The 68,878-nt window shown below is 55.1% G+C and overlaps 1 protein-coding gene across 1 annotated transcript; it reads right to left on the bottom strand.

Moving 5' to 3' along the window:
- Positions 1-41,607: 41,607 nt before the first annotated feature.
- LOC148054420 (uncharacterized) lies at positions 41,608-65,550 on the bottom strand. The gene is made up of 8 exons (XM_087768772.1): positions 65,337-65,550; positions 65,103-65,227; positions 60,599-60,644; positions 58,854-58,963; positions 56,436-56,490; positions 44,870-44,932; positions 42,268-42,365; positions 41,608-41,822 (listed from the first exon to the last, which is right to left on the bottom strand). Exons 2-6 carry the CDS (start codon positions 65,201-65,203, stop codon positions 44,870-44,872), a joined length of 375 nt encoding a protein of 124 aa, XP_087624898.1. The 5' UTR covers positions 65,204-65,227; positions 65,337-65,550; the 3' UTR covers positions 41,608-41,822; positions 42,268-42,365.
- Positions 65,551-68,878: the final 3,328 nt, after the last annotated feature.

Here is a 68,878-nt window from a genome sequence, read left to right as displayed (position 1 = left end):
ATGCTGGGGAAGCCCAGAGCCATTCTGTTTGTGGGGCTGTGAATGCGGTTGCAGGGAGCAGTGAAGCCCAGCAAGAGGTTTCCATCCTGGCCCCTTTGGTGGGGGAGAAATGGCTGGACGTTTGCAATGTGGGAGCTGGGCTCTGGCTGAAGTCACCAGGGTGGCCGAGTGCATGGTTGGACTTGACTATGCTGGGGAAGCCCAGAGCCATTCTGTTTGTGGGGCTGTGAATGCGGTTGCAGGGAGCAGTGAAGCCCAGCAAGAGGTTTCCATCCTGGCCCCTTTGGTGGGGGAGAAATGGCTGGACGTTTGCAATGTGGGAGCTGGGCTCTGGCTGAAGTCACCAGGGTGGCCGAGTGCATGGTTGGACTTGACTATGCTGGGGAAGCCCAGAGCCATTCTGTTTGTGGGGCTGTGAATGCGGTTGCAGGGAGCAGTGAAGCCCAGCAAGAGGTTTCCATCCTGGCCCCTTTGGTGGGGGAGAAATGGCTGGACGTTTGCAATGTGGGAGCTGGGCTCTGGCTGAAGTCACCAGGGTGGCCGAGTGCATGGTTGGACTTGACTATGCTGGGGAAGCCCAGAGCCATTCTGTTTGTGGGGCTGTGAATGCGGTTGCAGGGAGCAGTGAAGCCCAGCAAGAGGTTTCCATCCTGGCCCCTTTGGTGGGGGAGAAATGGCTGGACGTTTGCAATGTGGGAGCTGGGCTCTGGCTGAAGTCACCAGGGTGGCCGAGTGCATGGTTGGACTTGACTATGCTGGGGAAGCCCAGAGCCATTCTGTTTGTGGGGCTGTGAATGCGGTTGCAGGGAGCAGTGAAGCCCAGCAAGAGGTTTCCATCCTGGCCCCTTTGGTGGGGGAGAAATGGCTGGACGTTTGCAATGTGGGAGCTGGGCTCTGGCTGAAGTCACCAGGGTGGCCGAGTGCATGGTTGGACTTGACTATGCTGGGGAAGCCCAGAGCCATTCTGTTTGTGGGGCTGTGAATGCGGTTGCAGGGAGCAGTGAAGCCCAGCAAGAGGTTTCCATCCTGGCCCCTTTGGTGGGGGAGAAATGGCTGGACGTTTGCAATGTGGGAGCTGGGCTCTGGCTGAAGTCACCAGGGTGGCCGAGTGCATGGTTGGACTTGACTATGCTGGGGAAGCCCAGAGCCATTCTGTTTGTGGGGCTGTGAATGCGGTTGCAGGGAGCAGTGAAGCCCAGCAAGAGGTTTCCATCCTGGCCCCTTTGGTGGGGGAGAAATGGCTGGACGTTTGCAGTTTGGGAGCTGGGCTCTGGCTGAAGTCACCAGGGTGGCCGAGTGCATGGTTGGACTTGACTATGCTGGGGAAGCCCAGAGCCATTCTGTTTGTGGGGCTGTGAATGCGGTTGCAGGGAGCAGTGAAGCCCAGCAAGAGGTTTCCATCCTGGCCCCTTTGGTGGGGGAGAAATGGCTGGACGTTTGCAATGTGGGAGCTGGGCTCTGGCTGAAGTCACCAGGGTGGCCGAGTGCATGGTTGGACTTGACTATGCTGGGGAAGCCCAGAGCCATTCTGTTTGTGGGGCTGTGAATGCGGTTGCAGGGAGCAGTGAAGCCCAGCAAGAGGTTTCCATCCTGGCCCCTTTGGTGGGGGAGAAATGGCTGGACGTTTGCAATGTGGGAGCTGGGCTCTGGCTGAAGTCACCAGGGTGGCCGAGTGCATGGTTGGACTTGACTATGCTGGGGAAGCCCAGAGCCATTCTGTTTGTGGGGCTGTGAATGCGGTTGCAGGGAGCAGTGAAGCCCAGCAAGAGGTTTCCATCCTGGCCCCTTTGGTGGGGGAGAAATGGCTGGACGTTTGCAATGTGGGAGCTGGGCTCTGGCTGAAGTCACCAGGGTGGCCGAGTGCATGGTTGGACTTGACTATGCTGGGGAAGCCCAGAGCCATTCTGTTTGTGGGGCTGTGAATGCGGTTGCAGGGAGCAGTGAAGCCCAGCAAGAGGTTTCCATCCTGGCCCCTTTGGTGGGGGAGAAATGGCTGGACGTTTGCAATGTGGGAGCTGGGCTCTGGCTGAAGTCACCAGGGTGGCCGAGTGCATGGTTGGACTTGACTATGCTGGGGAAGCCCAGAGCCATTCTGTTTGTGGGGCTGTGAATGCGGTTGCAGGGAGCAGTGAAGCCCAGCAAGAGGTTTCCATCCTGGCCCCTTTGGTGGGGGAGAAATGACTGGACGTTTGCAGTTTAGGAGCTGGGCTCTGGCTGAAGTCACCAGGGTGGCCGAGTGCATGGTTGGACTTGACTATGCTGGGGAAGCCCAGAGCCATTCTGTTTGTGGGGCTGTGAATGCGGTTGCAGGGAGCAGTGAAGCCCAGCAAGAGGTTTCCATCCTGGCCCCTTTGGTGGGGGAGAAATGACTGGACGTTTGCAGTTTAGGAGCTGGGCTCTGGCTGAAGTCACCAGGGTGGCCGAGTGCATGGCTGGACTTGACTACGCTGGGGAAGCCCAGAGCCATTCTGTTTGTGGGGCTGTGAATGCGGTTGCAGGGAGCAGTGAAGCCCAGCAAGAGGTTTCCATCCTGGCCCCTTTGGTGGGGGAGAAATGGCTGGACGTTTGCAATGTGGGAGCTGGGCTCTGGCTGAAGTCACCAGGGTGGCCGAGTGCATGGTTGGACTTGACTATGCTGGGGAAGCCCAGAGCCATTCTGTTTGTGGGGCTGTGAATGCGGTTGCAGGGAGCAGTGAAGCCCAGCAAGAGGTTTCCATCCTGGCCCCTTTGGTGGGGGAGAAATGGCTGGACGTTTGCAATGTGGGAGCTGGGCTCTGGCTGAAGTCACCAGGGTGGCCGAGTGCATGGTTGGACTTGACTATGCTGGGGAAGCCCAGAGCCATTCTGTTTGTGGGGCTGTGAATGCGGTTGCAGGGAGCAGTGAAGCCCAGCAAGAGGTTTCCATCCTGGCCCCTTTGGTGGGGGAGAAATGGCTGGACGTTTGCAATGTGGGAGCTGGGCTCTGGCTGAAGTCACCAGGGTGGCCGAGTGCATGGTTGGACTTGACTATGCTGGGGAAGCCCAGAGCCATTCTGTTTGTGGGGCTGTGAATGCGGTTGCAGGGAGCAGTGAAGCCCAGCAAGAGGTTTCCATCCTGGCCCCTTTGGTGGGGGAGAAATGGCTGGACGTTTGCAGTTTGGGAGCTGGGCTCTGGCTGAAGTCACCAGGGTGGCCGAGTGCATGGTTGGACTTGACTATGCTGGGGAAGCCCAGAGCCATTCTGTTTGTGGGGCTGTGAATGCGGTTGCAGGGAGCAGTGAAGCCCAGCAAGAGGTTTCCATCCTGGCCCCTTTGGTGGGGGAGAAATGGCTGGACGTTTGCAATGTGGGAGCTGGGCTCTGGCTGAAGTCACCAGGGTGGCCGAGTGCATGGTTGGACTTGACTATGCTGGGGAAGCCCAGAGCCATTCTGTTTGTGGGGCTGTGAATGCGGTTGCAGGGAGCAGTGAAGCCCAGCAAGAGGTTTCCATCCTGGCCCCTTTGGTGGGGGAGAAATGGCTGGACGTTTGCAATGTGGGAGCTGGGCTCTGGCTGAAGTCACCAGGGTGGCCGAGTGCATGGTTGGACTTGACTATGCTGGGGAAGCCCAGAGCCATTCTGTTTGTGGGGCTGTGAATGCGGTTGCAGGGAGCAGTGAAGCCCAGCAAGAGGTTTCCATCCTGGCCCCTTTGGTGGGGGAGAAATGGCTGGACGTTTGCAATGTGGGAGCTGGGCTCTGGCTGAAGTCACCAGGGTGGCCGAGTGCATGGTTGGACTTGACTATGCTGGGGAAGCCCAGAGCCATTCTGTTTGTGGGGCTGTGAATGCGGTTGCAGGGAGCAGTGAAGCCCAGCAAGAGGTTTCCATCCTGGCCCCTTTGGTGGGGGAGAAATGGCTGGACGTTTGCAATGTGGGAGCTGGGCTCTGGCTGAAGTCACCAGGGTGGCCGAGTGCATGGTTGGACTTGACTATGCTGGGGAAGCCCAGAGCCATTCTGTTTGTGGGGCTGTGAATGCGGTTGCAGGGAGCAGTGAAGCCCAGCAAGAGGTTTCCATCCTGGCCCCTTTGGTGGGGGAGAAATGGCTGGACGTTTGCAATGTGGGAGCTGGGCTCTGGCTGAAGTCACCAGGGTGGCCGAGTGCATGGTTGGACTTGACTATGCTGGGGAAGCCCAGAGCCATTCTGTTTGTGGGGCTGTGAATGCGGTTGCAGGGAGCAGTGAAGCCCAGCAAGAGGTTTCCATCCTGGCCCCTTTGGTGGGGGAGAAATGGCTGGACGTTTGCAATGTGGGAGCTGGGCTCTGGCTGAAGTCACCAGGGTGGCCGAGTGCATGGTTGGACTTGACTATGCTGGGGAAGCCCAGAGCCATTCTGTTTGTGGGGCTGTGAATGCGGTTGCAGGGAGCAGTGAAGCCCAGCAAGAGGTTTCCATCCTGGCCCCTTTGGTGGGGGAGAAATGGCTGGACGTTTGCAATGTGGGAGCTGGGCTCTGGCTGAAGTCACCAGGGTGGCCGAGTGCATGGTTGGACTTGACTATGCTGGGGAAGCCCAGAGCCATTCTGTTTGTGGGGCTGTGAATGCGGTTGCAGGGAGCAGTGAAGCCCAGCAAGAGGTTTCCATCCTGGCCCCTTTGGTGGGGGAGAAATGGCTGGACGTTTGCAATGTGGGAGCTGGGCTCTGGCTGAAGTCACCAGGGTGGCCGAGTGCATGGTTGGACTTGACTATGCTGGGGAAGCCCAGAGCCATTCTGTTTGTGGGGCTGTGAATGCGGTTGCAGGGAGCAGTGAAGCCCAGCAAGAGGTTTCCATCCTGGCCCCTTTGGTGGGGGAGAAATGGCTGGACGTTTGCAATGTGGGAGCTGGGCTCTGGCTGAAGTCACCAGGGTGGCCGAGTGCATGGTTGGACTTGACTATGCTGGGGAAGCCCAGAGCCATTCTGTTTGTGGGGCTGTGAATGCGGTTGCAGGGAGCAGTGAAGCCCAGCAAGAGGTTTCCATCCTGGCCCCTTTGGTGGGGGAGAAATGGCTGGACGTTTGCAATGTGGGAGCTGGGCTCTGGCTGAAGTCACCAGGGTGGCCGAGTGCATGGTTGGACTTGACTATGCTGGGGAAGCCCAGAGCCATTCTGTTTGTGGGGCTGTGAATGCGGTTGCAGGGAGCAGTGAAGCCCAGCAAGAGGTTTCCATCCTGGCCCCTTTGGTGGGGGAGAAATGGCTGGACGTTTGCAATGTGGGAGCTGGGCTCTGGCTGAAGTCACCAGGGTGGCCGAGTGCATGGTTGGACTTGACTATGCTGGGGAAGCCCAGAGCCATTCTGTTTGTGGGGCTGTGAATGCGGTTGCAGGGAGCAGTGAAGCCCAGCAAGAGGTTTCCATCCTGGCCCCTTTGGTGGGGGAGAAATGGCTGGACGTTTGCAATGTGGGAGCTGGGCTCTGGCTGAAGTCACCAGGGTGGCCGAGTGCATGGTTGGACTTGACTATGCTGGGGAAGCCCAGAGCCATTCTGTTTGTGGGGCTGTGAATGCGGTTGCAGGGAGCAGTGAAGCCCAGCAAGAGGTTTCCATCCTGGCCCCTTTGGTGGGGGAGAAATGGCTGGACGTTTGCAATGTGGGAGCTGGGCTCTGGCTGAAGTCACCAGGGTGGCCGAGTGCATGGTTGGACTTGACTATGCTGGGGAAGCCCAGAGCCATTCTGTTTGTGGGGCTGTGAATGCGGTTGCAGGGAGCAGTGAAGCCCAGCAAGAGGTTTCCATCCTGGCCCCTTTGGTGGGGGAGAAATGGCTGGACGTTTGCAATGTGGGAGCTGGGCTCTGGCTGAAGTCACCAGGGTGGCCGAGTGCATGGTTGGACTTGACTATGCTGGGGAAGCCCAGAGCCATTCTGTTTGTGGGGCTGTGAATGCGGTTGCAGGGAGCAGTGAAGCCCAGCAAGAGGTTTCCATCCTGGCCCCTTTGGTGGGGGAGAAATGGCTGGACGTTTGCAATGTGGGAGCTGGGCTCTGGCTGAAGTCACCAGGGTGGCCGAGTGCATGGTTGGACTTGACTATGCTGGGGAAGCCCAGAGCCATTCTGTTTGTGGGGCTGTGAATGCGGTTGCAGGGAGCAGTGAAGCCCAGCAAGAGGTTTCCATCCTGGCCCCTTTGGTGGGGGAGAAATGGCTGGACGTTTGCAATGTGGGAGCTGGGCTCTGGCTGAAGTCACCAGGGTGGCCGAGTGCATGGTTGGACTTGACTATGCTGGGGAAGCCCAGAGCCATTCTGTTTGTGGGGCTGTGAATGCGGTTGCAGGGAGCAGTGAAGCCCAGCAAGAGGTTTCCATCCTGGCCCCTTTGGTGGGGGAGAAATGGCTGGACGTTTGCAATGTGGGAGCTGGGCTCTGGCTGAAGTCACCAGGGTGGCCGAGTGCATGGTTGGACTTGACTATGCTGGGGAAGCCCAGAGCCATTCTGTTTGTGGGGCTGTGAATGCGGTTGCAGGGAGCAGTGAAGCCCAGCAAGAGGTTTCCATCCTGGCCCCTTTGGTGGGGGAGAAATGGCTGGACGTTTGCAATGTGGGAGCTGGGCTCTGGCTGAAGTCACCAGGGTGGCCGAGTGCATGGTTGGACTTGACTATGCTGGGGAAGCCCAGAGCCATTCTGTTTGTGGGGCTGTGAATGCGGTTGCAGGGAGCAGTGAAGCCCAGCAAGAGGTTTCCATCCTGGCCCCTTTGGTGGGGGAGAAATGGCTGGACGTTTGCAATGTGGGAGCTGGGCTCTGGCTGAAGTCACCAGGGTGGCCGAGTGCATGGTTGGACTTGACTATGCTGGGGAAGCCCAGAGCCATTCTGTTTGTGGGGCTGTGAATGCGGTTGCAGGGAGCAGTGAAGCCCAGCAAGAGGTTTCCATCCTGGCCCCTTTGGTGGGGGAGAAATGACTGGACGTTTGCAGTTTAGGAGCTGGGCTCTGGCTGAAGTCACCAGGGTGGCCGAGTGCATGGCTGGACTTGACTACGCTGGGGAAGCCCAGAGCCATTCTGTTTGTGGGGCTGTGAATGCGGTTGCAGGGAGCAGTGAAGCCCAGCAAGAGGTTTCCATCCTGGCCCCTTTGGTGGGGGAGAAATGGCTGGACGTTTGCAATGTGGGAGCTGGGCTCTGGCTGAAGTCACCAGGGTGGCCGAGTGCATGGTTGGACTTGACTATGCTGGGGAAGCCCAGAGCCATTCTGTTTGTGGGGCTGTGAATGCGGTTGCAGGGAGCAGTGAAGCCCAGCAAGAGGTTTCCATCCTGGCCCCTTTGGTGGGGGAGAAATGGCTGGACGTTTGCAATGTGGGAGCTGGGCTCTGGCTGAAGTCACCAGGGTGGCCGAGTGCATGGTTGGACTTGACTATGCTGGGGAAGCCCAGAGCCATTCTGTTTGTGGGGCTGTGAATGCGGTTGCAGGGAGCAGTGAAGCCCAGCAAGAGGTTTCCATCCTGGCCCCTTTGGTGGGGGAGAAATGGCTGGACGTTTGCAATGTGGGAGCTGGGCTCTGGCTGAAGTCACCAGGGTGGCCGAGTGCATGGTTGGACTTGACTATGCTGGGGAAGCCCAGAGCCATTCTGTTTGTGGGGCTGTGAATGCGGTTGCAGGGAGCAGTGAAGCCCAGCAAGAGGTTTCCATCCTGGCCCCTTTGGTGGGGGAGAAATGGCTGGACGTTTGCAATGTGGGAGCTGGGCTCTGGCTGAAGTCACCAGGGTGGCCGAGTGCATGGTTGGACTTGACTATGCTGGGGAAGCCCAGAGCCATTCTGTTTGTGGGGCTGTGAATGCGGTTGCAGGGAGCAGTGAAGCCCAGCAAGAGGTTTCCATCCTGGCCCCTTTGGTGGGGGAGAAATGGCTGGACGTTTGCAATGTGGGAGCTGGGCTCTGGCTGAAGTCACCAGGGTGGCCGAGTGCATGGTTGGACTTGACTATGCTGGGGAAGCCCAGAGCCATTCTGTTTGTGGGGCTGTGAATGCGGTTGCAGGGAGCAGTGAAGCCCAGCAAGAGGTTTCCATCCTGGCCCCTTTGGTGGGGGAGAAATGGCTGGACGTTTGCAATGTGGGAGCTGGGCTCTGGCTGAAGTCACCAGGGTGGCCGAGTGCATGGTTGGACTTGACTATGCTGGGGAAGCCCAGAGCCATTCTGTTTGTGGGGCTGTGAATGCGGTTGCAGGGAGCAGTGAAGCCCAGCAAGAGGTTTCCATCCTGGCCCCTTTGGTGGGGGAGAAATGGCTGGACGTTTGCAATGTGGGAGCTGGGCTCTGGCTGAAGTCACCAGGGTGGCCGAGTGCATGGTTGGACTTGACTATGCTGGGGAAGCCCAGAGCCATTCTGTTTGTGGGGCTGTGAATGCGGTTGCAGGGAGCAGTGAAGCCCAGCAAGAGGTTTCCATCCTGGCCCCTTTGGTGGGGGAGAAATGGCTGGACGTTTGCAATGTGGGAGCTGGGCTCTGGCTGAAGTCACCAGGGTGGCCGAGTGCATGGTTGGACTTGACTATGCTGGGGAAGCCCAGAGCCATTCTGTTTGTGGGGCTGTGAATGCGGTTGCAGGGAGCAGTGAAGCCCAGCAAGAGGTTTCCATCCTGGCCCCTTTGGTGGGGGAGAAATGGCTGGACGTTTGCAATGTGGGAGCTGGGCTCTGGCTGAAGTCACCAGGGTGGCCGAGTGCATGGTTGGACTTGACTATGCTGGGGAAGCCCAGAGCCATTCTGTTTGTGGGGCTGTGAATGCGGTTGCAGGGAGCAGTGAAGCCCAGCAAGAGGTTTCCATCCTGGCCCCTTTGGTGGGGGAGAAATGGCTGGACGTTTGCAATGTGGGAGCTGGGCTCTGGCTGAAGTCACCAGGGTGGCCGAGTGCATGGTTGGACTTGACTATGCTGGGGAAGCCCAGAGCCATTCTGTTTGTGGGGCTGTGAATGCGGTTGCAGGGAGCAGTGAAGCCCAGCAAGAGGTTTCCATCCTGGCCCCTTTGGTGGGGGAGAAATGGCTGGACGTTTGCAATGTGGGAGCTGGGCTCTGGCTGAAGTCACCAGGGTGGCCGAGTGCATGGTTGGACTTGACTATGCTGGGGAAGCCCAGAGCCATTCTGTTTGTGGGGCTGTGAATGCGGTTGCAGGGAGCAGTGAAGCCCAGCAAGAGGTTTCCATCCTGGCCCCTTTGGTGGGGGAGAAATGGCTGGACGTTTGCAATGTGGGAGCTGGGCTCTGGCTGAAGTCACCAGGGTGGCCGAGTGCATGGTTGGACTTGACTATGCTGGGGAAGCCCAGAGCCATTCTGTTTGTGGGGCTGTGAATGCGGTTGCAGGGAGCAGTGAAGCCCAGCAAGAGGTTTCCATCCTGGCCCCTTTGGTGGGGGAGAAATGACTGGACGTTTGCAGTTTGAGATCTGGGCTCTGGCTGAAGTCACCAGGGTGGCCGAGTGCATGGTTGGACTTGACTATGCTGGGGAAGCCCAGAGCCATTCTGTTTGTGGGGCTGTGAATGCGGTTGCAGGGAGCAGTGAAGCCCAGCAAGAGGTTTCCATCCTGGCCCCTTTGGTGGGGGAGAAATGGCTGGACGTTTGCAGTTTGAGATCTGGGCTCTGGCTGAAGTCACCAGGGTGGCCGAGTGCATGGTTGGACTTGACTATGCTGGGGAAGCCCAGAGCCATTCTGTTTGTGGGGCTGTGAATGCGGTTGCAGGGAGCAGTGAAGCCCAGCAAGAGGTTTCCATCCTGGCCCCTTTGGTGGGGGAGAAATGGCTGGACGTTTGCAATGTGGGAGCTGGGCTCTGGCTGAAGTCACCAGGGTGGCCGAGTGCATGGTTGGACTTGACTATGCTGGGGAAGCCCAGAGCCATTCTGTTTGTGGGGCTGTGAATGCGGTTGCAGGGAGCAGTGAAGCCCAGCAAGAGGTTTCCATCCTGGCCCCTTTGGTGGGGGAGAAATGGCTGGACGTTTGCAATGTGGGAGCTGGGCTCTGGCTGAAGTCACCAGGGTGGCCGAGTGCATGGTTGGACTTGACTATGCTGGGGAAGCCCAGAGCCATTCTGTTTGTGGGGCTGTGAATGCGGTTGCAGGGAGCAGTGAAGCCCAGCAAGAGGTTTCCATCCTATCCCGTTTTTTGTGGGAGAAATGGCTGGACGTTTGCAATGTGGGAGCTGGGCTCTGGCTGAAGTCACCAGGGTGGCCGAGTGCATGGTTGGACTTGACTATGCTGGGGAAGCCCAGAGCCATTCTGTTTGTGGGGCTGTGAATGCGGTTGCAGGGAGCAGTGAAGCCCAGCAAGAGGTTTCCATCCTGGCCCCTTTGGTGGGGGAGAAATGGCTGGACGTTTGCAATGTGGGAGCTGGGCTCTGGCTGAAGTCACCAGGGTGGCCGAGTGCATGGTTGGACTTGACTATGCTGGGGGAGCCCAGAGCCATTCTGTTTGTGGGGCTGTGAATGCGGTTGCAGGGAGCAGTGAAGCCCAGCAAGAGGTTTCCATCCTGGCCCCTTTGGTGGGGGAGAAATGGCTGGACGTTTGCAATGTGGGAGCTGGGCTCTGGCTGAAGTCACCAGGGTGGCCGAGTGCATGGTTGGACTTGACTATGCTGGGGAAGCCCAGAGCCATTCTGTTTGTGGGGCTGTGAATGCGGTTGCAGGGAGCAGTGAAGCCCAGCAAGAGGTTTCCATCCTGGCCCCTTTGGTGGGGGAGAAATGACTGGACGTTTGCAGTGTGGGAGCTGGGCTCTGGCTGAAGTCACCAGGGTGGCCGAGTGCATGGTTGGACTTGACTATGCTGGGGAAGCCCAGAGCCATTCTGTTTGTGGGGCTGTGAATGCGGTTGCAGGGAGCAGTGAAGCCCAGCAAGAGGTTTCCATCCTGGCCCCTTTGGTGGGGGAGAAATGGCTGGACGTTTGCAATGTGGGAGCTGGGCTCTGGCTGAAGTCACCAGGGTGGCCGAGTGCATGGTTGGACTTGACTATGCTGGGGAAGCCCAGAGCCATTCTGTTTGTGGGGCTGTGAATGCGGTTGCAGGGAGCAGTGAAGCCCAGCAAGAGGTTTCCATCCTGGCCCCTTTGGTGGGGGAGAAATGGCTGGACGTTTGCAATGTGGGAGCTGGGCTCTGGCTGAAGTCACCAGGGTGGCCGAGTGCATGGTTGGACTTGACTATGCTGGGGAAGCCCAGAGCCATTCTGTTTGTGGGGCTGTGAATGCGGTTGCAGGGAGCAGTGAAGCCCAGCAAGAGGTTTCCATCCTGGCCCCTTTGGTGGGGGAGAAATGGCTGGACGTTTGCAATGTGGGAGCTGGGCTCTGGCTGAAGTCACCAGGGTGGCCGAGTGCATGGTTGGACTTGACTATGCTGGGGAAGCCCAGAGCCATTCTGTTTGTGGGGCTGTGAATGCGGTTGCAGGGAGCAGTGAAGCCCAGCAAGAGGTTTCCATCCTGGCCCCTTTGGTGGGGGAGAAATGGCTGGACGTTTGCAATGTGGGAGCTGGGCTCTGGCTGAAGTCACCAGGGTGGCCGAGTGCATGGTTGGACTTGACTATGCTGGGGAAGCCCAGAGCCATTCTGTTTGTGGGGCTGTGAATGCGGTTGCAGGGAGCAGTGAAGCCCAGCAAGAGGTTTCCATCCTGGCCCCTTTGGTGGGGGAGAAATGGCTGGACGTTTGCAATGTGGGAGCTGGGCTCTGGCTGAAGTCACCAGGGTGGCCGAGTGCATGGTTGGACTTGACTATGCTGGGGAAGCCCAGAGCCATTCTGTTTGTGGGGCTGTGAATGCGGTTGCAGGGAGCAGTGAAGCCCAGCAAGAGGTTTCCATCCTGGCCCCTTTGGTGGGGGAGAAATGGCTGGACGTTTGCAATGTGGGAGCTGGGCTCTGGCTGAAGTCACCAGGGTGGCCGAGTGCATGGTTGGACTTGACTATGCTGGGGAAGCCCAGAGCCATTCTGTTTGTGGGGCTGTGAATGCGGTTGCAGGGAGCAGTGAAGCCCAGCAAGAGGTTTCCATCCTGGCCCCTTTGGTGGGGGAGAAATGGCTGGACGTTTGCAATGTGGGAGCTGGGCTCTGGCTGAAGTCACCAGGGTGGCCGAGTGCATGGTTGGACTTGACTATGCTGGGGAAGCCCAGAGCCATTCTGTTTGTGGGGCTGTGAATGCGGTTGCAGGGAGCAGTGAAGCCCAGCAAGAGGTTTCCATCCTGGCCCCTTTGGTGGGGGAGAAATGGCTGGACGTTTGCAGTTTGGGAGCTGGGCTCTGGCTGAAGTCACCAGGGTGGCCGAGTGCATGGTTGGACTTGACTATGCTGGGGAAGCCCAGAGCCATTCTGTTTGTGGGGCTGTGAATGCGGTTGCAGGGAGCAGTGAAGCCCAGCAAGAGGTTTCCATCCTGGCCCCTTTGGTGGGGGAGAAATGGCTGGACGTTTGCAATGTGGGAGCTGGGCTCTGGCTGAAGTCACCAGGGTGGCCGAGTGCATGGTTGGACTTGACTATGCTGGGGAAGCCCAGAGCCATTCTGTTTGTGGGGCTGTGAATGCGGTTGCAGGGAGCAGTGAAGCCCAGCAAGAGGTTTCCATCCTGGCCCCTTTGGTGGGGGAGAAATGGCTGGACGTTTGCAATGTGGGAGCTGGGCTCTGGCTGAAGTCACCAGGGTGGCCGAGTGCATGGTTGGACTTGACTATGCTGGGGAAGCCCAGAGCCATTCTGTTTGTGGGGCTGTGAATGCGGTTGCAGGGAGCAGTGAAGCCCAGCAAGAGGTTTCCATCCTGGCCCCTTTGGTGGGGGAGAAATGGCTGGACGTTTGCAATGTGGGAGCTGGGCTCTGGCTGAAGTCACCAGGGTGGCCGAGTGCATGGTTGGACTTGACTATGCTGGGGAAGCCCAGAGCCATTCTGTTTGTGGGGCTGTGAATGCGGTTGCAGGGAGCAGTGAAGCCCAGCAAGAGGTTTCCATCCTGGCCCCTTTGGTGGGGGAGAAATGGCTGGACGTTTGCAATGTGGGAGCTGGGCTCTGGCTGAAGTCACCAGGGTGGCCGAGTGCATGGTTGGACTTGACTATGCTGGGGAAGCCCAGAGCCATTCTGTTTGTGGGGCTGTGAATGCGGTTGCAGGGAGCAGTGAAGCCCAGCAAGAGGTTTCCATCCTGGCCCCTTTGGTGGGGGAGAAATGGCTGGACGTTTGCAATGTGGGAGCTGGGCTCTGGCTGAAGTCACCAGGGTGGCCGAGTGCATGGTTGGACTTGACTATGCTGGGGAAGCCCAGAGCCATTCTGTTTGTGGGGCTGTGAATGCGGTTGCAGGGAGCAGTGAAGCCCAGCAAGAGGTTTCCATCCTGGCCCCTTTGGTGGGGGAGAAATGGCTGGACGTTTGCAATGTGGGAGCTGGGCTCTGGCTGAAGTCACCAGGGTGGCCGAGTGCATGGTTGGACTTGACTATGCTGGGGAAGCCCAGAGCCATTCTGTTTGTGGGGCTGTGAATGCGGTTGCAGGGAGCAGTGAAGCCCAGCAAGAGGTTTCCATCCTGGCCCCTTTGGTGGGGGAGAAATGGCTGGACGTTTGCAGTTTGGGAGCTGGGCTCTGGCTGAAGTCACCAGGGTGGCCGAGTGCATGGTTGGACTTGACTATGCTGGGGAAGCCCAGAGCCATTCTGTTTGTGGGGCTGTGAATGCGGTTGCAGGGAGCAGTGAAGCCCAGCAAGAGGTTTCCATCCTGGCCCCTTTGGTGGGGGAGAAATGGCTGGACGTTTGCAATGTGGGAGCTGGGCTCTGGCTGAAGTCACCAGGGTGGCCGAGTGCATGGTTGGACTTGACTATGCTGGGGAAGCCCAGAGCCATTCTGTTTGTGGGGCTGTGAATGCGGTTGCAGGGAGCAGTGAAGCCCAGCAAGAGGTTTCCATCCTGGCCCCTTTGGTGGGGGAGAAATGGCTGGACGTTTGCAATGTGGGAGCTGGGCTCTGGCTGAAGTCACCAGGGTGGCCGAGTGCATGGTTGGACTTGACTATGCTGGGGAAGCCCAGAGCCATTCTGTTTGTGGGGCTGTGAATGCGGTTGCAGGGAGCAGTGAAGCCCAGCAAGAGGTTTCCATCCTGGCCCCTTTGGTGGGGGAGAAATGGCTGGACGTTTGCAATGTGGGAGCTGGGCTCTGGCTGAAGTCACCAGGGTGGCCGAGTGCATGGTTGGACTTGACTATGCTGGGGAAGCCCAGAGCCATTCTGTTTGTGGGGCTGTGAATGCGGTTGCAGGGAGCAGTGAAGCCCAGCAAGAGGTTTCCATCCTGGCCCCTTTGGTGGGGGAGAAATGGCTGGACGTTTGCAGTTTGGGAGCTGGGCTCTGGCTGAAGTCACCAGGGTGGCCGAGTGCATGGTTGGACTTGACTATGCTGGGGAAGCCCAGAGCCATTCTGTTTGTGGGGCTGTGAATGCGGTTGCAGGGAGCAGTGAAGCCCAGCAAGAGGTTTCCATCCTGGCCCCTTTGGTGGGGGAGAAATGGCTGGACGTTTGCAATGTGGGAGCTGGGCTCTGGCTGAAGTCACCAGGGTGGCCGAGTGCATGGTTGGACTTGACTATGCTGGGGAAGCCCAGAGCCATTCTGTTTGTGGGGCTGTGAATGCGGTTGCAGGGAGCAGTGAAGCCCAGCAAGAGGTTTCCATCCTGGCCCCTTTGGTGGGGGAGAAATGGCTGGACGTTTGCAATGTGGGAGCTGGGCTCTGGCTGAAGTCACCAGGGTGGCCGAGTGCATGGTTGGACTTGACTATGCTGGGGAAGCCCAGAGCCATTCTGTTTGTGGGGCTGTGAATGCGGTTGCAGGGAGCAGTGAAGCCCAGCAAGAGGTTTCCATCCTGGCCCCTTTGGTGGGGGAGAAATGGCTGGACGTTTGCAATGTGGGAGCTGGGCTCTGGCTGAAGTCACCAGGGTGGCCGAGTGCATGGTTGGACTTGACTATGCTGGGGAAGCCCAGAGCCATTCTGTTTGTGGGGCTGTGAATGCGGTTGCAGGGAGCAGTGAAGCCCAGCAAGAGGTTTCCATCCTGGCCCCTTTGGTGGGGGAGAAATGGCTGGACGTTTGCAGTTTGGGAGCTGGGCTCTGGCTGAAGTCACCAGGGTGGCCGAGTGCATGGTTGGACTTGACTATGCTGGGGAAGCCCAGAGCCATTCTGTTTGTGGGGCTGTGAATGCGGTTGCAGGGAGCAGTGAAGCCCAGCAAGAGGTTTCCATCCTGGCCCCTTTGGTGGGGGAGAAATGGCTGGACGTTTGCAATGTGGGAGCTGGGCTCTGGCTGAAGTCACCAGGGTGGCCGAGTGCATGGTTGGACTTGACTATGCTGGGGAAGCCCAGAGCCATTCTGTTTGTGGGGCTGTGAATGCGGTTGCAGGGAGCAGTGAAGCCCAGCAAGAGGTTTCCATCCTGGCCCCTTTGGTGGGGGAGAAATGGCTGGACGTTTGCAATGTGGGAGCTGGGCTCTGGCTGAAGTCACCAGGGTGGCCGAGTGCATGGTTGGACTTGACTATGCTGGGGAAGCCCAGAGCCATTCTGTTTGTGGGGCTGTGAATGCGGTTGCAGGGAGCAGTGAAGCCCAGCAAGAGGTTTCCATCCTGGCCCCTTTGGTGGGGGAGAAATGGCTGGACGTTTGCAATGTGGGAGCTGGGCTCTGGCTGAAGTCACCAGGGTGGCCGAGTGCATGGTTGGACTTGACTATGCTGGGGAAGCCCAGAGCCATTCTGTTTGTGGGGCTGTGAATGCGGTTGCAGGGAGCAGTGAAGCCCAGCAAGAGGTTTCCATCCTGGCCCCTTTGGTGGGGGAGAAATGGCTGGACGTTTGCAATGTGGGAGCTGGGCTCTGGCTGAAGTCACCAGGGTGGCCGAGTGCATGGTTGGACTTGACTATGCTGGGGAAGCCCAGAGCCATTCTGTTTGTGGGGCTGTGAATGCGGTTGCAGGGAGCAGTGAAGCCCAGCAAGAGGTTTCCATCCTGGCCCCTTTGGTGGGGGAGAAATGGCTGGACGTTTGCAATGTGGGAGCTGGGCTCTGGCTGAAGTCACCAGGGTGGCCGAGTGCATGGTTGGACTTGACTATGCTGGGGAAGCCCAGAGCCATTCTGTTTGTGGGGCTGTGAATGCGGTTGCAGGGAGCAGTGAAGCCCAGCAAGAGGTTTCCATCCTGGCCCCTTTGGTGGGGGAGAAATGGCTGGACGTTTGCAATGTGGGAGCTGGGCTCTGGCTGAAGTCACCAGGGTGGCCGAGTGCATGGTTGGACTTGACTATGCTGGGGAAGCCCAGAGCCATTCTGTTTGTGGGGCTGTGAATGCGGTTGCAGGGAGCAGTGAAGCCCAGCAAGAGGTTTCCATCCTGGCCCCTTTGGTGGGGGAGAAATGGCTGGACGTTTGCAATGTGGGAGCTGGGCTCTGGCTGAAGTCACCAGGGTGGCCGAGTGCATGGTTGGACTTGACTATGCTGGGGAAGCCCAGAGCCATTCTGTTTGTGGGGCTGTGAATGCGGTTGCAGGGAGCAGTGAAGCCCAGCAAGAGGTTTCCATCCTGGCCCCTTTGGTGGGGGAGAAATGGCTGGACGTTTGCAGTTTGGGAGCTGGGCTCTGGCTGAAGTCACCAGGGTGGCCGAGTGCATGGTTGGACTTGACTATGCTGGGGAAGCCCAGAGCCATTCTGTTTGTGGGGCTGTGAATGCGGTTGCAGGGAGCAGTGAAGCCCAGCAAGAGGTTTCCATCCTGGCCCCTTTGGTGGGGGAGAAATGGCTGGACGTTTGCAATGTGGGAGCTGGGCTCTGGCTGAAGTCACCAGGGTGGCCGAGTGCATGGTTGGACTTGACTATGCTGGGGAAGCCCAGAGCCATTCTGTTTGTGGGGCTGTGAATGCGGTTGCAGGGAGCAGTGAAGCCCAGCAAGAGGTTTCCATCCTGGCCCCTTTGGTGGGGGAGAAATGGCTGGACGTTTGCAATGTGGGAGCTGGGCTCTGGCTGAAGTCACCAGGGTGGCCGAGTGCATGGTTGGACTTGACTATGCTGGGGAAGCCCAGAGCCATTCTGTTTGTGGGGCTGTGAATGCGGTTGCAGGGAGCAGTGAAGCCCAGCAAGAGGTTTCCATCCTGGCCCCTTTGGTGGGGGAGAAATGGCTGGACGTTTGCAATGTGGGAGCTGGGCTCTGGCTGAAGTCACCAGGGTGGCCGAGTGCATGGTTGGACTTGACTATGCTGGGGAAGCCCAGAGCCATTCTGTTTGTGGGGCTGTGAATGCGGTTGCAGGGAGCAGTGAAGCCCAGCAAGAGGTTTCCATCCTGGCCCCTTTGGTGGGGGAGAAATGGCTGGACGTTTGCAGTTTGGGAGCTGGGCTCTGGCTGAAGTCACCAGGGTGGCCGAGTGCATGGTTGGACTTGACTATGCTGGGGAAGCCCAGAGCCATTCTGTTTGTGGGGCTGTGAATGCGGTTGCAGGGAGCAGTGAAGCCCAGCAAGAGGTTTCCATCCTGGCCCCTTTGGTGGGGGAGAAATGGCTGGACGTTTGCAATGTGGGAGCTGGGCTCTGGCTGAAGTCACCAGGGTGGCCGAGTGCATGGTTGGACTTGACTATGCTGGGGAAGCCCAGAGCCATTCTGTTTGTGGGGCTGTGAATGCGGTTGCAGGGAGCAGTGAAGCCCAGCAAGAGGTTTCCATCCTGGCCCCTTTGGTGGGGGAGAAATGGCTGGACGTTTGCAATGTGGGAGCTGGGCTCTGGCTGAAGTCACCAGGGTGGCCGAGTGCATGGTTGGACTTGACTATGCTGGGGAAGCCCAGAGCCATTCTGTTTGTGGGGCTGTGAATGCGGTTGCAGGGAGCAGTGAAGCCCAGCAAGAGGTTTCCATCCTGGCCCCTTTGGTGGGGGAGAAATGGCTGGACGTTTGCAATGTGGGAGCTGGGCTCTGGCTGAAGTCACCAGGGTGGCCGAGTGCATGGTTGGACTTGACTATGCTGGGGAAGCCCAGAGCCATTCTGTTTGTGGGGCTGTGAATGCGGTTGCAGGGAGCAGTGAAGCCCAGCAAGAGGTTTCCATCCTGGCCCCTTTGGTGGGGGAGAAATGGCTGGACGTTTGCAATGTGGGAGCTGGGCTCTGGCTGAAGTCACCAGGGTGGCCGAGTGCATGGTTGGACTTGACTATGCTGGGGAAGCCCAGAGCCATTCTGTTTGTGGGGCTGTGAATGCGGTTGCAGGGAGCAGTGAAGCCCAGCAAGAGGTTTCCATCCTGGCCCCTTTGGTGGGGGAGAAATGGCTGGACGTTTGCAATGTGGGAGCTGGGCTCTGGCTGAAGTCACCAGGGTGGCCGAGTGCATGGTTGGACTTGACTATGCTGGGGAAGCCCAGAGCCATTCTGTTTGTGGGGCTGTGAATGCGGTTGCAGGGAGCAGTGAAGCCCAGCAAGAGGTTTCCATCCTGGCCCCTTTGGTGGGGGAGAAATGGCTGGACGTTTGCAGTTTGGGAGCTGGGCTCTGGCTGAAGTCACCAGGGTGGCCGAGTGCATGGTTGGACTTGACTATGCTGGGGAAGCCCAGAGCCATTCTGTTTGTGGGGCTGTGAATGCGGTTGCAGGGAGCAGTGAAGCCCAGCAAGAGGTTTCCATCCTGGCCCCTTTGGTGGGGGAGAAATGGCTGGACGTTTGCAATGTGGGAGCTGGGCTCTGGCTGAAGTCACCAGGGTGGCCGAGTGCATGGTTGGACTTGACTATGCTGGGGAAGCCCAGAGCCATTCTGTTTGTGGGGCTGTGAATGCGGTTGCAGGGAGCAGTGAAGCCCAGCAAGAGGTTTCCATCCTGGCCCCTTTGGTGGGGGAGAAATGGCTGGACGTTTGCAATGTGGGAGCTGGGCTCTGGCTGAAGTCACCAGGGTGGCCGAGTGCATGGTTGGACTTGACTATGCTGGGGAAGCCCAGAGCCATTCTGTTTGTGGGGCTGTGAATGCGGTTGCAGGGAGCAGTGAAGCCCAGCAAGAGGTTTCCATCCTGGCCCCTTTGGTGGGGGAGAAATGGCTGGACGTTTGCAATGTGGGAGCTGGGCTCTGGCTGAAGTCACCAGGGTGGCCGAGTGCATGGTTGGACTTGACTATGCTGGGGAAGCCCAGAGCCATTCTGTTTGTGGGGCTGTGAATGCGGTTGCAGGGAGCAGTGAAGCCCAGCAAGAGGTTTCCATCCTGGCCCCTTTGGTGGGGGAGAAATGGCTGGACGTTTGCAGTTTGGGAGCTGGGCTCTGGCTGAAGTCACCAGGGTGGCCGAGTGCATGGTTGGACTTGACTATGCTGGGGAAGCCCAGAGCCATTCTGTTTGTGGGGCTGTGAATGCGGTTGCAGGGAGCAGTGAAGCCCAGCAAGAGGTTTCCATCCTGGCCCCTTTGGTGGGGGAGAAATGGCTGGACGTTTGCAGTTTGGGAGCTGGGCTCTGGCTGAAGTCACCAGGGTGGCCGAGTGCATGGTTGGACTTGACTATGCTGGGGAAGCCCAGAGCCATTCTGTTTGTGGGGCTGTGAATGCGGTTGCAGGGAGCAGTGAAGCCCAGCAAGAGGTTTCCATCCTGGCCCCTTTGGTGGGGGAGAAATGGCTGGACGTTTGCAATGTGGGAGCTGGGCTCTGGCTGAAGTCACCAGGGTGGCCGAGTGCATGGTTGGACTTGACTATGCTGGGGAAGCCCAGAGCCATTCTGTTTGTGGGGCTGTGAATGCGGTTGCAGGGAGCAGTGAAGCCCAGCAAGAGGTTTCCATCCTGGCCCCTTTGGTGGGGGAGAAATGGCTGGACGTTTGCAATGTGGGAGCTGGGCTCTGGCTGAAGTCACCAGGGTGGCCGAGTGCATGGTTGGACTTGACTATGCTGGGGAAGCCCAGAGCCATTCTGTTTGTGGGGCTGTGAATGCGGTTGCAGGGAGCAGTGAAGCCCAGCAAGAGGTTTCCATCCTGGCCCCTTTGGTGGGGGAGAAATGGCTGGACGTTTGCAATGTGGGAGCTGGGCTCTGGCTGAAGTCACCAGGGTGGCCGAGTGCATGGTTGGACTTGACTATGCTGGGGAAGCCCAGAGCCATTCTGTTTGTGGGGCTGTGAATGCGGTTGCAGGGAGCAGTGAAGCCCAGCAAGAGGTTTCCATCCTGGCCCCTTTGGTGGGGGAGAAATGGCTGGACGTTTGCAGTTTGGGAGCTGGGCTCTGGCTGAAGTCACCAGGGTGGCCGAGTGCATGGTTGGACTTGACTATGCTGGGGAAGCCCAGAGCCATTCTGTTTGTGGGGCTGTGAATGCGGTTGCAGGGAGCAGTGAAGCCCAGCAAGAGGTTTCCATCCTGGCCCCTTTGGTGGGGGAGAAATGGCTGGACGTTTGCAATGTGGGAGCTGGGCTCTGGCTGAAGTCACCAGGGTGGCCGAGTGCATGGTTGGACTTGACTATGCTGGGGAAGCCCAGAGCCATTCTGTTTGTGGGGCTGTGAATGCGGTTGCAGGGAGCAGTGAAGCCCAGCAAGAGGTTTCCATCCTGGCCCCTTTGGTGGGGGAGAAATGGCTGGACGTTTGCAGTTTGGGAGCTGGGCTCTGGCTGAAGTCACCAGGGTGGCCGAGTGCATGGTTGGACTTGACTATGCTGGGGAAGCCCAGAGCCATTCTGTTTGTGGGGCTGTGAATGCGGTTGCAGGGAGCAGTGAAGCCCAGCAAGAGGTTTCCATCCTGGCCCCTTTGGTGGGGGAGAAATGGCTGGACGTTTGCAATGTGGGAGCTGGGCTCTGGCTGAAGTCACCAGGGTGGCCGAGTGCATGGTTGGACTTGACTATGCTGGGGAAGCCCAGAGCCATTCTGTTTGTGGGGCTGTGAATGCGGTTGCAGGGAGCAGTGAAGCCCAGCAAGAGGTTTCCATCCTGGCCCCTTTGGTGGGGGAGAAATGGCTGGACGTTTGCAATGTGGGAGCTGGGCTCTGGCTGAAGTCACCAGGGTGGCCGAGTGCATGGTTGGACTTGACTATGCTGGGGAAGCCCAGAGCCATTCTGTTTGTGGGGCTGTGAATGCGGTTGCAGGGAGCAGTGAAGCCCAGCAAGAGGTTTCCATCCTGGCCCCTTTGGTGGGGGAGAAATGGCTGGACGTTTGCAATGTGGGAGCTGGGCTCTGGCTGAAGTCACCAGGGTGGCCGAGTGCATGGTTGGACTTGACTATGCTGGGGAAGCCCAGAGCCATTCTGTTTGTGGGGCTGTGAATGCGGTTGCAGGGAGCAGTGAAGCCCAGCAAGAGGTTTCCATCCTGGCCCCTTTGGTGGGGGAGAAATGGCTGGACGTTTGCAATGTGGGAGCTGGGCTCTGGCTGAAGTCACCAGGGTGGCCGAGTGCATGGTTGGACTTGACTATGCTGGGGAAGCCCAGAGCCATTCTGTTTGTGGGGCTGTGAATGCGGTTGCAGGGAGCAGTGAAGCCCAGCAAGAGGTTTCCATCCTGGCCCCTTTGGTGGGGGAGAAATGGCTGGACGTTTGCAATGTGGGAGCTGGGCTCTGGCTGAAGTCACCAGGGTGGCCGAGTGCATGGTTGGACTTGACTATGCTGGGGAAGCCCAGAGCCATTCTGTTTGTGGGGCTGTGAATGCGGTTGCAGGGAGCAGTGAAGCCCAGCAAGAGGTTTCCATCCTGGCCCCTTTGGTGGGGGAGAAATGGCTGGACATTTGCAGTGTGGGAGCTGGGCTCTGGCTGAAGTCACCAGGGTGGCCGAGTGCATGGTTGGACTTGACTATGCTGGGGAAGCCCAGAGCCATTCTGTTTGTGGGGCTGTGAATGCGGTTGCAGGGAGCAGTGAAGCCCAGCAAGAGGTTTCCATCCTGGCCCCTTTGGTGGGGGAGAAATGGCTGGACGTTTGCAATGTGGGAGCTGGGCTCTGGCTGAAGTCACCAGGGTGGCCGAGTGCATGGTTGGACTTGACTATGCTGGGGAAGCCCAGAGCCATTCTGTTTGTGGGGCTGTGAATGCGGTTGCAGGGAGCAGTGAAGCCCAGCAAGAGGTTTCCATCCTGGCCCCTTTGGTGGGGGAGAAATGGCTGGACGTTTGCAGTTTGGGAGCTGGGCTCTGGCTGAAGTCACCAGGGTGGCCGAGTGCATGGTTGGACTTGACTATGCTGGGGAAGCCCAGAGCCATTCTGTTTGTGGGGCTGTGAATGCGGTTGCAGGGAGCAGTGAAGCCCAGCAAGAGGTTTCCATCCTGGCCCCTTTGGTGGGGGAGAAATGGCTGGACGTTTGCAATGTGGGAGCTGGGCTCTGGCTGAAGTCACCAGGGTGGCCGAGTGCATGGTTGGACTTGACTATGCTGGGGAAGCCCAGAGCCATTCTGTTTGTGGGGCTGTGAATGCGGTTGCAGGGAGCAGTGAAGCCCAGCAAGAGGTTTCCATCCTGGCCCCTTTGGTGGGGGAGAAATGGCTGGACGTTTGCAATGTGGGAGCTGGGCTCTGGCTGAAGTCACCAGGGTGGCCGAGTGCATGGTTGGACTTGACTATGCTGGGGAAGCCCAGAGCCATTCTGTTTGTGGGGCTGTGAATGCGGTTGCAGGGAGCAGTGAAGCCCAGCAAGAGGTTTCCATCCTGGCCCCTTTGGTGGGGGAGAAATGGCTGGACGTTTGCAATGTGGGAGCTGGGCTCTGGCTGAAGTCACCAGGGTGGCCGAGTGCATGGTTGGACTTGACTATGCTGGGGAAGCCCAGAGCCATTCTGTTTGTGGGGCTGTGAATGCGGTTGCAGGGAGCAGTGAAGCCCAGCAAGAGGTTTCCATCCTGGCCCCTTTGGTGGGGGAGAAATGGCTGGACGTTTGCAGTTTGGGAGCTGGGCTCTGGCTGAAGTCACCAGGGTGGCCGAGTGCATGGTTGGACTTGACTATGCTGGGGAAGCCCAGAGCCATTCTGTTTGTGGGGCTGTGAATGCGGTTGCAGGGAGCAGTGAAGCCCAGCAAGAGGTTTCCATCCTGGCCCCTTTGGTGGGGGAGAAATGGCTGGACGTTTGCAATGTGGGAGCTGGGCTCTGGCTGAAGTCACCAGGGTGGCCGAGTGCATGGTTGGACTTGACTATGCTGGGGAAGCCCAGAGCCATTCTGTTTGTGGGGCTGTGAATGCGGTTGCAGGGAGCAGTGAAGCCCAGCAAGAGGTTTCCATCCTGGCCCCTTTGGTGGGGGAGAAATGGCTGGACGTTTGCAATGTGGGAGCTGGGCTCTGGCTGAAGTCACCAGGGTGGCCGAGTGCATGGTTGGACTTGACTATGCTGGGGAAGCCCAGAGCCATTCTGTTTGTGGGGCTGTGAATGCGGTTGCAGGGAGCAGTGAAGCCCAGCAAGAGGTTTCCATCCTGGCCCCTTTGGTGGGGGAGAAATGGCTGGACGTTTGCAATGTGGGAGCTGGGCTCTGGCTGAAGTCACCAGGGTGGCCGAGTGCATGGTTGGACTTGACTATGCTGGGGAAGCCCAGAGCCATTCTGTTTGTGGGGCTGTGAATGCGGTTGCAGGGAGCAGTGAAGCCCAGCAAGAGGTTTCCATCCTGGCCCCTTTGGTGGGGGAGAAATGGCTGGACGTTTGCAATGTGGGAGCTGGGCTCTGGCTGAAGTCACCAGGGTGGCCGAGTGCATGGTTGGACTTGACTATGCTGGGGAAGCCCAGAGCCATTCTGTTTGTGGGGCTGTGAATGCGGTTGCAGGGAGCAGTGAAGCCCAGCAAGAGGTTTCCATCCTGGCCCCTTTGGTGGGGGAGAAATGGCTGGACGTTTGCAATGTGGGAGCTGGGCTCTGGCTGAAGTCACCAGGGTGGCCGAGTGCATGGTTGGACTTGACTATGCTGGGGAAGCCCAGAGCCATTCTGTTTGTGGGGCTGTGAATGCGGTTGCAGGGAGCAGTGAAGCCCAGCAAGAGGTTTCCATCCTGGCCCCTTTGGTGGGGGAGAAATGGCTGGACGTTTGCAGTTTGGGAGCTGGGCTCTGGCTGAAGTCACCAGGGTGGCCGAGTGCATGGTTGGACTTGACTATGCTGGGGAAGCCCAGAGCCATTCTGTTTGTGGGGCTGTGAATGCGGTTGCAGGGAGCAGTGAAGCCCAGCAAGAGGTTTCCATCCTGGCCCCTTTGGTGGGGGAGAAATGGCTGGACGTTTGCAATGTGGGAGCTGGGCTCTGGCTGAAGTCACCAGGGTGGCCGAGTGCATGGTTGGACTTGACTATGCTGGGGAAGCCCAGAGCCATTCTGTTTGTGGGGCTGTGAATGCGGTTGCAGGGAGCAGTGAAGCCCAGCAAGAGGTTTCCATCCTGGCCCCTTTGGTGGGGGAGAAATGGCTGGACGTTTGCAATGTGGGAGCTGGGCTCTGGCTGAAGTCACCAGGGTGGCCGAGTGCATGGTTGGACTTGACTATGCTGGGGAAGCCCAGAGCCATTCTGTTTGTGGGGCTGTGAATGCGGTTGCAGGGAGCAGTGAAGCCCAGCAAGAGGTTTCCATCCTGGCCCCTTTGGTGGGGGAGAAATGGCTGGACGTTTGCAATGTGGGAGCTGGGCTCTGGCTGAAGTCACCAGGGTGGCCGAGTGCATGGTTGGACTTGACTATGCTGGGGAAGCCCAGAGCCATTCTGTTTGTGGGGCTGTGAATGCGGTTGCAGGGAGCAGTGAAGCCCAGCAAGAGGTTTCCATCCTGGCCCCTTTGGTGGGGGAGAAATGGCTGGACGTTTGCAGTTTGGGAGCTGGGCTCTGGCTGAAGTCACCAGGGTGGCCGAGTGCATGGTTGGACTTGACTATGCTGGGGAAGCCCAGAGCCATTCTGTTTGTGGGGCTGTGAATGCGGTTGCAGGGAGCAGTGAAGCCCAGCAAGAGGTTTCCATCCTGGCCCCTTTGGTGGGGGAGAAATGGCTGGACGTTTGCAGTTTGGGAGCTGGGCTCTGGCTGAAGTCACCAGGGTGGCCGAGTGCATGGTTGGACTTGACTATGCTGGGGAAGCCCAGAGCCATTCTGTTTGTGGGGCTGTGAATGCGGTTGCAGGGAGCAGTGAAGCCCAGCAAGAGGTTTCCATCCTGGCCCCTTTGGTGGGGGAGAAATGGCTGGACGTTTGCAATGTGGGAGCTGGGCTCTGGCTGAAGTCACCAGGGTGGCCGAGTGCATGGTTGGACTTGACTATGCTGGGGAAGCCCAGAGCCATTCTGTTTGTGGGGCTGTGAATGCGGTTGCAGGGAGCAGTGAAGCCCAGCAAGAGGTTTCCATCCTGGCCCCTTTGGTGGGGGAGAAATGGCTGGACGTTTGCAATGTGGGAGCTGGGCTCTGGCTGAAGTCACCAGGGTGGCCGAGTGCATGGTTGGACTTGACTATGCTGGGGAAGCCCAGAGCCATTCTGTTTGTGGGGCTGTGAATGCGGTTGCAGGGAGCAGTGAAGCCCAGCAAGAGGTTTCCATCCTGGCCCCTTTGGTGGGGGAGAAATGGCTGGACGTTTGCAATGTGGGAGCTGGGCTCTGGCTGAAGTCACCAGGGTGGCCGAGTGCATGGTTGGACTTGACTATGCTGGGGAAGCCCAGAGCCATTCTGTTTGTGGGGCTGTGAATGCGGTTGCAGGGAGCAGTGAAGCCCAGCAAGAGGTTTCCATCCTGGCCCCTTTGGTGGGGGAGAAATGGCTGGACGTTTGCAGTTTGGGAGCTGGGCTCTGGCTGAAGTCACCAGGGTGGCCGAGTGCATGGTTGGACTTGACTATGCTGGGGAAGCCCAGAGCCATTCTGTTTGTGGGGCTGTGAATGCGGTTGCAGGGAGCAGTGAAGCCCAGCAAGAGGTTTCCATCCTGGCCCCTTTGGTGGGGGAGAAATGGCTGGACGTTTGCAATGTGGGAGCTGGGCTCTGGCTGAAGTCACCAGGGTGGCCGAGTGCATGGTTGGACTTGACTATGCTGGGGAAGCCCAGAGCCATTCTGTTTGTGGGGCTGTGAATGCGGTTGCAGGGAGCAGTGAAGCCCAGCAAGAGGTTTCCATCCTGGCCCCTTTGGTGGGGGAGAAATGGCTGGACGTTTGCAGTTTGGGAGCTGGGCTCTGGCTGAAGTCACCAGGGTGGCCGAGTGCATGGTTGGACTTGACTATGCTGGGGAAGCCCAGAGCCATTCTGTTTGTGGGGCTGTGAATGCGGTTGCAGGGAGCAGTGAAGCCCAGCAAGAGGTTTCCATCCTGGCCCCTTTGGTGGGGGAGAAATGGCTGGACGTTTGCAATGTGGGAGCTGGGCTCTGGCTGAAGTCACCAGGGTGGCCGAGTGCATGGTTGGACTTGACTATGCTGGGGAAGCCCAGAGCCATTCTGTTTGTGGGGCTGTGAATGCGGTTGCAGGGAGCAGTGAAGCCCAGCAAGAGGTTTCCATCCTGGCCCCTTTGGTGGGGGAGAAATGGCTGGACGTTTGCAATGTGGGAGCTGGGCTCTGGCTGAAGTCACCAGGGTGGCCGAGTGCATGGTTGGACTTGACTATGCTGGGGAAGCCCAGAGCCATTCTGTTTGTGGGGCTGTGAATGCGGTTGCAGGGAGCAGTGAAGCCCAGCAAGAGGTTTCCATCCTGGCCCCTTTGGTGGGGGAGAAATGGCTGGACGTTTGCAATGTGGGAGCTGGGCTCTGGCTGAAGTCACCAGGGTGGCCGAGTGCATGGTTGGACTTGACTATGCTGGGGAAGCCCAGAGCCATTCTGTTTGTGGGGCTGTGAATGCGGTTGCAGGGAGCAGTGAAGCCCAGCAAGAGGTTTCCATCCTGGCCCCTTTGGTGGGGGAGAAATGGCTGGACGTTTGCAGTTTGGGAGCTGGGCTCTGGCTGAAGTCACCAGGGTGGCCGAGTGCATGGTTGGACTTGACTATGCTGGGGAAGCCCAGAGCCATTCTGTTTGTGGGGCTGTGAATGCGGTTGCAGGGAGCAGTGAAGCCCAGCAAGAGGTTTCCATCCTGGCCCCTTTGGTGGGGGAGAAATGGCTGGACGTTTGCAATGTGGGAGCTGGGCTCTGGCTGAAGTCACCAGGGTGGCCGAGTGCATGGTTGGACTTGACTATGCTGGGGAAGCCCAGAGCCATTCTGTTTGTGGGGCTGTGAATGCGGTTGCAGGGAGCAGTGAAGCCCAGCAAGAGGTTTCCATCCTGGCCCCTTTGGTGGGGGAGAAATGGCTGGACGTTTGCAATGTGGGAGCTGGGCTCTGGCTGAAGTCACCAGGGTGGCCGAGTGCATGGTTGGACTTGACTATGCTGGGGAAGCCCAGAGCCATTCTGTTTGTGGGGCTGTGAATGCGGTTGCAGGGAGCAGTGAAGCCCAGCAAGAGGTTTCCATCCTGGCCCCTTTGGTGGGGGAGAAATGGCTGGACGTTTGCAATGTGGGAGCTGGGCTCTGGCTGAAGTCACCAGGGTGGCCGAGTGCATGGTTGGACTTGACTATGCTGGGGAAGCCCAGAGCCATTCTGTTTGTGGGGCTGTGAATGCGGTTGCAGGGAGCAGTGAAGCCCAGCAAGAGGTTTCCATCCTGGCCCCTTTGGTGGGGGAGAAATGGCTGGACGTTTGCAGTTTGGGAGCTGGGCTCTGGCTGAAGTCACCAGGGTGGCCGAGTGCATGGTTGGACTTGACTATGCTGGGGAAGCCCAGAGCCATTCTGTTTGTGGGGCTGTGAATGCGGTTGCAGGGAGCAGTGAAGCCCAGCAAGAGGTTTCCATCCTGGCCCCTTTGGTGGGGGAGAAATGGCTGGACGTTTGCAATGTGGGAGCTGGGCTCTGGCTGAAGTCACCAGGGTGGCCGAGTGCATGGTTGGACTTGACTATGCTGGGGAAGCCCAGAGCCATTCTGTTTGTGGGGCTGTGAATGCGGTTGCAGGGAGCAGTGAAGCCCAGCAAGAGGTTTCCATCCTGGCCCCTTTGGTGGGGGAGAAATGGCTGGACGTTTGCAATGTGGGAGCTGGGCTCTGGCTGAAGTCACCAGGGTGGCCGAGTGCATGGTTGGACTTGACTATGCTGGGGAAGCCCAGAGCCATTCTGTTTGTGGGGCTGTGAATGCGGTTGCAGGGAGCAGTGAAGCCCAGCAAGAGGTTTCCATCCTGGCCCCTTTGGTGGGGGAGAAATGGCTGGACGTTTGCAATGTGGGAGCTGGGCTCTGGCTGAAGTCACCAGGGTGGCCGAGTGCATGGTTGGACTTGACTATGCTGGGGAAGCCCAGAGCCATTCTGTTTGTGGGGCTGTGAATGCGGTTGCAGGGAGCAGTGAAGCCCAGCAAGAGGTTTCCATCCTGGCCCCTTTGGTGGGGGAGAAATGGCTGGACGTTTGCAATGTGGGAGCTGGGCTCTGGCTGAAGTCACCAGGGTGGCCGAGTGCATGGTTGGACTTGACTATGCTGGGGAAGCCCAGAGCCATTCTGTTTGTGGGGCTGTGAATGCGGTTGCAGGGAGCAGTGAAGCCCAGCAAGAGGTTTCCATCCTGGCCCCTTTGGTGGGGGAGAAATGGCTGGACGTTTGCAATGTGGGAGCTGGGCTCTGGCTGAAGTCACCAGGGTGGCCGAGTGCATGGTTGGACTTGACTATGCTGGGGAAGCCCAGAGCCATTCTGTTTGTGGGGCTGTGAATGCGGTTGCAGGGAGCAGTGAAGCCCAGCAAGAGGTTTCCATCCTGGCCCCTTTGGTGGGGGAGAAATGGCTGGACGTTTGCAATGTGGGAGCTGGGCTCTGGCTGAAGTCACCAGGGTGGCCGAGTGCATGGTTGGACTTGACTATGCTGGGGAAGCCCAGAGCCATTCTGTTTGTGGGGCTGTGAATGCGGTTGCAGGGAGCAGTGAAGCCCAGCAAGAGGTTTCCATCCTGGCCCCTTTGGTGGGGGAGAAATGGCTGGACGTTTGCAGTTTGGGAGCTGGGCTCTGGCTGAAGTCACCAGGGTGGCCGAGTGCATGGTTGGACTTGACTATGCTGGGGAAGCCCAGAGCCATTCTGTTTGTGGGGCTGTGAATGCGGTTGCAGGGAGCAGTGAAGCCCAGCAAGAGGTTTCCATCCTGGCCCCTTTGGTGGGGGAGAAATGGCTGGACGTTTGCAATGTGGGAGCTGGGCTCTGGCTGAAGTCACCAGGGTGGCCGAGTGCATGGTTGGACTTGACTATGCTGGGGAAGCCCAGAGCCATTCTGTTTGTGGGGCTGTGAATGCGGTTGCAGGGAGCAGTGAAGCCCAGCAAGAGGTTTCCATCCTGGCCCCTTTGGTGGGGGAGAAATGGCTGGACGTTTGCAATGTGGGAGCTGGGCTCTGGCTGAAGTCACCAGGGTGGCCGAGTGCATGGTTGGACTTGACTATGCTGGGGAAGCCCAGAGCCATTCTGTTTGTGGGGCTGTGAATGCGGTTGCAGGGAGCAGTGAAGCCCAGCAAGAGGTTTCCATCCTGGCCCCTTTGGTGGGGGAGAAATGGCTGGACGTTTGCAGTTTGGGAGCTGGGCTCTGGCTGAAGTCACCAGGGTGGCCGAGTGCATGGTTGGACTTGACTATGCTGGGGAAGCCCAGAGCCATTCTGTTTGTGGGGCTGTGAATGCGGTTGCAGGGAGCAGTGAAGCCCAGCAAGAGGTTTCCATCCTGGCCCCTTTGGTGGGGGAGAAATGGCTGGACGTTTGCAATGTGGGAGCTGGGCTCTGGCTGAAGTCACCAGGGTGGCCGAGTGCATGGTTGGACTTGACTATGCTGGGGAAGCCCAGAGCCATTCTGTTTGTGGGGCTGTGAATGCGGTTGCAGGGAGCAGTGAAGCCCAGCAAGAGGTTTCCATCCTGGCCCCTTTGGTGGGGGAGAAATGGCTGGACGTTTGCAATGTGGGAGCTGGGCTCTGGCTGAAGTCACCAGGGTGGCCGAGTGCATGGTTGGACTTGACTATGCTGGGGAAGCCCAGAGCCATTCTGTTTGTGGGGCTGTGAATGCGGTTGCAGGGAGCAGTGAAGCCCAGCAAGAGGTTTCCATCCTGGCCCCTTTGGTGGGGGAGAAATGGCTGGACGTTTGCAATGTGGGAGCTGGGCTCTGGCTGAAGTCACCAGGGTGGCCGAGTGCATGGTTGGACTTGACTATGCTGGGGAAGCCCAGAGCCATTCTGTTTGTGGGGCTGTGAATGCGGTTGCAGGGAGCAGTGAAGCCCAGCAAGAGGTTTCCATCCTGGCCCCTTTGGTGGGGGAGAAATGGCTGGACGTTTGCAATGTGGGAGCTGGGCTCTGGCTGAAGTCACCAGGGTGGCCGAGTGCATGGTTGGACTTGACTATGCTGGGGAAGCCCAGAGCCATTCTGTTTGTGGGGCTGTGAATGCGGTTGCAGGGAGCAGTGAAGCCCAGCAAGAGGTTTCCATCCTGGCCCCTTTGGTGGGGGAGAAATGGCTGGACGTTTGCAATGTGGGAGCTGGGCTCTGGCTGAAGTCACCAGGGTGGCCGAGTGCATGGTTGGACTTGACTATGCTGGGGAAGCCCAGAGCCATTCTGTTTGTGGGGCTGTGAATGCGGTTGCAGGGAGCAGTGAAGCCCAGCAAGAGGTTTCCATCCTGGCCCCTTTGGTGGGGGAGAAATGGCTGGACGTTTGCAATGTGGGAGCTGGGCTCTGGCTGAAGTCACCAGGGTGGCCGAGTGCATGGTTGGACTTGACTATGCTGGGGAAGCCCAGAGCCATTCTGTTTGTGGGGCTGTGAATGCGGTTGCAGGGAGCAGTGAAGCCCAGCAAGAGGTTTCCATCCTGGCCCCTTTGGTGGGGGAGAAATGGCTGGACGTTTGCAATGTGGGAGCTGGGCTCTGGCTGAAGTCACCAGGGTGGCCGAGTGCATGGTTGGACTTGACTATGCTGGGGAAGCCCAGAGCCATTCTGTTTGTGGGGCTGTGAATGCGGTTGCAGGGAGCAGTGAAGCCCAGCAAGAGGTTTCCATCCTGGCCCCTTTGGTGGGGGAGAAATGGCTGGACGTTTGCAATGTGGGAGCTGGGCTCTGGCTGAAGTCACCAGGGTGGCCGAGTGCATGGTTGGACTTGACTATGCTGGGGAAGCCCAGAGCCATTCTGTTTGTGGGGCTGTGAATGCGGTTGCAGGGAGCAGTGAAGCCCAGCAAGAGGTTTCCATCCTGGCCCCTTTGGTGGGGGAGAAATGGCTGGACGTTTGCAATGTGGGAGCTGGGCTCTGGCTGAAGTCACCAGGGTGGCCGAGTGCATGGTTGGACTTGACTATGCTGGGGAAGCCCAGGGCCATTCTGTTTGTGGGGCTGTGAATGGGGTTGCAGGGGAGCAGTGAAGCCCAGCAAGCCCAGGCTTCGTCCTGGCCCCTTTGGTGGGGGAGAAATGGCTGGACGTTTGCAATGTGGGAGCTGGGCTCTGGCTGAAGTCACCAGGGTGGCCGAGTGCATGGTTGGACTTGACTATGCTGGGGAAGCCCAGAGCCATTCTGTTTGTGGGGCTGCAAATGCGGTTGCAGGGAGCAGTGAAGCCCAGCAAGAGGTTTTCGTCCTGGCCCCTTTGGTGGGGGAGAAATGGCTGGACGTTTGCAATGTGGGAGCTGGGCTCTGGCTGAAGTCACCAGGGTGGCCGAGTGCATGGTTGGACTTGACTATGCTGGGGAAGCCCAGAGCCATTCTGTTTGTGGGGCTGTGAATGCGGTTGCAGGGAGCAGTGAAGCCCAGCAAGAGGTTTCCATCCTGGCCCCTTTGGTGGGGGAGAAATGGCTGGACGTTTGCAGTTTGGGAGCTGGGCTCTGGCTGAAGTCACCAGGGTGGCCGAGTGCATGGTTGGACTTGACTACGCTGGGGAAGCCCAGAGCCATTCTGTTTGTGGGGCTGTGAATGCGGTTGCAGGGAGCAGTGAAGCCCAGCAAGAGGTTTCCATCCTGGCCCCTTTGGTGGGGGAGAAATGGCTGGACGTTTGCAGTTTGGGAGCTGGGCTCTGGCTGAAGTCACCAGGGTGGCCGAGTGCATGGTTGGACTTGACTATGCTGGGGAAGCCCAGAGCCATTCTGTTTGTGGTGCTGCGAATGCGGTTGCAGGGAGCAGTGAAGCCCAGCAAGAGGTTTCCATCCTGGCCCCTTTGGTGGGGGAGAAATGGCTGGACGTTTGCAATGTGGGAGCTGGGCTCTGGCTGAAGTCACCAGGGTGGCCGAGTGCATGGTTGGACTTGACTATGCTGGGGAAGCCCAGAGCCATTCTGTTTGTGGGGCTGCAAATGCGGTTGCAGGGAGCAGTGAAGCCCAGCAAGAGGTTTCCATCCTGGCCCCTTTGGTGGGGGAGAAATGGCTGGACGTTTGCAATGTGGGAGCTGGGCTCTGGCTGAAGTCACCAGGGTGGCCGAGTGCATGGTTGGACTTGACTATGCTGGGGAAGCCCAGAGCCATTCTGTTTGTGGGGCTGTGAATGCGGTTGCAGGGAGCAGTGAAGCCCAGCAAGAGGTTTCCATCCTGGCCCCTTTGGTGGGGGAGAAATGGCTGGACGTTTGCAATGTGGGAGCTGGGCTCTGGCTGAAGTCACCAGGGTGGCCGAGTGCATGGTTGGACTTGACTATGCTGGGGAAGCCCAGAGCCATTCTGTTTGTGGGGCTGTGAATGCGGTTGCAGGGAGCAGTGAAGCCCAGCAAGAGGTTTCCATCCTGGCCCCTTTGGTGGGGGAGAAATGGCTGGACGTTTGCAGTTTGGGAGCTGGGCTCTGGCTGAAGTCACCAGGGTGGCCGAGTGCATGGTTGGACTTGACTATGCTGGGGAAGCCCAGAGCCATTCTGTTTGTGGGGCTGTGAATGCGGTTGCAGGGAGCAGTGAAGCCCAGCAAGAGGTTTTCGTCCTGGCCCCTTTGGTGGGGGAGAAATGGCTGGACGTTTGCAGTTTGGGAGCTGGGCTCTGGCTGAAGTCACCAGGGTGGCCGAGTGCATGGTTGGACTTGACTACGCTGGGGAAGCCCAGAGCCATTCTGTTTGTGGGGCTGTGAATGCGGTTGCAGGGAGCAGTGAAGCCCAGCAAGAGGTTTTCGTCCTGGCCCCTTTGGTGGGGGAGAAATGGCTGGACGTTTGCAGTTTGGGAGCTGGGCTCTGGCTGAAGTCACCAGGGTGGCCGAGTGCATGGTTGGACTTGACTATGCTGGGGAAGCCCAGAGCCATTCTGTTTGTGGGGCTGTGAATGCGGTTGCAGGGAGCAGTGAAGCCCAGCAAGAGGTTTCCATCCTGGCCCCTTTGGTGGGGGAGAAATGGCTGGACGTTTGCAATGTGGGAGCTGGGCTCTGGCTGAAGTCACCAGGGTGGCCGAGTGCATGGTTGGACTTGACTACGCTGGGGAAGCCCAGAGCCATTCTGTTTGTGGGGCTGTGAATGCGGTTGCAGGGAGCAGTGAAGCCCAGCAAGAGGTTTCCATCCTGGCCCCTTTGGTGGGGGAGAAATGGCTGGACGTTTGCAATGTGGGAGCTGGGCTCTGGCTGAAGTCACCAGGGTGGCCGAGTGCATGGTTGGACTTGACTATGCTGGGGAAGCCCAGAGCCATTCTGTTTGTGGGGCTGCAAATGCGGTTGCAGGGAGCAGTGAAGCCCAGCAAGAGGTTTCCATCCTGGCCCCTTTGGTGGGGGAGAAATGGCTGGACGTTTGCAATGTGGGATCTGGGCTCTGGCTGAAGTCACCAGGGTGGCCGAGTGCATGGTTGGACTTGACTACGCTGGGGAAGCCCAGAGCCACTCTGTTTGTGGGGCTGTGAATGCAGTTGCAGGGAGCAGTGAAGCCCAGCAAGAGGTTTCCATCCTGGCCCCTTTGGTGGGGGAGAAATCGCTGGACGTTTGCAGTTTGGGAGCTGGGCTCTGGCTGAAGTCACCAGTGTGGCCGAGTGCATGGTTGGACTTGACTATGCTGGGGAAGCCCAGAGCCATTCTGTTTGTGGGGCTGCAAATGCAGTTGCAGGGAGCAGTGAAGCCCAGCAAGAGGTTTCCATCCTGGCCCCTTTGGTGGGGGAGAAATGGCTGGACGTTTGCAATGTGGGAGCTGGGCTTTGGCTGAAGTCTCCAGTGTGGCCGAGTGCTTGGTTGGACTTGACTACGCTGGGGAAGCCCAGAGCCATTCTGTTTGTGGGGCTGCAAATGCGGTTGCAGGGAGCAGTGAAGCCCAGCAAGAGGTTTCCATCCTGGCCCCTTTGGTGGGGGAGAAATCGCTGGACGTTTGCAGTTTGGGAGCTGGGCTCTGGCTCAGGTCACCAGGGTGGCCGAGTGCATGGTTGGACTTGACTATGCTGGGGAAGCCCAGAGCCATTCTGTTTGTGGGGCTGTGAATGCAGTTGCAGGGAGCAGTGAAGCCCAGCAAGAGGTTTCCATCCTGGCCCCTTTGGTGGGGGAGAAATGGCTGGACGTTTGCAATGTGGGATCTGGGCTCTGGCTGAAGTCACCAGGGTGGCCGAGTGCATGGTTGGACTTGACTATGCTGGGGAAGCCCAGAGCCATTCTGTTTGTGGGGCTGCAAATGCGGTAGCAGGGAGCAGTGAAGCCCAGCAAGAGGTTTCCATCCTGGCCCCTTTGGTGGGGGAGAAATTGCTGGACGTTTGCAGTTTGGGAGCTGGGCTCTGCCTGAAGTCACCAGGGTGGCCGAGTGCATGGTTGGACTTGACTATGCTGGGGAAGCCCAGAGCCACTCTGTTTGTGGGGCTGTGAATGTGGTTGCAGGGAGCAGTGAAGCCCAGCAAGAGGTTTCCATCCTGGCCCCTTTGGTGGGGGAGAAATGGCTGGACGTTTGCAATGTGGGAGCTGGGCTCTGGCTGAAGTCACCAGGGTGGCCGAGTGCATGGTTGGACTTGACTATGCTGGGGAAGCCCAGAGCCATTCTGTTTGTGGGGCTGCAAATGCGGTTGCAGGGAGCAGTGAAGCCCAGAAACAGGTTTCCATCCTGGCCCCTTTGGTGGGGGAGAAATTGCTGGACGTTTGCAATGTGGGAGCTGGGCTCTGGCTGAAGTCACCAGGGTGGCCGAGTGCATGGTTGGACTTGACTATGCTGGGGAAGCCCAGAGCCATTCTGTTTGTGGGGCTGCGAATGCGGTTGCAGGGAGCAGTGAAGCCCAGCAAGAGGTTTCCATCCTGGCCCCTTTGGTGGGGGAGAAATTGCTGGACGTTTACAATGCGGGAGCTGGGCTCTGGCTGAAGTCACCAGGGTGGCCGAGAGCATGGTTGGACTTGACTACGCTGGGGAAGCCCAGAGCCACTCTGTTTGTGGGGCTGCGAATGCGGTTGCAGGGAGCAGTGAAGCCCAGCAACAGGTTTCCATCCTGGCCCCTTTGGTGGGGGAGAAATTGCTGGACGTTTGCAGTTTGGGATCTGGGCTCTGGCTAAAGTCACCAGGGTGGCCGAGTGCATGGTTGGACTTGACTATGCTGGGGAAGCCCAGAGCCACTCTGTTTGTGGGGCTGCGAATGCGGTTGCAGGGAGCTGTGAAGCCCAGCAAGATGTTTCCATCCTGGCCCCTTTGGTGGGGGAGAAATGGCTGGACGTTTGCAATGTGGGAGCTGGGCTCTGGCTAAAGTCACCAGGGTGGCCGAGGGCATGTTTGGCGCTGACTATGCTGGGGAAGCCCAGAGCCATTCTGTTTGTGGGCTGCAAAAGCGGTTGCAGGGAGCAGTGAAGCCCAGCAAGAGGTTTCCATCCTGGCCCCTTTGGTGGGGGAGAAATTGCTGGACGTTTGCAATGTGGGAGCTGGGCTCTGGCTGAAGTCACCAGGGTGGCCCAGTGCATGGTTGCACTTGACTATGCTGGGGAAGCCCAGAGCCATTCTGTTTGTGGGGCTGCGAATGCGGTTGCAGGGAGCAGTGAAGCCCAGCAAGAGGTTTTCGTCCTGGCCCCTTTGGTGGGGGAGAAATCGCTGGACGTTTGCAGTTTGGGAGCTGGGCTCTGGCTGAAGTCACCAGGGTGGCCGAGTGCATGGTTGGACTTGACTACGCTGGGGAAGCCCAGAGCCATTCTGTTTGTGGGGCTGCGAATGCGGTTGCAGGGAGCAGTGAAGCCCAGCAAGAGGTTTCCATCCTGGCCCCTTTGGTGGGGGAGAAATGGCTGGACGTTTGCAATGTGGGAGCTGGGCTCTGGCTGAAGTCACCAGGGTGGCCGAGTGCATGGTTGGACTTGACTACGCTGGGGAAGCCCAGAGCCATTCTGTTTGTGGGGCTGCGAATGCGGTTGCAGGGAGCAGTGAAGCCCAGCAAGAGGTTTCCATCCTGGCCCCTTTGGTGGGGGAGAAATCGCTGGACGTTTGCAGTTTGGGATCTGGGCTCTGGCTGAAGTCACCAGGGTGGCCGAGTGCATGGTTGGACTTGACTACGCTGGGGAAGCCCAGAGCCATTCTGTTTGTGGGGCTGCAAATGCGGTTGCAGGGAGCAGTGAAGCCCAGCAAGAGGTTTCCATCCTGGCCCCTTTGGTGGGGGAGAAATGGCTGGACGTTTGCAATGTGGGAGCTGGGCTCTGGCTGAAGTCACCAGTGTGGCCGAGTGCATGGTTGGACTTGACTATGCTGGGGAAGCCCAGAGCCATTCTGTTTGTGGGGCTGCAAATGCGGTTGCAGGGAGCAGTGAAGCCCAGCAAGAGGTTTCCATCCTGGCCCCTTTGGTGTGGGAGAAATCGCTGGACGTTTGCAGTTTGGGAGCTGGGCTCTGGCTGAAGTCACCAGGGTGGCCGAGTGCATGGTTGGACTTGACTACGCTGGGGAAGCCCAGAGCCATTCTGTTTGTGGGGCTGCGAATGCGGTTGCAGGGAGCAGTGAAGCCCAGCAAGAGGTTTCCATCCTGGCCCCTTTGGTGGGGGAGAAATGGCTGGACGTTTGCAATGTGGGAGCTGGGCTCTGGCTGAAGTCACCAGGGTGGCCGAGTGCATGGTTGGACTTGACTACGCTGGGGAAGCCCAGAGCCATTCTGTTTGTGGGGCTGCAAATGCGGTTGCAGGGAGCAGTGAAGCCCAGCAAGAGGTTTCCATCCTGGCCCCTTTGGTGGGGGAGAAATCGCTGGACGTTTGCAGCTTGGGAGCTGGGCTCTGGCTGAAGTCACCAGGGTGGCCGAGTGCATGGTTGGACTTGACTATGCTGGGGAAGCCCAGAGCCATTCTGTTTGTGGGGCTGTGAATGCGGTTGCAGGGAGCAGTGAAGCCCAGCAAGAGGTTTCCATCCTGGCCCCTTTGGTGGGGGAGAAATCGCTGGACGTTTGCAGTTTGAGATCTGGGCTCTGGCTGAAGTCACCAGGGTGGCCGAGTGCATGGTTGGACTTGACTATGCTGGGGAAGCCCAGAGCCATTCTGTTTGTGGGGCTGTGAATGCGGTTGCAGGGAGCAGTGAAGCCCAGCAAGAGGTTTCCATCCTGGCCCCTTTGGTGGGGGAGAAATTGCTGGACGTTTGCAATGTGGGAGCTGGGCTCTGGCTGAAGTCACCAGGGTGGCCGAGTGCATGGTTGGACTTGACTACGCTGGGGAAGCCCAGAGCCATTCTGTTTGTGGGGCTGTGAATGCAGTTGCAGGGAGCAGTGAAGCCCAGCAAGAGGTTTCCATCCTGGCCCCTTTGGTGGGGGAGAAATTGCTGGACGTTTGCAATGTGGGAGCTGGGCTCTGGCTGAAGTCACCAGGGTGGCCGAGTGCATGGTTGGACTTGACTATGCTGGGGAAGCCCAGAGCCATTCTGTTTGTGGGGCTGCAAATGCGGTTGCAGGGAGCAGTGAAGCCCAGCAAGAGGTTTCCATCCTGGCCCCTTTGGTGGGGGAGAAATGGCTGGACGTTTGCAGTTTGGGAGCTGGGCTCTGGCTGAAGTCACCAGGGTGGCCGAGTGCATGGTTGGACTTGACTATGCTGGGGAAGCCCAGAGCCATTCTGTTTGTGGGGCTGTGAATGCGGTTGCAGGGAGCAGTGAAGCCCAGCAAGAGGTTTCCATCCTGGCCCCTTTGGTGGGGGAGAAATGGCTGGACGTTTGCAATGTGGGAGCTGGGCTCTGGCTGAAGTCACCAGGGTGGCCGAGTGCATGGTTGGACTTGACTAACTGGGGAAGCCCAGAGCCACTCTGTTTGTGGGGCTGCAAATGCCGTTGCAGGGAGCAGTGAAGCCCAGCAAGAGGTTTCCATCCTGGCCCCTTTGGTGGGGGAGAAATGGCTGGACGTTTGCAATGCGGGAGCTGGGCTCTGGCTGAAGTCACCAGGGTGGCCGAGTGCATGGTTGGACTTGACTATGCTGGGGAAGCCCAGAGCCATTCTGTTTGTGGGGCTGCGAATGCGGTTGCAGGGAGCAGTGAAGCCCAGCAAGAGGTTTCCATCCTGGCCCCTTTGGTGGGGGAGAAATCGCTGGACATTTGCAATGTGGGAGCTGGGCTCTGGCTGAAGTCACCAGGGTGGCCGAGGGCATGGTTGCACTTGACTATGCTGGGGAAGCCCAGAGCCATTCTGTTTGTGGGGCTGTGAATGCGGTTGCAGGGAGCAGTGAAGCCCAGCAAGAGGTTTCCATCCTGGCCCCTTTGGTGGGGGAGAAATGGCTGGACGTTTGCAGTTTGGGATCTGGGCTCTGGCTGAAGTCACCAGGGTGGCCGAGTGCATGGTTGGACTTGACTACGCTGGGGAAGCCCAGAGCCATTCTGTTTGTGGGGCTGCAAATGCGGTTGCAGGGAGCAGTGAAGCCCAGCAAGAGGTTTCCATCCTGGCCCCTTTGGTGGGGGAGAAATGGCTGGACGTTTGCAATGTGGGAGCTGGGCTCTGGCTGAAGTCACCAGGGTGGCCGAGTGCATGGTTGGACTTGACTACGCTGGGGAAGCCCAGAGCCATTCTGTTTGTGGGGCTGTGAATGCGGTTGCAGGGAGCAGTGAAGCCCAGCAAGAGGTTTCCATCCTGGCCCCTTTGATGGGGGAGAAATTGCTGGACGTTTGCAATGTGGGAGCTGGGCTCTGGCTGAAGTCACCAGGGTGGCCGAGTGCATGGTTGGACTTGACTACGCTGGGGAAGCCCAGAGCCACTCTGTTTGTGGGGCTGCAAATGCGGTTGCAGGGAGCAGTGAAGCCCAGCAAGAGGTTTTCGTCCTGGCCCCTTTGGTGGGGGAGAAATCGCTGGACGTTTGCAATGTGGGAGCTGGGCTCTGGCTGAAGTCACCAGGGTGGCCGAGTGCATGGTTGGACTTGACTATGCTGGGGAAGCCCAGAGCCATTCTGTTTGTGGGCTGTGAATGCGGTTGCAGGGAGCAGTGAAGCCCAGCAAGAGGTTTCCATCCTGGCCCCTTTGGTGGGGGAGAAATGGCTGGACGTTTGCAATGCAGGAGCCTGGCTCTGCCTGAAGTCACCAGGGTGGCCCAGTGCATGGTTGGACTTGACTACGCTGGGGAAGCCCAGAGCCATTCTGTTTGTGGGGCTGCGAATGCGGTTGCAGGGAGCAGTGAAGCCCAGCAAGAGGTTTCCATCCTGGCCCCTTTGGTGGGGGAGAAATCGCTGGACGTTTGCAATGTGGGAGCTGGGCTCTGGCTGAAGTCACCAGGGTGGCCGAGTGCATGGTTGGACTTGACTATGCTGGGGAAGCCCAGAGCCATTCTGTTTGTGGGCTGTGAATGCGGTTGCAGGGAGCAGTGAAGCCCAGCAAGAGGTTTCCATCCTGGCCCCTTTGGTGGGGGAGAAATGGCTGGACGTTTGCAGTTTGGGAGCTGGGCTCTGGCTGAAGTCACCAGGGTGGCCGAGTGCATGGTTGGACTTGACTACGCTGGGGAAGCCCAGAGCCATTCTGTTTGTGGGGCTGTGAATGCAGTTGCAGGGAGCAGTGAAGCCCAGCAAGAGGTTTTCGTCCTGGCCCCTTTGGTGGGGGAGAAATGGCTGGACGTTTGCAGTTTGGGAGCTGGGCTCTGGCTGAAGTCACCAGGGTGGCCGAGTGCATGGTTGGACTTGACTATGCTGGGGAAGCCCAGAGCCATTCTGTTTGTGGGGCTGCGAATGCGGTTGCAGGGAGCAGTGAAGCCCAGCAAGAGGTTTCCATCCTGGCCCCTTTGGTGGGGGAGAAATCGCTGGACGTTTGCAATGTGGGAGCTGGGCTCTGGCTGAAGTCACCAGGGTGGCCGAGTGCATGGTTGGACTTGACTATGCTGGGGAAGCCCAGAGCCACTCTGTTTGTGGGGCTGCAAATGCGGTTGCAGGGAGCAGTGAAGCCCAGCAAGAGGTTTCCATCCTGGCCCCTTTGGTGGGGGAGAAATGGCTGGACGTTTGCAATGTGGGAGCTGGGCTCTGGCTGAAGTCACCAGAGTGGCCGAGGGCATGGTTGGACTTGACTATGCTGGGGAAGCCCAGAGCCATTCTGTTTGTGGGGCTGCAAATGCGGTTGCAGGGAGCAGTGAAGCCCAGCAAGAGGTTTCCATTCTGGCCCCTCTGGTGGGGGAGAAATCGCTGGACGTTTGCAATGTGGGAGCTGGGCTCTGGCTGAAGTCACCAGGGTGGCCGAGTGCATGGTTGGACTTGACTACGCTGGGGAAGCCCAGAGCCATTCTGTTTGTGGGGCTGTGAATGCGGTTGCAGGGAGCAGTGAAGCCCAGCAAGAGGTTTTCGTCCTGGCCCCTTTGGTGGGGGAGAAATTGCTGGACGTTTGCAATGTGGGAGCTGGGCTCTGGCTGAAGTCACCAGGGTGGCCGAGTGCATGGTTGGACTTGACTATGCTGGGGAAGCCCAGAGCCATTCTGTTTGTGGGGCTGCAAATGCGGTTGCAGGGAGCAGTGAAGCCCAGCAAGAGGTTTCCATCCTGGCCCCTTTGGTGGGGGAGAAATGGCTGGACGTTTGCAATGTGGGAGCTGGGCTCTGGCTGAAGTCAGCAGTGTGGCCGAGTGCATGGTTGGACTTCCCTACGCTGGGGAAGCCCAGAGCCATTCTGTTTGTGGGGCTGCAAATGCAGTTGCAGGGAGCAGTGAAGCCCAGCAAGAGGTTTCCATCCTGGCCCCTTTGGTGGGGGAGAAATGGCTGGACGTTTGCAATGTGGGAGCTGGGCTCTGGCTGAAGTCACCAGGGTGGCCGAGTGCATGGTTGGACTTGACTATGCTGGGGAAGCCCAGAGCCATTCTGTTTGTGGGGCTGTGAATGCAGTTGCAGGGAGCAGTGAAGCCCAGCAAGAGGTTTCCATCCTGGCCCCTTTGGTGGGGGAGAAATGGCTGGACGTTTGCAGCTTGGGATCTGGGCTCTGGCTGAAGTCACCAGGGTGGCCGAGTGCATGGTTGGACTTGACTATGCTGGGGAAGCCCAGAGCCATTCTGTTTGTGGGGCTGTGAATGCGGTTGCAGGGAGCAGTGAAGCCCAGAAACAGGTTTCCATCCTGGCCCCTTTGGTGGGGGAGAAATCGCTGGACGTTTGCAATGTGGGAGCTGGGCTCTGGCTGAAGTCACCAGGGTGGCCGAGTGCATGGTTGGACTTGACTACGCTGGGGAAGCCCAGAGCCATTCTGTTTGTGGGGCTGCGAATGCGGTTGCAGGGAGCAGTGAAGCCCAGCAAGAGGTTTCCATCCTGGCCCCTTTGGTGGGGGAGAAACCGCTGGACGTTTGCAATGTGGGAGCTGGGCTCTGGCTGAAGTCACCAGAGTGGCCGAGTGCATGGTTGGACTTGACTACGCTGGGGAAGCCCAGAGCCACTCTGTTTGTGGGGCTGCAAATGCGGTTGCAGGGAGCAGTGAAGCCCAGCAAGAGGTTTCCATCCTGGCCCCTTTGGTGGGGGAGAAACCGCTGGACGTTTGCAATGTGGGAGCTGGGCTCTGGCTGAAGTCACCAGGGTGGCCGAGTGCATGGTTGGACTTGACTACGCTGGGGAAGCCCAGAGCCATTCTGTTTGTGGGGCTGTGAAAAGCAAAACAAGCAATGTGATGGTAACGAGGATTTACTAAAGAGCAGGAAACTTCCACCACCATTTTCCCTCCCCATTCCAGCAACTGTCCCGAGATGCCTGGGCAGACACCATGCAGTCAGAGCTGTGGCCTTCTGAGGTCGTCTCCGGACACTGGACAAGGCTCTTACGTGGTTGTGCATAAAAGCCTTCAGATATCAGATGATCTCGTCTGCTCTGTGCACCGTATAAACTGTGAGGAAGAAAATCAGCAAGCTGATAAACTTTTGGAACAAGACACCTCCAGAGCTCTCCGATTAGGCCAGGATAAGAACTTCAGCACCAACAGTCACACTGAGATTCCACCTTAATTGGCTCTTATCTCCAAAAGACAGCAGAAAAGTTTGTTTATGCAGGAAACCACCAGACTGAAAGCTTCCTGCAAGTCTTCATAAGCAACCAAACGAGTAATTGTGTTGTTACGTACTACTGCCAGCAAGATTTAACATGTATGCACATTTCTTTCGACTTATTCAGAGGGACTCCATTTTAGGTCATATTTTAAACTCAACAAACTTCTGAAATTTTTATTTAGAAGCCAGGCTGGAGTTTTTGTGCTGGAGCCACTGCAGAACCTGTAGTGCCTCCTCCGGAGGACCCCAGCACAGAAGGCAGCAGCAAGGGTCAGAAATACTCACAGCATTGAACATGTGCAGATAACAGGACACCATCTCCCTCTTGATTGCAATGTCCTTCTCCCTCAGAGGCTGCTGCTTCTCCTTGCTTAGGTTCGTATCTGTTGCAGAAAAGCACACCAGCTTTTTAACACCCTTACTCTCGGAGCATTGCTCAGCAAGCAAAACACATTTACCACTTAAAGCACCACTTATAGTGGTTGAAAATATGACTGCTATGAAGCTCATCCAATATTCATTGGATTTTAGTCTCACTAGAAGGCTAAAATACACTAGAAGAGAACCAGAGACACAGCCACCAAGACATTAAAACAGATTGGCTGAAACCTACGGCACAGCATGTCTCACCCACAGGAAGGACAGAAATCCTGCACCCAGCTGCCCAAACCCTCCAAATGTGAACTGAGGCTCCTGCCCCAGACCAGACCACGACCGGACAGGTCGGGCAGGAGGTATAGCTGGATTTACAGCACTGCCGCTCGGCTGCAAAGACCTGCTCCACCTGGGATCATAACAGAGGCAGGCTGGCTGCTCCTGACAACTTGAGCAGAAAAGGTATTTATTTCCAACAACAACTCCAGATCTGTCAAAGGCCAGGACCCTACTGTCAGCTGGGGAAAGACAGCCCAGACAGCCAGACTCCTCAGATGGGTCCCTTACTGACCTCACTGCACCTCCAGAACAAGAACTTTGTCCTGCATTTATTGCACAACTGAAATTGCCATCCCTAAGGAAGGAACTCAACTGCAGGGCTTAGACACGAAGAAGTAAACAAAGCTTGCCACCGTTTCCACCGTGTACAAGGTGTCCACACCTGTTCTGAAGCAGGGTGTCTACCATTTCAAATTACATCTCTCTGCAAATAGGCCCACCTCCAAGCAATAGGGCCAGGACAGGGTTACTTGCTGTCACAAATGTGGTACTGTCACTTACGCTTATCTTATAAACACATGCTCAATTACTCTTGAAAAGAGATTATAATCCTCAACTAGTGGATGCAGAAGGATAGAATAAACTAATTTGTGCTATGAGGGTGTATATGCACAGCATTGGAGAGATTACCAACCGGTAAGATCTTCCTGACAGATTTTAGTTTCTACAAAGCTTAATCTTTTCGTGGGAAAGTTTTCAATTTGAGAGAAAATCATTAGACTCTCATCAATCAGAAATACTTGACACAGTAGCTCCAACTCAGATTTCCTTTCCTGAAGCAGCTTGAAAAATTTCATATCAAGTTTCATGAAAAAGTGGAGGTTCTTTCCCCAATCACCTCCATTGCGTTATGAAAATTATAGTTTTGGCTCCTACACACTGCTGCGGGGCAGGCTGGCCAGAGAGCTTGCAACACACAAACCCACACACCATTTCCCTCAGACACTGCTGCAGGGACCCTCACGCAGGTGATAACAGGAAGGAAAGCATAGCCTGGGGTCAGGAGGGGAAAGCATGAGAGGGCAGCCAGTGTGCCACAAACCAAAATATGTCTTTAACGTTGTAGTGACTCACCAACATTGAAAGACATCAAAACTGAGGAATAAAGTGCTTTGATTTCAGGAAAACCAGATTATTTGTAAATTAATTTCCACGGTGAAAATTTTCAGCCTTGACTTGTGGGGTTTTGAAAACTTTCCTGGGGAAAACTCCAGGACAGGAGTAATCATTTTTCCCCCTTCTACTCCAGCATTTAACGAGGAAGCTTGACATTGCTTCAACGATTTCTGCAACCACTTGCAAGAACACTGGGTATTCTTCAAACCACAGTTATGGCAACATGGACTTGGGATGGGTCTTATACTTTAGGAAACAACGTGGGAAGTCTGAACCAAAAGGCCAAACAAGGAAAAGCCTTGTGAAGAAGTCACTAGGCTACCACAACATTGCCTGAAACAGCTCCACAGGGGGACCAGCCCACTTTGATTTTCCATGGGCAAATGAAGACAGGACAAATTCATTTCATTACACACTAACTAATTAGTATGAAAGCAGATTTTCCTGTACACTGGGAACCCAACTGTACCTCCTTAATGCCACTTCTTAGGAAGACAGACGAGCAGTTCCCTGTTTCTTGTCCTCTCAAGAACAAGAGAGCATCTTCTGAAAGACGCTAAAGCCCATGACATCTCACCATCAGAAGATGGAAATAAAAAGTTCCCTGTCCATGGACTGAGACATTGCCTGTTCTCACTGCCCACTGTTCACACTGCTGCCCCTGTGCATTCATACCTCTAACATACATTCTTAAGAGAAAGGCTGTAGCCCTGGCTTTCAAGGTAAGGGGCTCAAGGCAATTATAAAGTCAGGGACTAGGAGTGACAGCTGTGTCACTGGCAAGTCACCCCTTCTGTCACTAGAGGAGTGGCACATTAATACCCTGTGAGCAGTGGGGAAAATCTCTTGCTGAATAGATTAATACAGCATGAGGTGTTGCAAATCCTCTGAGCCCTTCCTTGCTCCCTCCACTTCTTTGTCTCTCCCCCCATCTCTTCATTCACTGCCACCTTCACATTAATACCAAGTGAGTTTGAAGGCTGGAATGAAAATTTTGGAGCAGATCAAAATCCAATCCCACTTTTGCCCATACTATTTTACCACTCCTCCTGCTTACCTAGTGCTGTCCCAGCTTCTGCTCTTTTACTTGCTTTTCTCCAAAACAGAGGTATGTCACATCCTAGAGAGGGGAGAAACACCCAAAACAAAAAAACCAATAGTTTTTTTAAAGAAAGATCCAAAATGAAGCAGAAGATATAGTGCATAACAGCCCCTTCAGGAGGAGGAGTTTCAGGGAGAGTTTTCTGCCCACAAAGCACCAGAGCCCGGGGAAGAAAACTGATTGAGACTACAGCCTCTGAAGACCCTTTTTCCCCACCTTTGTTCTTACTCAGGGTTTATACCTAAGGCTTGAACACTCAGGTTCTGCAGCAGTTGAACACCCTTGCACAGATCCACATCCTGAACTGCATTACTCCCCCAGAGGGCACTAATTGCCTGCAAGCAATTTAGTGAGCATGGACCGAAACTCCCAGACTCAGGCAGCCACCTTGATACAGACCATTATTTAACCAGACCTGAAAAATTGGAGTATCCCTGTGGTTTCACACTAGATACCAAACCTGGGAAATTCCTCTAACACAATGATAAAAAACAAACAAACAAAAAAATCTCCTTACTTGTGAGAGCTACAGTATGACCCTAGCATCAAGCTGCCATTCTGCATTGGCATTACAGCTTCTAGTCTGTCCAGCATTTGTACAAATGTGTGCAGCATTTACCTACAGAGATGACCACGTCAATGGAAGAGACCGCTCCTGTACACAAAGATCATGCAGGAAAAAAGAGGCTCCTAGGCACTGTACAAAGGCTGATGCAAAATCTGACTGCAAATATTAAGCCTCTGGCTAGAAGCTACATAAGAACAAACTGCTTTGGGGAACATCAAAAATATCCATGACTTTCTCAAACTCTTCATTGCCCCATCTGAGAGTCAAGGGACAGATCACAAGCTCTTAAAGGCTCTTTCACAGGCACAGACCTGAAAAAAAAAAAATTGCTTCTCTACTAGTGCACAGATTATGAAAAGTTTAATTTTTAAGTCTATGTGGATGGTTTCTGAAATGAGACAAGTAATTTTAATGAGGATAAACCTTTTGCCTTGCATCAGGCAACTGATGGGGATGTGGACCCAGCATCACAGACCAAACAGCAGAAATGGATGCAGGAACGCCCCACCTCCTTACTGACCCATCTCCTGTCTTTTTGGAAGGCATTAGCTGACACGTGAAGAGCAAGAAGTTGCACATCAAGTGAAACATTACTAAAGAAGTTGTGAAAGAATAACTTGTTCAGTTCAGAAAGAAGACTGGACAATGCCATGTACAAAAAACCACCATACACACAGCAAATGCACTTCAAGTCAGATGTGGTACCCAATAATGAGAATTAATGCCTCTTCACATCAGTCTTCTGTATGTTCAGGTTAGTTCTTTCAGTCAGACACAGAAATCAGAAGTGATTTCTTCTTCTTTTGCTAAGTGATCAGTCTTTTAGGTAGTTACTGCTAAACAATGCAGAAGCTACCAAAAAAAGTTGAAGCAGGTACTGTCACCCTCACAAGAAGCATATCATTGAAGTGCTTCTCATATTAAATTCTCTACTCTAAAGGGTCTCCATTTTCTCAGCTCCCAAGGAAAACTCCAGAGCTATTTATGGGTTTTTCAAAGAAAGGAACATGTCCTTTATCTGTCATTTAAAAAAAAAAAAAAAAAAAAAAAGGTACTCAGAGCTATAATGGAGAACATTTACAAAACACTGTAAAGACAAATTAATCAAAGAACAAGCATTAATGGGAAAACCTGGTAGCAGAATGAGAAGCACCACACAAGTAAAACTATTCCAAGCACTTAGGCCTCCATCAGGGACCACAAGCCTTGAGGCTGATGATGGCTGTTGGACGAGTTTCCCTCACCCAGATGGAAACACCCCTCACTGCACTGTGCTGAGACCAAGGAAGGAAAAAGCAATACAAACCCATACATCTAAAGGCATGCAACTTCATTCAAAGCTAAATTTTGATTTCTTTACATAAACTGTCTGGCCAGTTATAACACCTGCCTATACAGTATATCGACTTCATCCACCTCTACCCACAAAAACTCCTGAGGTGCTGAGTAAGTGTGGAGAATCAGGTGGACTTAGACACATGCACTTCTACCAAGGGACTGGTTTTCTAACCTCTTACAAGTATCTGTTGCTTTGAAGCTGCCCAAGGGTCAGCATGCCCTTGCTACTGGAGGTTCTTGCTCTGTGCAGGCACTAAGAAAAACATTTCTGGCAACAGATTATTTTAAACTGGTAAAGCACAGCAGAACATACCGTTTATGACCTCCTGAGATTTATCTCCCAGACAGATCAGGAACAAGGCAAAAAGTTGTATATTTAACATGCATTTGAGTTACATGATTGTTAAACATAGAGCACTACCAGACATTTCACTAGATGGAAGGCTGACAGCGGTGTACCCAGGACAGTCCTTTCTGGACACCTCACTCCTGGGTAGAAATCCTAGAGACTTCCTTTATTTTAGTCCATAAAACACTATCTAAGTTAATGCCAGCAATCCAAAGAGCTACAGGAAGGGTTTGGTTTTTGGTTTGTTTTTTTTTTTGGGGGGGGGGGGGTTGGGTTTGTTTTTTTTTAACAGAGCATAGCAGATAAAAAGCAAGCAAACAAACAAACAAAAAGAAAAACCCAGGCAAACCCCTGAGGAAAATGAGGAACAAAAGGTTGAGCCCAAGCTCAGTCCCAGGGGCAAGCAGGCTAGCAGAGGGGAGAGGACACTACTGAGTGACTGGGCTGCGGGCAGGAGGCAGCCAGGGCCCAGAGCTCTCCAGGCACTGTGCACTGTTCCAGCCAGGCACAGTGGCTCACGCAGCAGGACCCGGCAGCTCTTCTCTCCTGCCGGCAGCACAGCTGCAAACTCAAGTTTTCCCTAATGACCCGGTTCTGCTCTGAACCCAAGCTATTGCTGCGTGTCCACAGCACCCTGCCTCTCAGCAGCACCAGAGGGATGGAAACACCAACTGGGAGCAGACACCAGACCTGTCCCACCTGCTTCACACAGCACCCCTGCAATCACAGGCATCTCCTGAAAAGGCTGGTGTGTGCAATTACAGTTTTTAAATGTGTTTCCACGAAGACCAGGCAATTACGGAAAACAGATTCAGAAGGAGAAAACCAGAGAAAAGGAGGAAATTGGTCTGCCTGGCTACATGAAATTGGTATGAGAAAGAAAGAGAGATGCAGGGCAAAGCAGAACTGAACAGGATCTTGAAGGGGAGGTAAAGAACAAACAGGCAAGTTTAAGTACACAGGTGTTCTGGAGATGAGCATTATTTTGTTTAAATCTCGATTAATTCATCATTATTAATTATTCTGATTATTAATTCTATTTTCACATGGGCATTTCTTCAACAGTTAAGAAGATGCCACAGACCAGCCTGTGGCAATCCCTGTTGTCTCCTTACGAGGAGGAGCAGCCCCAGGGAGCTGCCCTTGGGCAGAAAGGAGGCGCAGAAGCATGGAGCAGCCGCTGCAAGGAAGGAACCGGGGACTCGCCGCAGCTGCACAGGGATGTTTGTCACTGGGGCAGGCAGGGTGGGTCAGGGTTTGGATACTGGGAAGGGGCTGCAGCAAGGCTGCCTTAAAAGCTTGGATGCACAGGCAACCCCAGAGAAGCAGCAACAGTCATCTAGTAACAGGGTGACAATCTGCAGACCGACAGCAAATCAGGTGGTACAAGCTCGCAAAGAAAAACAATCACATTTATAGCAATCAACAGCCAGAATGTTACTGCAGTGAAGATCAACTATTTTGTGCAGAGCTTTTGAAGAGGAGAGAGGTGAAGATGAAGGAGTATCTGACTTTGGAGGCTAAAGTGGTGCCACCCACGGCATGAGGTCCTCCTTCTATTTCCAGTCTCAGAGCAAGTGCTGCTGCTGTTATTTCCCAATCAGAAGCACTCCCAGTTTCCCAGCACATGGAAACCTGTATTTTAATTATTTTTCAATTATTTCTTGTACCTTAATTACTTTATATTTCTGCTCTGCCCGCACATGTAAAGAGATTATTTTCTGAATGCAGAGCAGGTTGTTCAAACTTGAAAAAACAGACCGTCTTTTGAAAAATGTGCAAATAAAAAGCTCACCACAGAAACTGAATTCTCTTTATCCTGAAAGCCAGAGGAGCAGCAAGTCTCTGCAAAGGTGTTGGGCTCCAGGACACCCCCCTGCTCATCCTCCAGCTTCCCCCAGCACTTACGAGCTGTGAAAACCCGTCCTGCAGCCAGAAGGCAAGAACCCACCTGCGGCCAGCTCTTGCCTTCTGGCTTAATACCGGTTTCTGACTGGTAAGTTCATCTTGGCACGGTTAACTCAGACCCTCTGAAACACCACTCTGAGGACGTTTAATCAGATTAAAACAACCCAATTCAAATCACCACAAATAGCAGGAAACATTAAATGCATCACTTTTTTCACATTTGAACTAAAAATAAAAGGATAAAATTAACTTCCGCTGCAGTAATCTGATAGATAAACCCCGTGGACAAAACGTACCCTTACAGACAGCAAAAACCTGTCAAATTCAAGGTAAAAGGACAAGCACAGTCACGTATCAGCACGTCTTAACAGCCCTAGCTGTGACAATGAAACTTTCTTTTTTTTAAAGAAAATCAGAACAGTGTAAAATTTCTAATCAAAGTTTCCCCCTTCTCGGGCGCTCCCTCCCCCAGGGAATGCAGCCCCGCTGCCGCTGCCCCGCCCGCACGCGCCCAGGCCCCGCCCTCCTTGCATAAATATTCATGAGGCACCGCCCAGTTCCGGGCCCGCCCCCGCCGCAGGGAGCCCCGGCAGCGCAGCCCGGCGCGGACCCGCTCGGGAATCGGGACGCGGCCGGGGGACGAAGTGGGGACGGGGACGGAGCCAGGCTGGGCTGCGGGGTCACGGGGGAAAAAAGGGGGCGGTGAGCGGCCGTGGCGGGGGCTGCCGCAGGGTCAGGTTGCACCGCGGCTGCTGCAAACAGCCAGGGAGCAAGGCGCCGCCCGGGAAGCGTGTCTGCGTCCAACAGCGGGATTTAAACCCCGAGAAACTGCCTCTGCCTGCGGGTGTCTCAATATTACACGTTATTAGATAATTATTAAATAACAATTACATTATCAACAATGTTTAGTGAAATATTAATAACGGTTAAATGATTCAATTATTACAATTAGCGAGCTCAGCTCAGGTGGTCAGACCCTGCCCCAGCCAGCCGGGACCCTCCAGGGCTGCTCTGGGAATGCAGGTTCCCCCCTCGCTTGGTGGCCGCTCTGTGACTTGGGACTGATGGAGCTGATCCCCGGTGTCAGCTGTGATAAAGCCGCCTCTTCCTGCTGAAGAAAGCTGAGCATTACGCATCTGCTCTGGGTAGGAATCAGACCCCTTAAATTTCTTCTGTCAGGGTTCATCTGGCTTAATTTTGTAATTCCTCAGTAGAATTGAGGAATGTGCTGTTCCCACCACAATAGCAGCTCTGCGCCCTCATTAAACCACAGCACAGATGATCCGTCAGCAGAAGGCTCTCTGTTCTGACAATGGGAGGATGGCAGCAACGCTACAGCACACCCCGCATGTCACTGCTCCTCCCCAGAGCCCACCAGCACAGGAGCCTATGATGCTCAGAAACAGAAACACAAACCACCAGCAGTAGAACTGCTTAAAATCTCTGTGTTGCACACTAGTGATGCTAACCAGGCCCCATGCACACAGGTGGCTTGGCACTGGTCAGCAGGAGGGTGAAAACGTTCAAGTGGGTCACCTTCTCACCAGCACAGTCCCGGGGCTGCTCCTGCCCCATCAGCTATGAAGGTGTTTTTTTGGCATTGCAAGCTGAAAAGAGCATGTGTGTGTCCTCCCACTTACATATTTTGCTTTTCTGTTTCCTAGGAGTCTCCTACCAAGACTCACAAGACGTATTGGAGATAGAGACCCTTTGCCCTCTGTCAAGAGAAAGATCTCTCAGAGACAAGAAGCCCAACTCTACCAAAATAAACCCTTTCCTCAGAGAAGAAGCACAGGGCATGCAGATGGTGAATAGTCTAACCTCTCTGAAACCTTTGCTTTAGTACGAGATCATTCTCTCCCTCGAAAGGCCAGTGTCTTCAGCCGACAAAGAGCAGGTTAGGAGTTGCTGTCTGAGATGTAGACGGGACTGAGCCATCAAAGTACGTGACAGGATGCTTGAAACCACGTTTCTGTGAGCGGCAGATGGGTAAGAGAAAGAAGGGGGGAAATGAGGAAAAGGGTACCTGTGAGTCAGGAGATATCAGGGAGACTTTATACAGGGAGGGAGGGAAAAGGAGAGGCACAAGCATTTCCTTTCTGTCCTCCCCTCCTCAGCAGCAGTTCTGGGGGCTTGGGGCTGCCCCCCTGCACATCCCAGCCTGGCAGCGGGACCTCAGCACGGCCAGATCTGCTCATGGGGCTCCCTGCTCAGCACTGCTCGGCACCGGGAGGGGTCCCCAGGGCACCTAGAAGCAAGGCAGGGCAGGAGCAGGGCTGGGACACAGGCAATGCCCAAGACATGCCTCAGTGCTCGGCCAGGGAAACTCCATACTTGAGAAAAACAGCTCTCTGCCCTTCCAAACAGCGAAGTTTTGAAGTTTTCCCCTAAATGCTCTCACACCCACTTGGGATAGAGTGGGATGATTTTTCTCTAAAGGTGGCAGCAACAGATGCCATTAGGAGAGGTTACCAGCATGACTACAGAATGATGGACATCCCTAGCCCTCCTCAAGGCACAGACGTGAGCAATCTGCATGTCTGGGACACCAAGCAGAAAGCTTTAGAGAAAGTGTCTTCTGTGGAAGAGAAGTCACATCCATCAGTTTAAGATCCCTTCCAGCATCCTATGCTGATGGTGTTACTTAATCTCTCGGTGGCATCAGATGCCTGTAGCTGAGGTTGACCAGCCACAGTTCCTGAACACAAGGTCTAGTTCCCAGATTTGGGGGGATGGAGGTAGACAAAAGGATTCAGCTGTTTTGGATGAGAAGGAGAGGAGCCATTTGGAGGGGCAGGTGTGGTGTGTATGTGTCCTCCTTGCCTCTGTGAAGCTGACAAACTCTGATGTTTCTGCTTTGGAGGAAAACATGGGGAAGGAGGGAGGGGTAGGGCTGTCACTGTGGATGTGCTTCATCCTCCTCCTCCTCAGGAGTCCGTCTGCTCCTCCTTAGGAGTCCTCCTCTTCCTCCTCCTCCTCTTAAGGAATCCTTGCCCTTCTCTTCATGAGCCCTTTTTCTCAGGAGTCCTGCTCTTCCTCTTAAAAAGTCTTCCTCCTCCTTTATAGGAGTCCTCATATGTCCTCCTCAGAAGTTGTCTTCCTATTTAGGAGTTCTCCGCCTCTTCAACAAGAGTTCACCTCCTTCTCCTCCTCAGGACTCCTCCTTCTACAAAATTCTCCTCCTCAGGAGTCCCTTCCTCCTTCTCCTCCGGAGTCCTCCTCCTCAGGAGTCCTCCGACTACTACTATTCAGGATGCCTCCTTCTACAGAGTTCTCCTCAGGAGTCCTGCTCCTCCTCAGGAGTACTTCTCAGGAGTCATCCTTCACCTCCTCCTTAGGAGTCTACTTCTTCCTGCTAAGGAATTCTCCTCCTCCTCCTCAAAGGCCTTATCCTCCTCAGGAGTCCTCCTCCTCATCCTTGTGAGTGCTCCTTCTACTCTACAGGAGTCCTCCTCCTCAGGAGTCTTCCTCCTCCTCCTACTCAGGACTCCTCCTTGTCTAGATTCTCCTCCTCAGGAGTCCTCTTCCTCTTCTTCTCCTACAGAGTCATCTTATTCCTCCTCTTCCTCCTTCTCAGGACTCCTTCTACAGAGTTCTCCTCCTCTTCAGGAGTCCTCCTTCTCTTCCTCCTCCTCAGCAGTCCTCATCCTCAGGAGTTCCCCTCTTCCTCCTCTAGAGTCCTCTTCCTCATGAGTTGTCCTCTTATGGAGTCCTCCTCCTCCTCTTAAGCAGTCTTCCCCATCCTCCTCCTCTATAGGAGTCCTTCTCCTCAGGTATCCTTCTCCTCCTACTCCTCAGCGATCCTCCTCCTCCTCTATAGGAGTCCTTCTCCTCAGGTATCCTTCTCCTCCTATTCCTCAGCGATCCTCCTCCTCCTCTAGAGTCCTCTTCCTCATGAGTCCTCCTCCTCTTAAGGAGTCTTCCCCATCCTCCTCCTCCTCTATAAGAGTCCCTCTCCTCCTCCTCCTTCTCAGAAATCCTCCTCCTCGTTCTCAGGAGTTCTCCTCTTCCTCCTCCTCCCCCTACTCTTCCTCCTCAGGTGTCCTCCTCTGCCTCCTCTTCCTCCTCAGGAGTTCTCCTCCTCCTCCTTTTTCTCCACAGGAGTTCTCCTCCTCAGGAGTTCTTCTCTTCCTCCCCCTCCTCCTTCTCCTCAGAACTCATCATCATCATCTTCCTCCTCCTCAAGAGTCCTCTGCCTCCTCAGGTGTTCTCCTTCTCTTCTTTAGCAGTCTTCCTCCTCCTCAGAATTCCTTATCTTCTTACTCATCAGGACTCCACTTCCTCCTCAGGAGTCCTCCTGCTTGTCCTCCTCCTCCTCCTTTTTTAAGGAGTCCTCCACCTCCTCAGATGGCCACCTCCTCCTCCTCTTCAGGAGTCCTCCTCCTTTTTTCAGGAGCCCTCCTCCTCCTCTTTAGGAGTCCTCCTCAGGAGCTGTCCTCCTCTTCCTCCCCCACCTCCTTCTCAGCAGTCGTCGTCATCCTCCTCCTCAGGAATCCTCCTCTTCCTTTCAGGAGTCCTCCTCTTCCTTTCCTCAAGAGTCCTTCTCCTCCTCAAGAGTCCTCCTTCTCCTCCTTACCACAAAATACAAGAACATCCATGAATGTTCCTTCACCTTGGGAGACTTCGGGTTAACCACAGAAAAGAGGTAATCCATTCTTCAAGATAATGTAGAATCACCTGAACTGCCACAATCAGGCACAGGCTCTGACACAGGCTCGGATATAGCCAAGACTGCATCTGCTCATAGCTGCAGCATTCGTACCTTCTCCAGAACTTTGAGAGACCTCTTCCTTCTGACTCCACATTTCCATTTGGTCTCAGTTGAGTCTCAGAGCATTAACTAAATTAGGAAAATTATCTGCAGTGACAGGCTGAGCATCTCTCAGTTCTCTTTCTTTCTTTCTTTGACTTCTACTTGTGCACTTGGGAAGAGGCAAGATGCACAGGCTCGACTCCAGTCATCCTGACCACAGAGCCTACTGTCAAAAGCGCAGGCCTAGAAGGCATTTGGACGAGAGCCGAAAGTGCAATCTATTTAACAGCCATGTGACTGCGGCACTTGCATGCTCCTCCTTCTGAACCGAGTGCCAATGTTGTAAAGTCAATCCTACATGTCCTAAGTAGATGGATTTCCTTCATGTTTAACGAGACCCTTCCCTTTTTGAGATGCAATCTAAAACACCAGGTGGATTTGCATCCAAAGTCATACACTGCTGATAAACCGAACGAGAGCCCCACAGGAATGATCAGAAGAATCCTGAGAAAGTACAGGAGCTACTGATATGTTTTTTCCTCAACCTAATCTGTCTTCTCATTCTGAATACCAAAAGACACGAAATGGAAAGCATGTCACAGAAGCACCGGGCTCTCATCGCCTAAAAATGCACATAAGGGAGAGGTCATCTGCCCATGATTTCATGCGCTACTCGTGATAGCTGGTCTGGTATTCATAAAGATAACAGTTTGCTTCTGGACACCCCTCTCAGTGTAACAGTGCCCCAACTAGTGCAAATTTCAGGTACCAGTCATGGTGGCACAAGCATCTCTTCTGGAGAAGATTCTTCTCACCTGAACTGGTAGTTGCTGAGTTGATGATTCATTCACCGTAGTTCCAGTTTACCTGGAAATTGCTCAGGACATGTCCTCCCACAGTAGTTAACACAATATACAGCTTACAGTGATGTCTACCACCCACCACATTATTTCTCAGGGTCCAACATGCTAACCTGGAGCTCCAGCTTTCAAGGACTCTCATGTTTGGGAAATTCAGTCACCATACAAGGAGCGGAGGCATTCTGGGGACAGTGGTTACAGCAAAGTGGGGAATAAAAAAGCCTCTTTCAGGGGGTGACCCTTATCCCACCAACAGAGTGTCTGGAGCACCTGAGGAAAGAAACCAGAAAGGGTAGAGACCTGTCACTAATCCTGCAAAGGTAAGCTGAGGGGAAAAAAAAAAGTGAGACAGGTTTTGGAGACAAATAAGCCTGCTTGTTTTAGAGAAGTTCTTCTGTACTGAATGCTCCTGAGGAGTTAGCAGGCAGTCTCCTTCCTACCTTGAAAATCCAACAAACCTGTCAAAAACCCCTCTTCTGAAAGGAAGTTTTGGGCTTACAACAAGGTGAGGGCTGCTTCCAGACAGGAGTTTATCTGTGCAGGCTGAAGGCAACCATGCAGCTCATAGCACCTGAAATTGCAGGCTACTGTATATGCAGTGAATCCCTGCAGAGCAGTGACGCTGGGATTGGCTCTTTGAAACCAGTTCTACAGGAACAAGCAGGCAGTATGCCCTGGCCATCTGAGATTTCAAGCAAGCTCACAGACGACATTTGCGTAAAGGCTCAGCCAGTTGTGGAGAGGTCCAAAAGCTTCCTGAAATGGGGGCAGCATGTCACCATGCAGAAACATGCAGAAATCCAGGTATTTGATGCAACTGTTCACCTCCCAAGCAACAGCAGGAGAAGCAGCTGTTCCTTTTATACTACCAGGCAACTTTCTCTGGGGACAATCCCAAGAGGAATGAGGCTGCCTCCTTGGAAAAGACTCTATCCTAAGAGTTGGAGAGGGAAAAAGGCCAGGAAGGCAATAGCATGGCAGGGATTTGCACTGCATTTAGAATGGGTATCAGTATCCAGAAAATGGATGAAATGCACTGGGACATTTGGGAGGAGGGGCAACAGCCAGGAGGAGGAGAAGAGGGGTGTTGGGGAAGACCCTGCTACCTAAAGGGTGCATGCCTAACAGCAGCTCTGGCAGAGCAGCCTTTGAGCCTGGGGGCTAAAAGAGAAAGAATCTTCCCCTCCTGACAAGGTCTTTGGAGAACAGTGGATTCAGAAAGCAACTGCCAATCCCTCTGGAACAATCCTGTCATAAATCTGCCTTCTGATGCCATACTGAGAAAAGGCATGACACCGTTTCAAGAAGAGGGAGATGCCTGCAAGGCCATCTGCACAGAGAGAGGACACTGGTGGGGAGTGGCAAGTACTCACGCTGAAGCCAGCGTCAAGGTGTCAGCACCCACTGTTGGTCTTTCGTGGAGGTCTGCACAAAGGGGAATCTGAGGTAAAAGAGGACTGAGGTAAAAGAGGACTGGAGTCTTGAAGACAAGGCAGGGCATCCTGCAGGTTCATCTCGGAGAGGCTAAGCTCACCCCTAGAGTTCATAGCTTGACAGTCAGAAAAGCTTGTGTCACCTCCCTGTAAAACTCATCCCTTGGCTATGTTTGATGAGCAGGAATCAAAAATGTCTCGATGCAGATGAAAGGGACGAAAAATTACCTGAATGCATTTTTATGCTTGCCTCTTGAAGAAGCTAGGACTAAACAGATGCTCTTGTCTCTTTCTCAATATTCTGGAGCTTACCGTTTCAAATCCATGCTTTGCTTTACTCATGTGGTGGACGCACTCGGCTCCAGTTCTAAAAAATATAAGCCAAGTAAGTAAGAACTGAGTAAGAACAAAAAGTCAGAAAAAGGAAGCAATCTTGTAAATGCCTACTCCAAGTATTTCATTAGAAATCCGGATTTTAGTACCTCTAGCCAACCAGATAGATACCCTTCATCTATACTTGGACTCGTGTTTCAAAGTCTCATTTAAAAAATGAAAATATGCACTCATTCCAGTATCAGGCTTTCTGCTTTTCTAGCAAAACCAACAAGCAGTTAGAGAGAAAAAGGGTGTTACACGACATGGAAAGGGGGATGAGCAGTGAGTTGAGAAAGTTTGCAAATCCTACAAGGTTACTGACACAAAGAGAAGAGCAGGTAGTAAAGAACCATAGAAAGATCTTACAAGACTTGGTCATGGAGCAACAAAATGGCAGAGGAAACTCTGTACAGAGAGGCACAGAGTGATGCACGTGGGGAAACCCTGGCTTCACACGCAAAATTGGGCTCTTTGAGCTGATCAGTATCACCGGGGAGTGACACCTGGAGATTCTGACAGCTCAACACTCAATAGCACCCCAAGAAAACCCAAATCCAAATCCCCCGTGAGGACTTAGGAGCAAAAGAGCTTGTCCAAAAAGGAAAAAGATCAAGAGGCGGTCTGATTACAGTAGACAAACTCCTTCCCAGGGCGGGAATGCTCCGACTGAATGAACTCTTCAGTCTCACAGAGTCACTGGAAGAAAATGACACACGGCTTGATGTTGATGCCTCACCAATTTAAGGTTGAAATCAAGAATACACTTTCAAATGATTTACTGTTTTAATCTTGTCTGGAACAGCGTAACTTCTGGGGCAAGACACAGGACTAAGAGAGAACTGCCAGACTGGATCATGAAATAGCCCTTTCTGGCCTTGTATTTTATGAATCTACAACACACATCTTGGCTAAAAGAGATCAGAAAGCATTCTGGATCCTGGTCTCATTCTTCACCCATTTCCAGCAGTTTTGTTGTGACTAGAAAGTGATGGAGGGGGGAGGAACAGGAAAGGATTACATTTGTACGAGCAGCAAAAGAACTGGCTTCAGACTTCTCCCGTTATAATCTCTGCGTGAAATATGTTTGGGAATTGGGTAGAATATAAGGTGACAAGGGAGATGATTTGACATGGTCTGTACATTGCCATGGCAGGGGAAAGGTCTGCATAAACTCTTCCGATCACAACGCTGGATCTGAGACCCTCTGACACGTACTTGTGAATATTAAGTACAGACATGGATTTTCTTTTTTTTAAAAGCTACACTCCATGAAAGAGAGAAGCCTGCTGGACTAGAACTAATAATGGGCCTGCCTCTGAAAGGTCATCAAGAACGAAGCTTGAACTTAGCCACCATGAGACAGCATTGCACCCTCGTGCTGAAGGCGGCCAACACCATCCTGAGCTGCATTAGGAAGAGATTTGCCAGCAGCTCGAGGGAGGTAATCCTTCCCCTCTGCTCTGTGTGCTCTCTCCAGACTGGGCTCCCCAGCACAAGACTGGGACACACTGGGGTCAGCTCTGCAAAGGGCCACAAAGATGATGAAGGGACTGGAGCACTTTTCATATGCAGAGACGCTGGGAGAGCGGGGACCGTTCAGCCTGGAGAAGGCTCAGGGGGGTTCTTATCAATGTACACCTGATGGGAGGGAAGGAAGAAGAGGGAGCCGGGCTCTCCTCAGCAGCGCCTTCTGGCAGGCAAAGGGCACAAATTGCAAAGCATGAAATTAAATCTGAACGCAAGAAAAAACTTTTTGACTGCAACAGTGGGCAAGCACTGCAAACGGTTGCCTGCAGAAGCTTTGGCATCCACACCCTTGCAGTCCACTCAAAACCTGAGGGGACACGTCCTGGGCAACCTGCTCTGGGTGACCTGCTTGACCAGGAGGGGTTGGACTCGATGATATCAAAGGTCCCAAAAACCTCAATGGTTCTGTGAAATCCACAGACAGACATCTCAGACTCCAGCTGAGAGGCAGCATTCATCAGCTGACTCAGAGGAACAGGCTGGGATGCAACCAGAAAACCGTGCCCAGTTCTTCCCTTGTCATCCCTGGCTCAGCTGTGCAAGCCAGTGCAGTGCTTTGTCTAGCTGCTGAGTTCTCATCCCACTGTGATTCTACAGATAACGAAGGAGATAAGCAGGAAGACCTCTAGTTAATGGCATGGCAACCTGAAAGCATAGGACAACTTTTCTCCAAATATGGGCAATGCTGCTCAGATTCTGTCACCTATGGAAGAGAAGGCAGAAGACCAATGGGGCAAAGGGTTACACAGGAATGAAATGTGAGGAAGCTACACGAGACATTAACAATATTGGTATGTGCCCTGGAAGACTATTTTGTAGTCAACTCACCTGTCCATACCCGACTGTGGGCATGAGGTCTCTGCCCCGACTTCCACTCTTCTCCTCTTCACCGTCTCTTCCACTGCAGTACTTGCTGACACTTCATTTCTCCTCTTGACCTTCAAAACATCACAAACTTGTTACTGATCAAATTGGATTTTGACTTTTCTGTTTGACAGCACAATTCAGAGTTAACATACATTCATATCTCACAAAATTGTTCATGTTTAAAAACAAAAAGTGATTCAGGAATAAAACATTAGCTGCCTTATTCAAACAGAAGACAAGCACTGAGAGACCATCCAGAGAATTATGCTCAACAGTTTTAAACAAGAAACACTGCTCTCCAGGACATCCTACGTGCTCCAGTTTTAGAGGAGGGCCCAGGAATGTAATTAGCAGGAATGTAAGGCCAGCAGAGGGAGTGGGATTTTCTTTGGGGGAATCTGGACAGGACATCTTCACTCATTCACTCCATCTTCAGACACTTGCCCATAGTGAAAACAAACCTACCCTGAGCTCTCATGAAAACTTCCACTGTGAAGTACAGTTTCAAGGCTTGGGAAAAATTTTAAATTACTTTACACTTTGCATGAATCATGGACGAGCAGGCTCTAGATCTTTTGCTTTTCCTCCTCCCCTTCTTCACTCCACTCCCTCCCATCGCCTTAGAGTGCGCTGCACTAACTGACTCATAGAAATTGAATTGAATGAATATTTTAAGCTTGAATTAATACAGAAGCATTACTATGGACAGTGGACCTGTGCTTTTAAATTTATGAAGTTTTAAATTTAACAAGTCTCCTTTTTGCCTGCAAAACACATGTAGCATTGGCCTGTTCCAAAAATAAACATATGCCTCTTTTTCAGAATATTGACCCAATCCAGTGACAAAGCAACTGTCATTCAGCCCCAACAAACTCCCGCTTTACAAACAGGAAACTTTTTCTAGCAATACCTTTCAGTATTTTCAAAAGTGAAACAGAAAAAAGAATTAAACAATCATTTCCCACATCAATTAAAATCAGCACATTTTCTTCAATAATATTTATAATGCCATTCCGGTACTCAGAACATCTTTTAAAATTAAGTCATAGGAGCATTTCTAAGCAGGCAGTGTATTTGTCTCCTTTCCTTGGGAATGGCAGGGGCTTCCTTCTGTCTCAGGAAGCAGAGGACAACAACAGAGCTCATCGCTTGCGACCAAGCTTGGTCACAAAGTATTAAAAGCACGTCCCCTGGTTCCACTAGCTCCACAGCTACGAGGAAAGCACGTGCAATTTAGCATTAGATTAGCCTCTGCCAAGCGAGCTCACCAGTACTGCCACAGCTCCGGAAAAAACAGGAGGCTTTGACAGCTAGTCAAGCCTGAGAAGTTAAAAGCACTGGTCAGGTCTGGGGCTGAGAGTGAAACCATGGGAAAGTGCTGCTGCAGAATGAACCTGAACAGGAATCAGAAAGGAACGGAGTGCAACTAGCTCGCCATATAGAAGTTTTCATTTGTCCAATTCTAACAGTCAGTAGCTTCTTTGAAATATTTCAAATAAAAGCACTACTCTCCTACACTAATGCTGCCTCTTGATGACAGGTTTCATTTACATCATTTGTTTCACCCTCGTCCTCTCCAGAGAAGTTCCCCATTCCTCTCACTTGAAATGTTGCATTTGACAAAGTGTCCTCAGTCCCATAACGAACAAAAGATTTGCTCAGCTGAACATTCAGCTAGGGGCCCATGGAACTGCTTCATCTCCTACCTCTAACTCCTTGGCAGCACTTTCAGTGTTGTCGAGATCAGGAGCGCTGTGAGACAAACAGAGAGTTAGTGCCACCCCAATCAAAAAGCAAGGCAGCTACGTTCCTTCTAAGAGTTTAAACAGCAACAAAACGTCATTCCCATTGCACACAGAAAATACTCAGCAGGCAGACAAATTCCTAATTCATTGGTCTTAAAAAACATCCAGTATTCCACAGGGACTGTTTCTTGTGAATTTTCTGCCCATTTGTATTTTGTGTGTCTGAGGATACAATGGATGAGAGACCAGATCTTTTCAGGCGATCCTCAGGAACCTTTAGGACTGCTTTTTTGACAAGGTGCCCTCAAACCAGCACCTCTGTCTTCCAGCCCATCGCGATGCCATTCTACTCAAGGGACTAAAAGAAGGAACCGGCAGGACACGTCTCTAATCCCCTCCACGGTGCAAACCTGTAGAGGAACGGGCCCTCACAGCATTGCAGCTACGCCCTGTGATGCACTGCCTGCATCAAACTCTCTTCCCAAATATTAACTACATCTGTTGTAAGCCAGCTTCTCAAAAGTTGTTTGCTGCTAGGTATCGGCCAACAATAAAATGCACAGGGAAAGAGAAGGTCGTAAAGAAAATCCAAACCCATTAAAAAGTAAACAAATGACATAACTGTTACGTGGAAATAAGTAAATGCAGTGGAGTGCAAGCAATTATGGCACGCAAGTATTCTCTGCTATGTGGTCTGGTAGGCAGCCATGCTCGTGCCTCCACATTCAGGGTCCCCAGCCAGAACTCGGTCAGAGATGAGAGCTTTCCTTCCTCTTCGGAAAGGCTCTCTCCTTGCCTGATATGCCACAAGTTCATTAAAGGAATTACACAGCGCACCACAGCAGAAGGACAGATATCACCCACCCAAGGCTCACGCTGTGCTCAGGAGTCTTCACGAATCAGCAGGGAAACACAAGTACGATTCAGGAAGGGACGTTGCCCTGGTGATGAGGAAATGAGGGTGGAAAGAATGGAAGAAAGCAAGGCACCATCCAGGGGCTCATGACAAGGATGTCAGACCTGCTATCTGACTGCGGGGGATTCCTTGGTTGGGTTGCGGGGGGCTTGGGGAGGAGGAGGGGATTATTTTCTTTTAAGCCTGGAGTGTAGAGATGCAAAAACGGAGTCATTTCTGAATCGTTACAGAAGGGAAGAACCTTCATTGTTACCTGGCTTTCCCTGGGGATTCAGGAGACCTTCAGTGAAGATGACCTTGCTCGAGCAAAAGCCTGCAGGCATGGGTAGATAATCCGCTCTATGATCAGCGGGGATCAGCTCTTGCAACTCTTTCAATGTTCTTTTGGGAACCTGTCCTCAGATCGGTCCCCATCTTCTTGTGGGGAAACGGAGTTTCACTTCCCAAATCTACCGGCTGACGACAGCATTGCTTTGGGCAGAAGGCTCTGTATGCACTTAGGACTTACTCCTTTACTCTCTCTTATCAACAGGGAGTGAATCCAGATGCATTGAATAAGCACCCCCTACTCGCCACAACCATGACACGATGGGGAAGTTTCACAAGTTTCACTGTAAAAAGACAGCATTTGCTATGTTTGACCATGTTGATGTGAAGACTGACTTGATGAGCTCACTACCAATTCCAGAAGTTATGAAACACAAAAGGTGCTGCAAAAGTCTCATGCCCTGTTCCCTCAAGTATTACAGTGAATTGCAAGAACTGACGGTGCAATGCACACAAACCATGAGACGTGCAGGGACAACAACAGACTGCCAAACTCCAACAAATCCAGTGCTCTCTTTACCATTAGGAGATCAAACACCTCCAGGCTGTTCAGAAACGTACGCACATGACTGGCAGTGCCTTCCAAAGGCATTACGCTGAGGGAAAGAGCTTACTCACAGACAAGGGCAACAGTTCAAGGATCTTCGGAACACTACGCGACACCACAAGACAGGCAACACGCCTTCCTCTCCAAAATCAACACAGACAACAAAACAAGGAGGAAGGTTCATCCTCCTGGATCGGACACTATTCCAGCAAACTGCTCATCAGCAAAGCTAAAGAAACAATTGCGTTTCAAGTCATCCCAAAATAAAGTCATGCAACAGAATTCCAAAGAGCCAGCCTACAAAGGAAAAAGGAGACAAGTGCAGCGTAAGATTTAACAGAGCTTCAGGTCTGGAGACAGTCTAACTGGCACGATGTTCATAGCACATTCTCTTCCATTCTTCTGCAGCTAACAACAGTCACCTCCAGAGTAAACCCAGGCTCTGGCAACGTCTGGGCACATCTGATTGCAAAAGGAAACTCCCTCACACTCATAAAACCACTCTATAGGCAGATGCTCGAGTCGTTGCCAACGGCATTTTAGCCCTGCTGCAACCTCACTGCCACGAAAACAGGGTTTTCAGGATGGCACAACGCTGTTCTGCTTCTCTGATGCAGGGAGACTTGCTGACTCAAAAGGATCGCAGTCCTAGTTTCTGCAGGGTTGCCACCATCTGAAAAGAGATTTAACCTCAACAGTTTGTAGGACCTTCCAAAAGCCTGTGAGGGCATCAGCCTTGAACTGCTGTCTGCTGATGATCACAGCCTTGAAGGAGGTACGCAGGGAGACAGATTATGCTGAGCCACTGCTCTGGGGGTCGTTTATTCAGAATTATGAATACTACCATTATGAATTCTTTATCAGAGGCTGAGACAGCAACAAATCATCAAGTTTCAGACCAAGTGTGAGCTCTACAGGACACTCCTTCAGCAGGACGCAATCTATAAGCACCTGCTTTGAAATACTACCCTTCAAACTGAGCAGCTCCAGCTCCTGTTGCCAGAGTACCTCAAACTTCTGGGATTATTATTGAGTGCAGCCTCCAGGATTCTCAGTCCCCTCTCAAACTCAAAGCTCCAGAGCTCCTTGAGGGAGCTGCTCAAGGTTTTGCCCACTCACAAAAGCACTTGCCCATCATCTCTGTGTGTCTGACCAGCAGACACAAACAGATTCCTCCAGGGCAATACCCTCAGGGAAACTCTTTCTTTCACCTCTAAAACACCATCCTCTTTACTTCTTTCACATCTTCCCCACCTGACCAGACTACTCAGCACCCTGTGCTTTAGATACTTTGCTGGCTACTAACTACAACTTCCTATTTCAGGCCTACCACACAACTGGTACCTCCCATAGCCCTCCTATTCATTGTCCCCTGCACGCCCAAAGGCTCTTTGCCTTTCTCTTCCTTGCCTGCCAGCAGTACCACAGGCTAAGATACTCTCCCTTCACTCGCATTGCTCAGGCTTGCCACTACAGGGCCTTCTCCAAACTCAGACAGGCAGTTAGCCCAAAAGTCCTGCTCAGCCCCTCTGCCTGCAGGACTGTTTCAAAACAACACCACAGGTTTGTCACAAACACATTTGGAAGAGGAGTGCCACTGGAAAGGGAACCTTGAGAGAAAAACTCCCGGCAGCACAGCAGACATCTACTGCCAGCAGCCAGTGAGAGTTTCCAAAGACTCCTTCTGCAGCCACACTTGAGCGCCAGGCTGCAAGGCCAGCGAAAGGCACATTGCTAACAGCAGACAGCCCAAGAAATAAGAACATACTTTGAGCACAGAGCTCCAAGGCGGGGCTGGTTCTCACTGGGATAGAGTGAATTTTCTCCACACTAGCTTGGATGGGGCTATGTTTGGGATTTGTGCTGAAAACAGTGCCGATAACACAGGGATGTTTTCGTTACTGCTGAGCAGTGCTTACACAGTGTCAAGGCCTTTTCTGCTCCTCACACCGCCCCACCAGCAAGCAGGCCGGGCGTGCACAAGAAGTTGGGAGGGGACAAGGCTGGGACGGCTGACCCCAACTGACCAAAGGGATATTCCAGGCCACAGGACGTCACGCTCAGCAATAAAACCCAGGGAAGAAGTACAAAGGGGGGATGCTCGGAGTGATTGCGTTTGTCTTCCCAAGTAACCGTCACTGCTTTCCTGGAGATGGCTGAACACCTGCCCACCGATGCCAAACAGTGAATGAACTCTTTTATTTTGCTTTGCTTGCGCACACGGCTTTTGCTTTACTTATTAAACTGGCTTCATCTCAACCCACCAGTTTTTTTACTTTTACCCTGCCCATTCTCTCCCTCATCCCACTGTGGGGCAGTGAGTGAGCGGCCCTGTGGGGCTCAATTGCTGGCTGCGGTTAAACCACTACAAAGGCTCTAGAGCTTCTCAGTTAAACACTTGGAAAATTTCCAAATACTGTCAGTAAAAGCAGCCTCTTTTTCCACTGAAGCACAAAACCCACACACGGCAGTGACACAGGAGCGTTTTTTTTCAGCTTGGGCCAATGCCCAGCCTGTGCAAGTGCAGTAGCAGCTCTGAAGCGACCGCTTTCACAGCCAGGGAAAGAGGCAGGAAATGAGCAGCCCCCAACAGCTGAATTGAGGGCCTCGTATTAACTCACTGCTCCAGGCGGGCATCAAACTGCAGGGTGACTTTGCAGCTTTAACATGCTTACCTCTTCAAGTTGCCATACCGCATTTGAAACTTGTACACCAGCCTGCCTGCATGAAGAAACCTTGTTTCGGGCAACGGATAGGTAAACGGCTTCAACGACATCTTTCTCTCTCCCTGAACGCCAGCCTAGGGAAGCAGGAGAGGCAAAGCTCCGTTACTGCAACCCTTCGCCAGATCTCTCCTACAAGAAGAAAGGAGGACAGGCAGTTTTTCCCCTCGAGGACAGACTGCCCACCAGTATCTCCTCCGAGGCAGAAGGTCGTGCCCGTGAAGCAGGGTATGTCTGAGCAGGATCAGAGGACAGACTTGGAGCTGATGGCTACCTGCCTTCAGCTGCCCTGCTCTGGAAATGGCACCACCAACCCCCCCGAGGCTTCCCAGGCCTCTTGCCCCGGGGGCTGCCAAGAAAGCCCGGCCAGCACCGCGTCGCAGCCCGGGACCGAGCCCAGGCTGTGCGGGACAGCCCCGGCTGCTGGGGGGCCCGGCGGCCCCTGCGCCTGCAGCCAGGAGCAGCTCCTTTCTCTCCACAGCCGCACGGCTCCCCGGGGCCCGCCGGCCTCCGCCGGACAGCCGCCAGCGGGAGGCAGTCCCCTGCTGCCCCCGCAGCCCCGCCGCCGGGACGGACGGACGGACGGACGGACGGAGGAGGAGGGAGCGGCCGGGGCTGGCCGGGCCTGCTGGGGGAAGGCCGGCACCCGCCGCCGCCGCCGCCGCCGGCCCAGCGCCCCGGCCTGCCCAGAGGGGAGATGGCGCCGCCGCCGCCTCCTCAGCCCCGCTGCCGGCCTGCGAGGCCCCCGGGCAGGCCCGGCGCTGGCGACCCCCGGGCAGCCCACGGCTCCCCTCAAGGGGAGCAGCCCCCGCCACGGCCACCGGCCGCGCCGCGCCCGCCGCCCGCCCTTGCCTCAGGCGGGGCCGGGCCGGGGCCGCGGCCGGAGCCGAGGCGAGGCGAGCAGCGGGAGCGGCGCTGGGCCCGGGGCCGGTGCCCGCCTGGGGCGGGGGGGTCCCGGCGGCGGTGCCAGAGCGGGGGGCGGCTGCAGGCGAGGCCGGGCTCTCCTCGGGCTGCTGGCGGTGAGGAGGGGCTGGCGGGCAGGACTGCGCTGCCCGGGGCTGGGTTTGCACCCTGCGGAGCCGGCTGCTTCCCCTGGGCACAGCCCTGCCGCTGCTCGGGGGGAAACCCCCCGCCTGGCGTGGTCGTGCCTGGAGCTGATGGGGTGGGTCCGAGCGCGACCGCCTCCTGGCCGTGTGCCCCGGGACGTGGCCCAGCTCTGAGCAGCGGGGCCAGGGAGGGGCCTCTGCGGCGCCTCTGATGAGAGGTGCCCCGTGGGGACGGCGGGGGGGTCTCCCGGTCCAGGCAGAGATGCCTCCTGAGGAGGCCTGTGGAGGGGACCCCCGCCAGCACCCCTCGGGCGGGGCCGGGACAGCTGGTTGGGGAGCCACAGAAGCGCAACAGCAGCAGCGTTAGTCTCATCTGGGGTTTTTGAGAGGAAACACCCTCTCAGAGAGCTGTCTTGAGCCTTCCTGGCAGCCACGTTGTACTTCTAAAACGGACACAACTGAAAAGCTCCGATGATCAGCTGAGCACTGATCAAAACCCAGCCACTTGTTATCCCACGAAAGCCTAACAGTGATGCTTGCAGGAAAACCCATGTCCCAGTGAGTTCTCTTGTGCCAACTACAAAACCAGATTTTGGTCTAAAGGAAGAGGCTTCTAATTAGCTGACTAGAAACCTAAGTGCCCAACGGAAGCAGACACTGATTCTGACAGTCAGAATGTCACTTTGCTCTGTCCAGGACGTCCTTGCCATTAACGTGAGGAGCTCCTCCTTGTTGAACCATGAGGCAGCCAGTGCTCCCTGGCTTCTGACGGCAGCCCAGCCTGGGGAACCCGGCTCAGACAAGCGCTTGCACTGCTTTGGTGCTTCTAGGGAGCCTCTGGACTCCTCCTGCCTCTCAGGAAATGTCTATAGATCCCAAACATCGTTCCTGGAAAATAAAACCAAAAGATGGCGTTCCTGTGAGTCTACAGGGAAGGAGAAGGTCTTAAGCTTCTGGAATAACAATTTACATGTTGTTATCCAAAACCCCAGTAGAGTGTAAGCAGAGCCGGGAGACAAACAAAGTTAACGTGGGGCACAAATCTTGACAAAACCGGGGGGGGCAGAGGGGGAAAGCCCATCCCGGCCCCTCGGGAGCTCCGAGCGTCCCCGGGGAGCACAAAGCCTGGCAGCTGCCCTTCCTCACGCTCCTGCCCAGCTCCTTCTGCCAGCTCCTCCGCTCCTCCCTGGAAAAGCAGGCACCGGCACCCTCAGCCATCCCAGGGGCCGGGCTGGGAAGACCCCCGCCAGGGCCAGCCCCGGGCGCTGCCGCCCAGAGCCCACCCAGCCCCGCTGTCCTCCCGCGGCACCCACCCTCACCCCAGCCCACCCCTGCTCCCCCCTTGGCTTTGGCCCCGCGGCAGCTGCAGCAGGATCGCGCCGCTTTCCACCCGCAGCGTGCAGGGCAGGGCTGCACCAATGGAGCCCGAGGGGTCCCGTCCTGCGGGCAGAGACCAGCGGTGCCCTGGGAAGGAAACCCCCGCGTCCCAGGCACCGACGGCAGCGGCGGCGGCAGCAGCGGCAGCAGGAGGAAAATGCTCCAGAGCTGCTCCGCTCTCAGGGCAAGCCTGGGCAACGGTTCACGCCTGGGATGCACCATCCCGAGAGCGAGGCCAGCCCGGCCGCGGCTGGCTACCGAGCCTGGCGGCAGGGACAGGCTGGCCAGCAGTGCCGAGCACAAGGCAAAGGCTGCCGTGGGTGCTCCAAGGGCTGGCACAGGCTTAGTCCTGGCTGGCGCTTGACGCCTCTGGAGAGTGCCGGCATCGCCAGAGTCAGCTCCGTCCCTTTGTGTCGCTGTCCTCGTCAGCAGGGCGATGGCTGCCAGAGACACGGGGACCCCGGGTCACTCCCCAGCCCCCCACTCCCCGGCCCGGGCAGTGTCCCTCTCCATCTGCCTGCGTACCCCCGCCCTTGGCAGGAGGTCTCAGGAGGGTGGGCTAGGCTGGGCTCGGCTGGGCTGGGCTGGGCTGGGCACAGTGCCGAAGCCCCCGCCAAGGCGAACCGGTCAAGATGCTGAGCAAGCAGCAGGTCTCCTTAGGCAGGTCCCAGGATATCCCTGCTAAGCTCGGCCAAAACCTGCTGAGGGGAACGACCTGCCCTTCCCAGGAAAGAGGGGATGTCCCACACCCACCCGTGCCTGTGCACCAAGCAGGCTGGAAAAGGTACCTGGCTGCCAACCCCAACCGCGCTCCACCGCAGGAGGTCCCCAGACCCTCCTCAGGGAACAGCCGATTGCCAGTTCTGGGGTCAGGAAGGAATTTTTTCCCCGGGGCAGATTGGCACAGCTCCCCAGGGGTTTTTCGCCTTCCTCTGCAGCATTGAGCTGCAGGAGCCCTTGCCAGGGCTCCTCGGGGCCATTTCTGGCCAGTGATTCCCTGCTGTTGCAGGACCAGTCCAGCTGTGCCCTCCATTGCGCCGCCTCTCTTCCCTGTGCCAAGTTGGTGGGGGCACCTCAAGGACTCTCATGCATTAGGTTGCCTGGGCATCCATGTGCAAATCTTGGCCTGCTTGGAAAGGCTGCAGGCATGATGCTCCATCAGGAAGGATCCGCCACTTGCTGCTTGGCCATGCATGCAATAAAAGCGGAGCGTTGGTCTCCTCTGCCAGAGCTGCTGTTTCTGTTCTCAGTCACCACCCTCAGCTGAGGACCTGGCCTCTCACAGGTACTGCATCATCACTAATT

Source organism: Nipponia nippon, unplaced genomic scaffold, assembly GCF_047370975.1.
Source record: "Nipponia nippon isolate SJK-2023a ecotype South Korea unplaced genomic scaffold, ASM4737097v1 scaffold_30, whole genome shotgun sequence".
NCBI classification, from domain to species: Eukaryota; Metazoa; Chordata; class Aves; order Pelecaniformes; family Threskiornithidae; genus Nipponia; species Nipponia nippon.
This window is presented reverse-complemented; position numbering and strand designations above follow the sequence as displayed.

Coding starts and splice junctions, on each gene's coding strand:
- LOC148054420 (XM_087768772.1), bottom strand. CDS start 65,203: ATGTCGTTGAAGCCGTTTACCTATCCGTTGCCCGAAACAAGGTTTCTT. Junction 56,491..58,853: donor CCACAGTCGGGTATGGACAG/GTGAGTTGACTA, acceptor TATATTTTTTAG/AACTGGAGCCGAGTGCGTCC. Junction 44,933..56,435: donor CAAAGCATGGATTTGAAACG/GTAAGCTCCAGA, acceptor TCCCCTCTCTAG/GATGTGACATACCTCTGTTT.